This window comes from Rhinolophus sinicus, linkage group LG06 (genome assembly GCF_036562045.2).
Source record: "Rhinolophus sinicus isolate RSC01 linkage group LG06, ASM3656204v1, whole genome shotgun sequence".
Taxonomy (NCBI): Eukaryota; Metazoa; Chordata; class Mammalia; order Chiroptera; family Rhinolophidae; genus Rhinolophus; species Rhinolophus sinicus.
The window spans coordinates 749547-816480 of NC_133756.1; the positions used below are offsets into that span (position 1 = coordinate 749547).

General features: G+C 54.1%; 5 protein-coding genes and 1 pseudogene across 19 annotated transcripts; 3 read left to right on the forward strand and 3 right to left on the reverse strand.

Moving 5' to 3' along the window:
- Positions 1–307: 307 nt before the first annotated feature.
- DRAXIN (dorsal inhibitory axon guidance protein) lies at positions 308–26793 on the reverse strand. Of its 2 annotated transcripts, none has more exons than XM_019756310.2 (7): positions 26474–26793; positions 13756–14216; positions 11500–11690; positions 10269–10380; positions 9796–9885; positions 8194–8283; positions 308–4745 (listed from the first exon to the last, which is right to left on the reverse strand). In XM_019756310.2, exons 2-7 carry the CDS (start codon positions 14204–14206, stop codon positions 4633–4635), a joined length of 1047 nt encoding a protein of 348 aa, XP_019611869.2. In that variant the 5' UTR covers positions 14207–14216; positions 26474–26793; the 3' UTR covers positions 308–4632. The 2 variants fall into 2 exon arrangements, with proteins under 2 accessions (XP_019611869.2, XP_074190147.1); XM_074334046.1 differs by lacking the exon at positions 26474–26793 and adding an exon at positions 14482–14638 and having other exon boundaries at positions 4486–4745.
- Positions 26794–26815: 22 nt separating this feature from the next.
- Positions 26816–38930, forward strand: MAD2L2 (mitotic arrest deficient 2 like 2). Of its 5 annotated transcripts, none has more exons than XM_019756320.2 (9): positions 26816–26904; positions 34334–34385; positions 34480–34598; positions 35885–35956; positions 36391–36491; positions 37269–37363; positions 37681–37754; positions 38262–38354; positions 38595–38734. In XM_019756320.2, exons 2-9 carry the CDS (start codon positions 34346–34348, stop codon positions 38634–38636), a joined length of 636 nt encoding a protein of 211 aa, XP_019611879.1. In that variant the 5' UTR covers positions 26816–26904; positions 34334–34345; the 3' UTR covers positions 38637–38734. The 5 variants fall into 5 exon arrangements, with proteins under 5 accessions (XP_019611879.1, XP_019611878.1, XP_019611875.1 ...); XM_019756319.2 differs by lacking the exon at positions 26816–26904 and adding an exon at positions 33490–33614; XM_019756316.2 differs by lacking the exon at positions 26816–26904 and adding an exon at positions 33768–33906 and having other exon boundaries at positions 38595–38930.
- On the reverse strand, positions 38349–45937 carry FBXO6 (F-box protein 6). Of its 5 annotated transcripts, none has more exons than XM_019756315.2 (6): positions 45892–45937; positions 43254–43546; positions 41335–41461; positions 40718–40813; positions 39704–39839; positions 38349–39507 (listed from the first exon to the last, which is right to left on the reverse strand). In XM_019756315.2, the coding sequence occupies exons 2-6, from the start codon at positions 43513–43515 to the stop codon at positions 39268–39270; spliced, it is 861 nt and encodes a 286-aa protein (XP_019611874.2). In that variant the 5' UTR covers positions 43516–43546; positions 45892–45937; the 3' UTR covers positions 38349–39267. The 5 variants fall into 5 exon arrangements, with proteins under 5 accessions (XP_019611874.2, XP_019611871.2, XP_019611870.2 ...); XM_019756312.2 differs by lacking the exon at positions 45892–45937 and adding an exon at positions 45531–45662; XM_019756311.2 differs by lacking the exon at positions 45892–45937 and adding an exon at positions 45534–45629.
- Positions 45938–46811: 874 nt separating this feature from the next.
- Positions 46812–53148, reverse strand: FBXO44 (F-box protein 44). 6 transcript variants are annotated; one of them, XM_019756335.2, is made up of 6 exons: positions 53010–53148; positions 51371–51659; positions 49332–49458; positions 49090–49185; positions 48844–48979; positions 46812–47950 (listed from the first exon to the last, which is right to left on the reverse strand). In XM_019756335.2, exons 2-6 carry the CDS (start codon positions 51633–51635, stop codon positions 47768–47770), a joined length of 807 nt encoding a protein of 268 aa, XP_019611894.1. In that variant the 5' UTR covers positions 51636–51659; positions 53010–53148; the 3' UTR covers positions 46812–47767. The 6 variants fall into 6 exon arrangements, with proteins under 6 accessions (XP_019611894.1, XP_074190151.1, XP_074190149.1 ...); XM_074334050.1 differs by lacking the exon at positions 53010–53148 and adding an exon at positions 52621–52746 and having other exon boundaries at positions 49361–49458; XM_074334048.1 differs by lacking the exon at positions 53010–53148 and adding an exon at positions 52621–52746.
- LOC109460691 (tubulin polymerization-promoting protein family member 2) lies at positions 50660–51168 on the forward strand (annotated as a pseudogene).
- FBXO2 (F-box protein 2) lies at positions 52658–59270 on the forward strand. Its single transcript, XM_074334047.1, has 7 exons — positions 52658–52801; positions 53018–53284; positions 56270–56641; positions 56975–57104; positions 57178–57273; positions 57745–57883; positions 58108–59270. The coding sequence occupies exons 1-7, from the start codon at positions 52696–52698 to the stop codon at positions 58240–58242; spliced, it is 1245 nt and encodes a 414-aa protein (XP_074190148.1). The 5' UTR covers positions 52658–52695; the 3' UTR covers positions 58243–59270.
- Positions 59271–66934: the final 7664 nt, after the last annotated feature.

Genomic DNA, 66934 nt, shown 5'->3' on the forward strand with positions numbered 1-66934 from the left:
TGTGACCAGCTTCTTAATTTCTCTGGGACCTTAGCTGCCTCAACCCTAAAATAGGGAGGGAGATAAAACGATGAAACTCTGGCCCAAGAGGTCTGGTTAAAGGACCGTGATGACATCCAGGTGAGGGCAGAGGCCCAGGCTGCCTTGTTTACTGCTTAGCTCAGAGCAAATGCTCAAAAGCGTGAGTGAATGAATGAGATGTGGCAGGGGAAATACTAGGCTTCGAGTCCCCTCCAAATGCCCTGACACCGCTCACTGCCTGCACAGACAGCCCATCTCCTGGAGGGGCAGAGAAAGACAAGTCAGCTTATCAACCATCATCTCTTTATTTACAGCTCAAGAGAGCACATGCAACACGCCATCACAGGACTACAAGGGCATAGCACCGCCCCCCTCCCCCTGTTGCCCCACACTTTAAAGAGGAACCACAGCCTCCCAGGGACATTCCTAAGATGAAGAACACCCAACGGCTGAGGGCCCCAGGCCCAGGTGATCCACTAGATTTCCTCTCAAAATAAAGACCAGTTTCAGTCCCGGAGGCCAGGCCTCAGAGCCTGCGAATTCGTCATTGCTGGTTATTAACTGGGCAAATCTCAGATTCGCCAACTCAGACCTGAATGCAAATGCCCCTGAATCATCCCAGTGCCCCTGGCCCAACAGTTTTGTGTCCTAGACCTGTCTCTCACTTTCTCCTGCAGAAAAAAATGGCCTGGAGAACTTGTTAAAACTCACATGGCTGGGCCCCACCCCGAGATTCTGATTTAGCAGGTGGGGTCTTGCGTTTCTGCCAAGCACCCAGGTGATATTGGTTCTGGAGTACGCTGGGAGTAAGGAGGGACTAGGAAGCCTCTTGCACCCAGAAGAGGTCATGAATCCTAAATCACATCAGCCATCCTGACGTAGGATACAGAAAATACACTCCCTGCAATGTACGCCCTTCGTTCTGCAAACTGCCAGTTAGTTCCTGCCTTTCCCTCCCCAGCACACGCACACACACACTCCACACACCCTCCTCTCAATCTCACATGAGAGTGAAGGTCATCATTGAGGTGTAGGTGTCCCTTCCAGCCCCGTGAATCCCCTGAGGAGCCTAAATGGTTTGCTTTGTTGGCCCTTCCCACTGTCTCTCCCAGCATGCGCTTTTCCTTACTGTTCTGTTTTATAAAACATGTTCCTTGCAGGGCACATGTATCACCACTGTCTCTCCAGCTGAAAAGTGAATCCCATTCTGGGGAGCTGGATGCCCATTACTCGACATTTGATTTCATTGGGTATGTTGAATATGGCTTGAAGGAAGGATTCACCTGAGCATCTGAGCAGAGGAAGGGGGCCATGGCTTTGCGATTTGACTTGTCTGTTACTACCCAAAGGGCCAGTGAAGCTGTCACGTTCCCATGAGACTTGGCCCTCGTGTCCTCTGACCCTCCGCGCACTCCCAGTAGGCTTGGGAGCCACTCTTGGCGATGCCAGACAAATCACAGAAAGGCAGCCTCGTGGGAACGGTGAGTATCTCTGGGGAATGGCTGCAAGGCTCCACATGAGGAATGCAGGAGGCCACAGGTGACTGTCCCGCAGCTATTGGTTTCCACTTGGCCCCCTGCTCAGCTCCCCGCCCCTGGGGTATATTTTTAAAAACTCATGAACCTGTTATCACAAAGCCACCAACACCTCCAGCTCTGCCTCAGTGCCTGGAAACTGTGCATGCTGCCTCAGGCTGAGTCCAGAGCAGTTTTCCAAACCTCTTTGACTCACACCTTCTTTCTAATGGAGCATCTCATGGCCCCAGTGTTTCAGGGGTAACAGTTTGGGCAAGAAGCCTGAACGGTGACTTAGAAATGATCTTTGAATATGCAATGGATCATTATCAAAGAACAGAACACCTACCAAAATTATCCTCGAAAATAAATTAGGTAACACTGGGGGCTTATTATGTGCCAGGCACTGTTTGAAGCATATAAAAAGCTTTTCTGTGATTATTTCTCACAACACCTCTACGAAGGAAGTTATTATCCCCATTTTACAGATGAAGAAATCAAGGCACAGAGACCTCAAGGAACTTTTCTAAGGTCATAAAGATGGTGAGAGGTGGAGCAGGCCTTTTGTCACCAGGTGCATTCCCACAGTCAGTGGGACGAGAGCAGCCCTCGGACCCAGGTGCACAATAGGGTCACCTGGAGAGCTTTGAAAACACATGAAACCCAGACACAACCTAGTCCAATTAAACCTGAATCTTTGCAGTTGGGCATCAGGGCCTTTAAATATTCCTCAGGTTATTCTAATGTGCAGCCAAGGTTGAGACTAGCAGACTAGATAGAACAGGCATCTGTCTGCAAATGACAGCCTGTGAGCCAAATCCAACCCCCTGCCTATTTTTGTGTATTCTACAAGAGAGGTTTTTACATTCTTTAATGTGTTTTAGAAAATCAAGAGCTGAGTAAGGCTTGGTGACATGTGAAAATTATATGAAATTCAAATCTCACTGTCCATAAACAGTTTCATTGGAACACAGCCTAAAATATTTCTCTGGCCCCCCATGGTAAAGTTGGTCAAACCCTGGATTAGAGGAAATTGGCTTCTGTCCCAGCAGAAGAAATTTAAGATAGACCTAAGGAAAAACTTCCTGCCAGGGAGGTTTTCTTAAACACTGAGGGGGTTGGAGGTCCCTAACTCTGGAGTTAAGAGGATTCCACTCCCACCCCCCATTGCAAATGCCAAATGGAGGTAGCTAGTGCAAATAGGCCCTGAATTTCCAACTGTGGAATACTTTCGTGGGCAGTGACAGTTCTGTGGGTCCTCTCAGCTTTGTCCTGACCTTCTGTTTTCCATTGCTGATGTCGGGGCCATCTAACTGCTGCCCCCCCAGACATAAACCGTGCTGGGTTTCCTGCCTGCAGCCACACCCCGAGGGCTCCATCAGTCTCAATCAGCCACCCCTGTGAGGCACACACAGCGCGGGTGTTGTCTGCTCTCAAATAGACAAAGCTGCCGGTGGATTCGATTTCCAAAGAGCCGGCTTTGATCTCTTTCAGTTCCCCTGCCCCACCTCCCAATATTCCCATGCCCATTGAACTTGAATAGGAGAAATGGGCAAGCATATTTGGTTTCTCCTAGATCTGTCTGCTTTCCTTGGTGCCAGACCCCTGACCTCGACTGATTTCTCCCAAGGGAGTAAACAGCTCTGGCATCCTGTGGGCGTGGTCCCTCCCTCAGGCAGGTGTCCAGGCTGCAAGGGATTTGGATGGGAAGGCTTTTGTCATTTGCAACCTGGTTTGCCCTGGACCAGATGCCAGAGGTATTCAAGTGGCACTCCGGAGGTGACCTCTAGAGCCAGCTCTGTTGGGAGAGACGGTCTGGGTGGGCATCATGGCTCTGGCCTGTGGGGGGCAGTTAGCTCCAGATGGCACCTTGACTTCAGCAGCACCCCAACTCCTCAGTGGGCTCTGCTGCAGAAATGTGGGATGGGGTTCCTAACACGGTCTTCTGCGAGGCCTGGGAACCACAAGATGAAACAATGTGGGTGCACATGGGCAAGTGTGTGGGTTTCTTCAGTCCCTGTGTGCGATAGATTCTCAAAGGGCAGTAAGTACAAAAGCTAAAGAACCCCTGAGGTGGAAGCTGTCAGGACAACTCCAAAATATAAGGCCCAGGACTGGGTGAGCAAGGCCATAGGAATCTACGGAACCCATCATAGTTCAGAATGCCAGTTCCCAGGCAGGCCCATCTGTTCATATCGTGCCTTACAAGCAAGCAGGTGCTTCCTGCAGGTTTTGTGTTGTTTTGAAGGTACACCTTTGTCCAGGGAAGGAAAAGAGCAGTCAGTTATTGCAGCTTTACTCTAGCAAAAGGAACTACCATGGAGAAGCTGGGATAAGTCCTTAGTTGTGCAGGAGCAAGACCGTGTCCTGTGGAGGCCCAGAACCTCGGCCCAGGTTCGCAACCCAGATCCACGTTTACTCCCTGGGGCTTAGGTGCTCTCAGTGGGGTCCCAGGACCAGCAGCACAGACAGGCCGTGGGTTTGTTAGAAAGGCAGAATTAACTGAGGCAGAATCTGCATTTTCACCAGCCCCCAGGGGATTCGTACACAGGTTAAGGCGTGAGGAGCACCGAGATGAGACCCTATATAAGTCATATGACTCAACTGTGCCTGTTTCCTCACCTGTAAATGGTGATAATGTTTACTTTAGGTTGTGATAACTAAGTGGGGTAACGTATGTCAGGAGTTTCGCACAGTGCCTGGTACATAAGAGGTGTTCCGTATTCATCTCCCGCCCTTGGGTTCCCTATCTCTCAGGGAGTTTCCATTTCTTTTCCGCTCAAAAACCTCTTCGTTTTTCAACTTGAAGCTGTTGCAGTGCTGCGGCAGGACAGTAGAGGGCACTCTGGACATTTCCATGGCTGAGAACCCCCCGCGCAGGGAGGGGCGGTGGGTGCAGGTGTACTGCTGCTCCGCTCCTGGGCAGGCAGTTTCCCAGAGCTCCCTTCCCGGGGGTAGTGTCCTGGGCCGAAGCTTGCAGCCTGTCATCTGCTCTCCCATGTGCTCTCCCACTGCTAGTTATAAACAAATTGCCCACTTCTGCAAACCTTCCGCCCTCAGTCCCCAGGCCGGTGGGGAGGCGCCTTGCGTGGGGCAACTAGACATTGATGAAGGATCCCTGGTCGCCGTTGGCCGTCTCGGGCTCCACGCAGCGCCCCTTCCTCCGTGTGACCCTGCGGTTCCGGTGGAACTTGGCATAGCAGCGCAGCCCTAGGCAAGGGAGACACGATTGGGGTGTGCCCAGCCAGCCCCCTCCCCATCCTACCTCTGCACCCTCTCACTACCACCCCCTTCTTTACACTGCCTCACAAACAACCCATCCTTTGCACAGCAGCCTGAATGAATGGGAAGAAAGGAAGGATGAACAGATGGAGCACAGGGGATGTTTAGGGCCATGAAACTATTCTACGTGACACTGCAATGGTGGATGCCAGTCATTATGCATTTATAAAAAACCACAGAATGTACCACACGAAGCATGAACCCTAAAGTAAACTATGGACTTTAATTAATTAATAATAATGTTTCAAAATTGGGTTGTCAATTGTAAAAAGATGTACCACACTAACGCAAGATAATAATGAGGAAAATGTGGAGGGTATGTGAGAAATGTATTTTCTGAACATTTTTTTTTTTTTGTAAACCCAGAACTGCTCTAAAAAAGTGTATTAAAGACTTTGTAAAGAGACACAAATTCTGCCCTCTCCCCATAAAACCCCCCATGGCTCCCCCATTGTACTCAAAAGTAAATCTGATAAGTCTTCCTGCTCTGCCTCATATACCCAGCCATTTCCTGCCTCAGGACCGTTGCACTTGCTGTTCTCTCTGCCAGAAATCCCTTCCCCAAGCTCTTTGCATAGGTGGCTCCTTCATGGCCTTCAGCTCTCAGAGACCCACCCTGGCCACCCTAATGAAAGTAGGTGTGGCCCTGCTGGCCCATCCTGGGAAGGGTTTCCTGGCTGTGTCTCTCTCCATGATGGCCTGAGACAGGCATCCCCTAAGATACATGGGTAGATACACTTTTCATTCAAGGCCACATCCTCTGGTTGGTGGGGGAAAGAGATGTCAGTGTGGCCTGAGCAAATCCTACATCTCAGGTTAGGAGTGACCACAGAGAGAAGGCATTGCTACTTTAAGATCCAGTTATGTCACTGTCATGAGAACAAAGGGGCTGCTGTGAAGTATGTGCTTGGTGGTCTAGAATTGACACCTGGGTTAGTGGGCTTTTAGACCTGTGGCCACATAAGTGACATTTGGGAGGGGACAGGAGATTCATGAGCAGGAGTGGTTGGTAGCCACAGAAGCCCTTCCAGAACCCCCTAGAATCCAGGCTGGCCCTGACTGCTGGACTTCAGCTCTGAGCCCTGTGTTCAACATTCTGGGATATCTCAGGAGTTTTCAAGAGCCCTGAGGGCTCCTGGCATCCCATAGATCCGTGGTGTGGCATCTTGGTGACAACTTCCCCTCCTCCTGGACCATTTTAATGAACTGCCTAAGCTGTCACTTCTACTCTTCACTTTTTTTTTGAGCCTGAGTCTCCAGGGAGGAAGCAAGAGTTTTGAAACCAACCATTGTGAGAGGGATCAGCTGAAATGAGCAGATGGGACTTTGGTTGCAAAGCCGACATACCCTCTGGATGCCTTGAAAGCTGCCCCCTCCCACCTGAAGCCCAGGGGCGGAAGGAAGGATTCCTGGGCCACCCACTGTGTCCAGCCAGGCACCAACTGGCTGTGTACAGCTCAGTAGGGCCAAGTCCCCTGCATTTGTGCAGGCTGGACCTAGAGGCCAAGGACTGAGGTTTGGTCCCAACCCTGTTCTGGGCTCCCTCAGCTGGAGTGCCTCCTGCCTATTGTGTACCTCAGTCTCCTCCTCTGTGAAATGGGGCCTGGCCCTGCACACAGGTACCAGAAGGCAGCTTGCCAGCATCCATCCCACTTTCCACCCCTGCCTGCCTCAATCCCCTCTCACCTCCCAGCTGGTCCTCCATCTCCTTTGCTGCCCCCACAGCCCTGCAGCCGGAGAGAGCTTTTAAACTTCTAAGTCAGAGCCTGTCACTCCCCTGCTTAAAACCTGCCTGCAGTTTCCAATCACAAATCAAACAAGGCTGACAAGGTCCTCTGACCAGTTTCTCCCACCTCCCCTTGTGTTACTTCCCCATGGCCACTGTGTGCCAGGCCCACTCAACATGCCAGCTTTGTTCCTGCCTGAGGTCCTTGCTTTGTTCCTGCCTCTCACCTGGGACTCCCCCCACCACCGCCCCCAGGCCCCCCAGCTTCAGGTAGCTGGTTCCACTGTCCACTCCTGTCCATCCTTTCTGAAACAACTCCCAGACCTCTGGATTATTTTCTTTACAGCCCTATTACTTTCTGAAGACATCTATTTATTTGCTTATTGTCTACTCATCTCACTAGAATGGACTCCTTGGGTGCAAAACTTGCCAGCTCTTTTCACTGCTGAATCCCCAGTGTCCAGAACAGTACCCGACACATAGTAGGCACCCAACAAATATTTCTTGACTGACTGGATGAATGAATAATCAGACCTATGTTGCTTTATTGCTTTCATAGCAGATAATTTCTGAGGCTAATGTAAGCAAAAATAGGGCATGCATCTCAGGATGGTTAAGAGAGGGACTGAGACGATATTCTATCATGTAGATGTGAACACTAATTGGATATTGAATGCTATTGAGTAATTATTGTTTATTTTTGGTATTGTTTTTAAAAGAGTACATATCTTTTAGAGACATATACTGAAATGTGCATAGATGAAATAGCGCTAAACTCTCAGGAGTTGCTTCAAAGTCAAATTGAAATGGGGGAACAGGGAAGGGGAGAGACACCACAGATTGGTGCTGAGTTGGTAATTATTTAAGCTGGGTGATGGGAAACGGGGGTTCATTATTCTGACTACTATTCTAACTACTCAGTGTATATTTGAAATGTTTCAGAATACAACATTAAAAATATTCCCCTACTTTTCTAGCTGTGTGAGTTTGGGCAAGTCACTTAACCTCAGTTTGCGGACGTGTAAAATGGGGACCATAATAGCTCCCTTCCTGGGATGGCTGTGACGATTTAAGGAGACCATGGGAGGAAAATGCTTAGCACAGAGCCTGGCATACCTGGGCACACCTGGGCAGGAGGCACCTGCTACTCCAGGTGGGAGCTCGGAGGAGTTAAAGAGGTAGCCAGGCAAGTGCATCCTTCCCTGGTACAGGCTGGGAAATCCACCCCCCAGCCCTGTTATCACACTTGGAATGCCTCCCCTGAGATAGAATTCTGGCCTGTAAGCACCAGCCTTCTCAGATTTGATCTTATTTAAAGAGATAGGCTCCTCTTTCCTCCCTTTCCCTGCCTCCAGATCATGGGAAATCATGCCAGCTTGTATTTCATGAGGTGAGAAAAGCAAATCTGAGACACGATGCCAGAACCAAGACTAAATGAGTTCACAGACTGGGAAGGCCCCGAGCAAAGCTGTTCTCGCTCACGGCTTCCGCTCCCAAGGGATTCTCCCATCCCCTCCTTCGCCACAGGCCCCTCAGTCCACCCTCTGCCAGGAAATCGTGTCCCCCACTCAGTGCAGAACCAGCCTCAAGGAGAAAGGGAGGTTTCGTGATTCTCAGAGCACAAGGAACCCCCTGGGAGTCCAGGCTCACCTTCCACACACATGCAGTCGTCGAAGCATTTGTTGTTGAGGCCCCGGTTATGGGGCGTGCAGAGATGCTCCCGCAGGTCGCAGCAGGTCCCTGCCAACACAGCAAGCACACATGGTCAGCCAAGCTGAGTGGACCCTCCCTGCCACGCTGCACACGGTCCCACTGGACAGGAGATCCATCATCTCTGTGGCAGGGCCGTGCCCCAGTAGGGTGGGCCATCTGGTGTGCAAGACTCCCAGCCGGAACCACCGATGGATGCCGAGGCTGAGGCCCCTGGGGGCATGTGGCAGAGACCCCAGCTGCCCCAGATGGGCTATTGATTGGTCATGGGAGGGGCAAAGGTGGTGTGGGATCACTTCTCAGGGAAAGCGGGTAGAACAGCTGGGGGCTGCCAGATGTAGAGTCAGCTTGGAGCGGGGTGGGGTGGGGTGGGGGAGCCTTAGGGATCATTGACACCAATGTCCTCTTTTGACAGATGGGGAAACTAAAGCCCCTCTCCCCTCCCAGAAGCAGTGAGATTTTCCAAAGCAGGCTTAAGGCGTGGCCGCACCCACCACAGAGCCAGCTCTCAGTGACCGTCCAGTTGGCCCAAACTGCAGCCTTTTCTTTCTGCTCAGGGTGAAAACAATGGTTTGGAAAGAAAACAGCCTGTCAGGGAGCTGGTGGTCTGGCTTACACAATGCCAAATGCTGGTTCGGTTGCTGTTTTGTAGAATATTCTGGCTACCCAATTAACAAGCATGGTGCCACCAAGATGTGTCACTCGGATCTCCCTCCAAGGCATTTGCTGCCCAGCAGCAAAGAGAACAATTAGCTGATGGCCTCTAGCTGTCAGCACCTTCAGGAGCCACCTGGGCCAAAGTCACAGTGTCCCTGAGCAGCCCCAGCCAGTTCCTGGCCATCTCTGCCCAAGGTGGGTCTCCCCTTGGACGTAATCTTTGCTCTGGAGCTCCCCATTGGCCGGCTGAGACTGCATCACAGTTTTCACTGTTAATTTCTGCTTTCTCCCCCTTTTATTGTTCACAGGCCTTACCTCCCCTCCCCCAGAATAAACCTGCTCATCTAACGCCTCTTCAGTATCTGCTTCCCAGAGGTCCAGACTGACCCAACCAGGGCCAGCAGGTTAGGGCTTCAGACAAAACATCAGGCCCCTTGCTGAGCATGTCATCAAAGACCTCCCTAGAAAGCCCAGGAGTGTCGTGATGGGACAAGGACAGAATTAAGCCCAACCAGGTTTTAGGAGGAAGAAGTCAAGAGAAGGGCCATCCTGACTAAAGGCAGCGTGGGGCAGTGGTGAAGAACCAGGCAGGCTCAGGTTTGGGCCACTTCCCAGCTATGTGACCTTGGCTGAGACACAGCCTCTCTGAGGCTCAGCTTCCTGGCTTGCACATTGGGGATCAAAGGGTCTCTTTCTCTGGGTTGCTATGAGGATTCAATAAAGTTCGACAGTCGCTCTCAGTAAAGTGGTAGCTGGGGTCGTTATTCCTTACGTATCCGTAGAGGGTCATGGACCCGCAGGCCGTCCTCACAGCCCTGGGGAGGTCCAGCCCACCCCACCCAGGGCCCCCAGCACCCAACCTTGAACACGATGCTGCTTCGGTACCTGGTAGGCAGTCTTGGTGATGGTCACATGGTTCCCCTTCGGCTGGTGATGTTTCGTTACCATCACCAGAGAGTTTACCCCGGCTTTTCTCTGGGGACAAAAAGATCTGTGGTCAGATGCTGAGGCCAGCAGAGCAGAGAGATTAAGCTCACAGATGCAGGTGTCAGAGTGTTCACACTGCCACTCCCGCAGTGTGGCTTGGACACTCGGCTTCAGCTGATGGCTTCTCTAAAACGGGATCCACAGCAGTACAGACATACCGTTTTGTTTTTGTTTTAGAGTAAAATGAAAGTGTTTGGTATGTGATAAGCTCTTGACAGCAGCATTTCCATTTGGGGTGTCCATTCTGGGGTAGACTCAATGCCCCGCCCCGCCACTTGGAGTATCTGTAGGTCAGGCTGGGCTGACCAACAGATGGTGGTGGAGGGAGGCAGGGAGCCCCAGCACGGGAGTGGTGGGGTAGGTGGACGTACCTTTCTTTTTTGCAGCGGGCCAGACCTCAGGTTTTAAGTCTTCATAATCAGTCCAGTCAAACAAGGCCATGTCCAGTGTGGGCATCACCTCCCCGTCAGGCCTCGGCTGAGCCTGCAGAAGGTGGGTGGAGAGGAGGGAACCTGGAGCTCCCAACAAGTGGAAGCTGGAATGTGGGGCCCCCGGGTCAGAGGGCAAAGGAGGGGGTCCTCAGAAGCCAGCTCATCCTCTGATAGCCCCCGGATGTGGTGTGGGCTCCGGTGGCCACTCAATTTTCTCACCGTGCATCCACCAGCCCGCCAGGATGGTGCCTTCAGGTAACCGACCCAGACGGAGGAGTTGTCCATCAAACTCTCTGAGGGCGGGGCTGGGAAGGCAATCATGCTGGCTCAGGGTCTCTACCCCCAGGAGAGGGAGTTGGAGGATGCCAGCTGCATACTACCTTGTCCCTCCTCTCCCCTGAAGAAGTTGTCAGCTCTCCGTGGCACCATTGAGGCCATGCCACAGCTCAGTTCCACTCACAGCCCTGGCCAGCCATCTCAGGGTTGGGTCTGCCCACAGTGGGCAGCACAGGCAACATTCAGGGCTGGGTGCCCCACGGGTGGACTTCAGGGGGTCTGCGACAGCATGGAGAGCCATGTGTTTCTGGGGGGTGGTCCGTAGCTTTTATCAGAACCTCAAGGGGTGCAAGACCCAGAAAGACAGTGAGAAAGATCTACTGCTGAAAATTAAGGTTTCTTTCCTTCTACATATATGTTTTATTGATCATTTTAAATATTATTCTGAAAAAGAAAAAAACTTCAAAGCCACACTTACTCGCCTTCTCTGTCTCCATATACCTCTTTTAAAGGTTTGAAGCAGATGTTAAGTGTTAACTAATGCTTGTTAATTGTGGGTCCTGGGGACATAATTTTTTACATTGCTGTTCTCTGCACTTTTTGGTATGTATAAAATTCTCCCCCAAGGGCCTTCTCGATGCAGAGCCCAGTGTGCTGAGCTGGCACTGGCTTCTTTGGCTGACCCTCGAGTGAGCTCCCAGGACCCTTTTCTCTGGGACAGTGGCAGCCCTTCCAGGACAGAGCACCCCCTGGGCTGTCGCTGGGCTGACGGCCATTAGGAGACCTGGTTTCCAGCCAATCCCGGTGGTTTTTTACCAATTCCATCCCATTCCTGTGCCTCACAATATGGTCTCAAGGACTCTTCCAGCTCCAAAGCCATTCTGAAACCCCTTACCTGGGGCCACAGAGATGTGACAGGCAGGATCAGGGATTCTTTCGTGGCAGGTGCTGCCTCAAAGGTGGTGAGGTAGAGGATGGTGGGGGCCAGGCTTGTGGAGGAGTCCTCCATCACGGCATCCAGGGCCTGGTCTTCGGAGAGCTCCACCTTCTTCCTCAGGGAGCTGGGACCTCGGACCAAGCCTTGCCCTGACACACAGAGCAGGAAACACAGGGGCTTTATCTGTTTGCTACCCCTTATCACCCAAAGCAGAACCTACATGTCCTGCTGCAGACAAGGGGGTAGCAGGGACCACGGGACCAGTCATTGGCCCAGCAAGCACCCCTGCTGCCCACCCTCCTGGGGAGGTGGAAACGGGGGACTGGAGGTGGGCGAATATCTTGGATGAACTTGCAGTGTTGCTGGGGAGACAGCCCAAGCATTCTCCCTCTAAAGTAACATTCTAGGAAGTCCAAGTCTCGGTTGGCTGGACGCAGCCAGGTGTAAGTGAAACAAAGGGGAACTAATAGGATTAACTATGGAAGGCTTCCTGGAGGAGGTGAAATCTGAGTAGGGGAGCAATGTGATGAAGCTGAGAGGCATTGCAGAGAGAGTGGCCTTTGAAAAGGCTGGGAGGAGAGAGCCCAGCTTATGACACACAAGTGACTGCTCCTACTGTCGTGATAAGCACCTCTGTACTGAGCGCCTGCTGTGTGAAACCTGTCGCACTACGCCTGATGCTGCTTTACAAGTGTTATTTTATTTAACCTTTGCAGGAGCTCTGGGAGGTAGGTGTTCTGCCTTATCCCCCCAGAAATGAATTCCAGAGAATAGAAAGGGGACTTAGGGACCATCAAATCCACTCCATTCATTTTCCAGGCTTCACAACTGGTCAGCAGGGCTGGGGCTGGTCCTGGCCTCCAGACCTCCGACGTCCCCTCCTCCCCTTGCCCACTCTGGCTGGAGCTGAGCCGAATTGAGTCCAGCTCTGTGTGTGCCCTCTGGTTTGTCCTCAAGGATGCCAGCCTCCCCGCCCCAACCTGACACATGACCTCCAGGGAACGGGATGCTGAGAGTCTAAGCTAAGCCCTGTGCCCACCTGCCAACTGTATTCTGCCCACTTGGGGGTTCTGAGTAGGCCTGGCAGGGAAGCAAGCTGCAGCTATTTGCAGAGGAAGTGGGACTGAGGCTCCACCACCCTCTTCCTGCAAAACCCCCACTTCATCCACGTTTTTAGCACTAGACCTGCCCCTAGAGGCAGTCTTGTCAATATGAAGAGTCTTGGAAATTGAGGTTGTCTACGTGGGCAGGTGGCCAGGTGTGACTGGGGAGAAGCCAGCTGGGTGGAGCTGCTGAGACAGTTTGTTCAGAGACTGAATGGGCAAAGGGAGGGGGAGGCTGGGGCCAGTGGGCAGCTAGACGCTCGCAGGGATTTGAGAATGTGGAGGAAACTTAGAGGAAGATGAGGAGGGCTGTGGGGGTGGGGGTACCCCATGAAACAGACAGGGCAGAGGCAGGAAGAATAAGGATGCGATGCCTCTCCTGGGACACCTGTGTCCAGGTTGGAGGGCAGTGATTCAGCATCACAAGAAAGCTGAGAATTAATCGGTAACAACTGCTCATTGTCTCTGCCATTTGCCAGGCACCATTCTCAGCACTCTACACATCGAGTTGTCTCCAAGTCTAGACTGAGTGCAGATGGGGCCATTATCCTCATTTTGTAGAGGGAGAAACTGAGGCACAGAAAGGTGACTTGCCCAGGGCCACACAGCTAGGAAGTGGTGGAGCCAGGATCTGAATCTGGCACGTCTGGTTTCAGAGTCTAAGACCCGGCTCTATGCTTCAGAGTTGATTAAGTGATATGCTTGGAGGGCACTGAACTGGTCCATTTCTACTCAGGAGTTACATTGGATGGATTTAGGTCAGATACAAAGTAGAACTTCCTACCTTAAGAGGATCATCTCCTGATAAGACCGAGCTTCTGTTGCAACATATCCCTCTTCCTCCCACGCTCCATCCCAGGTCATTCCCAGCCTCCCCCTCTTACCAGATCCCTCTGACTTTGTGAGACAGCCTCCTCACCCTGCAACCTCTGGGTGACCACTGCCTGCTTCCTTCTGGACCTCTGGGTGTCCTCCCAGGGACCTCACACCATTGACACTCCCAGCCTGCCCCTGAAATCCCTTGGCTATTTGGGTCTGAACCCTCTCCCTTCCTCCCCCCTGCCCCTCCTTTCCATTGTAGGACCCCAGCCCCTCCCAGACCTCCAGCTACCTCTGTGCAGTTTCAACCTCTCCCTGCGTCTCTTGTGCTCTCTGCCACGTTTCTTCACTCTCTCGGACCCTGGAGCCCGGTTGTCCTTCTCAGGGTAAGGGAGTGCCAGCCCCAAGAGAAGATTCTTGTCCTGCAGCAGGCCCGCAGGACTCTTCCCAGGGAGCAGGGCCCCTGCCCCTGGCAGCCTGGAGGCCTGCCTTGTGGAGGTGACCACAGCCCCCTCCTGGGCCCGGCCAGGCATGCCGGAGCCCCGCTCCTTCTTGCCCAGGCCCCGCCGGGGGTGGTGGCTGGCCTGAGGCGTCCACAGTGCTGGGCCCGGGATGTTGATGTGATTCTCAGGGACGTTCCGAGCAGGGGTTCCAGGTCCCAGGGAGCCTGCCAGGCTCAGCTCCAGGAGCACCAGGAGGGCGAGGAACAGCATGGGGGCAACGTGGGTGGTGGTCCCAGCCATGGGCTCCTCCCTGCAAGGAAAGCAGCATATAAGGGGGCAGCTCGGCAGCCCTCCTCCCCCACTTCCCTGCTCCCAAATCCCCTCACTCCCATTATTACAGCCCAGTGTTTCTCAACAAGGCTAGAACGGAACTTGGGTCCCCAGGGGACATTTGGCAATGTCTGCAGACATGTTTGGTTGTCAAAACTGGGCAGCACTACTGACGACTGGATGAAGGCCAGGGCTGCTGCTAAACACCCTAAGATGTGGAGGAGCCCCCCACGGTACAGACTCACCTGCCCAGAAAAACCACCGTGCTGAGGCTGAGAACTCCTGGTTTAAATAGTCTAAGCAGCATCCGGCTTCCAGATCAGTCTAGAATTCCTTTCTCTGCATAAACCTCTGCCCTTTGAGTCCCCTAGAATGAGCTGAGTCCTTTCAAGCTCAGAAATAGGCCTCTAGTCCCCAAGACTTGACTCAGAGTCTAATCAAACAATAATAGCGTTTGAGCACGTGCCACAGGCAGGAGGCGTGTGCAGCGCTTTCTGTGAATTTATGTCACTCAGTCCTTTCAACAACTCTCTGGAGTGGCTCCTACTATTTTCTGAAGGGGAAGTTAAGGCTCAGAGAGGTGAAGTCACACCGAGCAAGTGGCATTCATATCATTTTTATGCCTGTGCTCTGAACCCTAAGTGGCTGTCCTGGGACAGCCGTGTTTTGTCCTCACACTTTTCTTTTCTTCCAAGGGTTCTGATGCAGCAGTGTCCCTGCTGGGCTGAAGGACTCTGGATGCTTGACTCTGGCCCTGCAGGGTAGGGTGAGCTGACAGCCCCCCGTTCTTCACCCGAATCGGGGCCTCCTCAGGAGACCCACTGTTCTCCCCCCTTCCCACACCGGAGGAAGAATTGGAGCTTTGGCCGGTCCAGATGACTTTGGAACTAAGGAGGCCTGCGGCTGGGGGATGGTGGGGGTGTCTGCCGGACTCTGGAGACCACCCCCTGCAGCCCCACCCCCCAGTGCCCACCCCTGCACCTGTCTCACTGCATCCAGACTTCGGCACCAGGTTCACCAGGCTGATTGAATTTTATGGACTCCCCGAGGCCTCCTGCGTATTCCATGAGGCTCACAAAAGTGCTTACACAACGTTTCCTTGTGATCTGTGGCCACGTAATTGCCCAGAGCCGAGGAAAGGTTGGTGGGCCCGTGAGGCTTCCCGCATCTCCCTCCAGCCCTCTCAGTTCCTGCAGCCCTCACACTGGCTATCCCACCCCAGGCTCACTTTTAGCCAACCCTAAGGGGCCCTTGACATGGGCAGGGAGAGCAAGAGGGAGAGGGGGGCTGGGGCCAGACCAGGCTGACCCACTCTGAGAGGGCTGGGGGCGGGGGTGAAGGGAGGAAAACAGCTCCCCGGGCCCCCCACTCCTCCTCACTGTTTACCCTGCTTTCCTTTTATCCCTGCCTGGTGTGCCCTGGTACCCTGGGAAGCCCAGGCTCTGGTCTCCACTGCCCTCCACTCTGTTCTTCCTAGAACCATGTATTGGGACAAAGAGGCTGTCCCATCACTTCCCATCTTGTCCCCTGCCCCGTCCCAGGAGCCACCGCACATCCTGGTGAGCCTCAGGGAGCCGTGTGGGACACTGGGATGGGCCTGTGACAACCCTGTCTCATCACACATCCTTGCACTCCTAAGACTATTAACTCTGCAGCCCTGGCCCACTTTCCTGGCCACCTCACCCTCAACAGGAGGCTCCTCTGGCCTTTCCATAACAAGGACTCTGGAGGCTGGGACACATGCAGCTGGCCCATACTCCTGAGATGGCCGGCCAGGAGAAGGGGGCCCATTTTACAGGGTTGTCAGTCAAACATTGTTCCATTCCAAGGGACCCCTCTAGCTCTGTTTCCAGGCCTGAGCCACATGCTGGCTAGTCTGCAGGCTGGCATTTGCCAGGTTTCACCCTCCCCTCGCTGTGTCTGAGAAAAGCTTTGAGTCTGTTGATGCTGTCCGCAAGCCAGCCCTGTCCTTGTGTCTTGCAGGGACACTCATAGCCTGGGAGAAACCCACAGAGTGCCTCCATCAACAGGGACTTTTTGAGTTGTTGGCCAGTGAATGGAATCCCCATCCTAGGGTGAGGGGGAGCAAGGCAGGACACCCAAAAAGTGCAGGCAAGAGATTTGGCAGAGGGGTGAGGAATGGGCAGACCCTTGGGACTGTACAGGCAGCGTGCTGTCTCTGTGGCCACACAAGAGCCAGCCTCTGAGCTCGGTGACCAGCCTGGGCACTGGTCTCAGGACAGCTTCTCTCCTGCAGAGCCAGGAGATGAAGCCCAACCCCACACCTTTATCATGACCCCACCTGAATTTGCTATCTCTCTTTCTCCTACTGAAGTCCTATTGCGAAGACCCCGCCAATGGCCATGGGTCCATTCACACATGGAAAACAGCTCCCCTGATCCCCCACTTCTCCTCACTGTTTACCCTGCCTTCCTTTTATCCTCACCTGGTGTGTCCTGGTACCCTGGGAAGCCCAGGCTGGGCCATCTTGGTTCCCTCCCACCCTTCATATCCTACGAATCATGCATTCAGCCTGCCTGGGGCAGGGGAGAGGGGATTTCAGTGTGCAATGCTGGTACGCTCAGAGGGGGCCATCTCTCTCCCCAGAGTTTATTAGTAACATCCTTCCCCCAGACCCAGCCCATAGTGCTGCCAGATAACTCTGATCATGACCCTCTCCTGCTCAAAACTGTGGGTGGCTCCCTATGGTCTTCCCTTTTAACCACCGACTCCGCACTTTGACACTTAAGACCTTATATAATGTGGCCCCAATCTAGCTTTGCAGCACTGACTTCTATTTCTTTCCCTTCACAGCCAATAGAAACGATTTCCTGGGACCCCAGACACATCCCATCTTTCCTGTTTCTATTCTCCCTTAGGCCATTCCCTCTGACTGGAAACCTCTCCCTTCCACCCTCATCTCTCTGTGTCCAAATCCTGCCCATCTTCTGGGCCCCATCCCAAATGTCCTCTCATACAGGAAGCCTTGTTCACTCCCCCAATTAGATATGCTCCCTCCTCCATGCTCGCACACAGCTCTGCCCAGCTCTGAAGACCTCATGTGCCATTTCATGCTGGGCGATCAGCCTTTCTTAAAGCCCCTGACTAGACAGGAAGATCCTAGGGGGCTCTGTCCCACTTTTTCCTCTGTTCCTATCAGATCTGTAGGACCCTGAAAATAATAGGCACTGATAACTATGGATCGGAATGGAGGTGGATTGAGCACACTCGAACTGACACCTGAGCAGAAGATCGTAAATATATTCTCAGAGTGTATGTGTGTGACGGAGAGAGAGAGAGACAGAGACAGAGAGACAGACACAGAGAACGCTGGAGTGAGGGCTGGGGGACCTGGCACCACTTTGCCCTGACGACTGCCTGGAACTCTCTCTCCAAGCCCATGGGGCTTACACAGATCTTGGCACAGCCCAGCAACCAAGATGCAAGTCTGGCAAAGAGCCACTCAGAAAACGTGGGCTGCTACAGAAGTCGTGCCAAGGATCCACAGTGATGAAGGGCTCCAACCCATTTCTGTCGCTCTGGAAGCCAGTTGGAAGCTGCATCACAAAGCGCCAAACATCCAAGGAAAAGGGGCAGCAGGCACCCCTCCTCCCCCCATCTCCCATCAGCCATGGATGGTTCTGCCTATGGCTTGCTCATGAAGCCTGCTCTTCTCGGGCTGGGTCTGATCCCCGCACTCCCCACATTGGGGACAATCAACAGCTTGGAGTTGCCCCACAAGAGTTGTCAAGGGACATCAGGACCACCCACAACCCAGAGATGGTGCTCTCACAACTGAGATCTAATAATGACTCATTAAAAGCAAAGCAAAACAAAGGAAATCGATAACAGGAGCCGCCACTCCGTGAGCAGCTGGGAAGCCCAGGCTTACACGCTTATTTTGTCTCTTTCTTATCGAATCCTTTCAACTGCTCTGCAGGGCAGGTCATTTTCCACCTTTTTAAAATGAGGAAACCGAGGCTCTGGGAGGGTAAGCCACACATCCAAGGTGACAGGACTGGTGAGTGGCAAAGCCTGGGTTCTCTCTGCACCAGTGCACAGGGGACACCTGCTTCCCCCATGTACGCGCCTGTCATTGCTGAGAGGGCAGGCAGGACCCAGCAGGGGAGACCAGGCTCTGGCAGCTGGGAAGGGGAAACTGACCAAGGAAGGGAAAGGGGCTTATCTCATGCCCTCATCCTGTCCCCACACAATGCGGGGCGAGTAGAGCTGTGGGCTGTCTCCATACAGAAGGCTGCCAGGAAGCAGCATGACATGCAAATTAAGGGAATTCATCCAGCCTAGAGCCTACGTTGATTCCTGAGCCCTTCCCCCCAACAGCCTTGCATTTGGGGTGGGGGGTACATGAGACTAGGCAGGCTCCTGCCCCACCCGCCTGGCTGACAACAGTGGAGCTGCCACCGGTATCCCAGGACAGCTGCAGGTCCCACATTCCTGCCTTGCTGATCAGCTCACCTGCTGCATGATGGGTTGGGTGGGGGTGGGGGTGGGGGTAGCAGGAGGTGGGAGTAGGGCTGGCTGAGAGGAGTCCGATGGGAATCCTGGGGCACGGGCAGGGATATCAGTGAGGCTGATTATGGTACTCAGGCCAGGCTGTGAGCCAGACAACCACCCACTGGGAGAACTTGGCCCATCAACCCCCTTTCCTAACCCTGGGTCTCCTCCTGTGTGAAAGGGACACGTTTGAACCACTGTACTTGGTACAGATGTTTCAGGGGTCTCTTAAGCATTTGCTTCTAACCTCACTTATTGAAACTAGTTTCTCAACTATTTTGAAAACTGTAGTAAAAACAACACTCTCAAAAGCATTCTCTACCCAATTTTCACAGGGGCACAGCCCCATAAGGTAGGCTCCTCCTGGGTCAGTGAAGAATATTCCAGGGACGCAAGGTGAGCAGTTTAATAGAAGAACTGTTGCCATTTGCAACTACTCATTTACTGCTCCAGAATTTTCTGGACACGAGTAACCAAGGCCAGTTAGAGGTTCAGTCTTTTATCGACAAGAGCAAGCAACATCCATTGCATTCTTTCATATCACTGGGGACAGCTTCTTTTTTCCTCATTGATTTAAAATAAGGCAATGTTGTAAATTGAGGGCAAAACAGGGGTCACACAGCACCTCTAGGGAGAAGTTAGAGTCTGACTGTAAGTAAGACCTGAAGTTGTATCTGCAGAAGATGGAGAGAATTGTGACTTTAGGGAGAGATTATTGGTGGTGGTGGGGTGCTGCACTGCTCATAAACACTGCCTGAATTGGTTTTATGTATTGGGATTATTGATAAGTTTGCATGGGAAATAATCTGCACGGCTCAAAAAACTTGGGGTAGTGGGAGTAGAGGACGAAGACCACTGGATCATTAGGGTAGATGATCTCGACGGCCCTGTGTGCCCAGGGAAGCTGGGAATTCATGATCCACTGGGACAAGACTCCTCCATCTGTCTGTCTATCCAGCTGACAGTCCCCTGTGGGAGGGGATGACAGATACCATCCTCCAGGGTCTGGAGTGAGTCCCCAGGGGCTAGAGACATGTATTGAGGCAGCATGAATTCAGAGGACATATTCATGAATGTTAAAAGATAAAAGATAAAACACAACACATATTAACTACCCCATTCCAGGGCCAACCCCCCCGCCCCCACCTGCCTTGCTCTCTGTGCCTGACCCTCAGGTTGATGGGCTGACTGGGACACTTCTGTCTTTCAAAAGATCTTAAGAAAAAGATGCAGAGTGCTGGAGTAGGGGTGGGAGGAGGCTGGACGGGGCGGGGTCCTAATTTTTGCTACTTCTCTGGCCACAGCTCAGATCTTGAAATGATCCTTCCCCTGGAAATACCCTACCCCTCTTCAGCTTATAAGGAACTTGAAGGCAGCTGCCCTCTGTGAAATGTGAATGGGAAGGGACCTCTGACTCCTGAGAGGCCAAGAAACATCTCCAAGGAGAGGGTGCTCCCTTAAGAAAAGCCAAACGTAGCCCAAACACACTGCCTAACTCTGGAGCAATCTTCTCGGGCCCAGGTGATGAGCTCTCCGTGGACCTGGGGTTTCTTGGCCTGCCAGGTACAGCTGAGCACCTCAGAACTTCCCTTCTAGGGACTTGGGCACTAAAAGCTGATATCTGTCCTTCAGAGCAGCAGCCTCAGGCAGGACCAGCCTCCAGGTGGATGCCCCCTTGTCACAAAACTCTCTCCGAGGTCCCTGCGTGCTTCAGGTAATGAAACCGCTTCCTAGACTGCTCTTTGCCTCGGCCCCTGCTTTTCACCAAAACATTCTCCGCTTCATGGTCAGAACAAATCTGATCACTAGCTCTCCAGCATAACTCTTTGGTGGACATATGTACGACACACACAGCAGACAAGATGAACAGCTCCTTAATATGTAAAGAACTGTCACGCCACGCTCAGCCCTCCACACTCCAAGCCTGGGAGCCTGCGGGCAGCGATTGCATGCCCAGATCCCCGATTCTAGTTCTCAGGGCAGATTTTGTCAGAGGCAGAAATCCTCTCTGATGTTATGTTCCCACACTTCCATGAAGATTTTACGGATGTTCTAAGTTGGAATTGACCCGCCTGACTCTTCCCTCTGACACCTCATCATCATCTGATTGGACACTTCCTGGAATGGCTGGAATGAAAGAATGGAGGCCGCCACCCCCAGGCCTCCATCCACTTTTAGAAGAGTGGGGCCACTCTGCAGTCGGCTCTACAAACCTGGAATTCCAGTTGGAGGATTTCAGGGCTCCTGACCCGTTGGCAGCAGATTCCTGTATTCTTTTGGGGGAGATAACTTATTCCCCCCGTGCTGAAAAATGGGTACTAATTTTGCTTGTTCAATCAAAATATATTCTAGATGAGAGGGGGGGATAGATGGGTGAATCCTAAATTCATGGGCTGGGCTCTTTCCAAGGCAATTTGGGACTAGACTTTATCCCTCTATCCCTTCCCACCATCACACCCTATTTGTGACATGGGATTCTTAGCCTGTCGTGAGCTTTGACTATTTAGGAAGTCAACACTCCTGTGTGCTGTGTGTGTGGTTCTGGGAAAGGATGGAACCCAAGCAGTGTAGTTGGGGTGGGTGAGATTTGAAAAAGCTGCCCTGGGAGGGGCTTGTTGACAGCTGGGGTCTTGACAGTCACGAGCTATTCCCTACCCATCTCCCTGCCTCCCTGAGGCTCTGCACACCCCAAAATGCCACCTGTCCAATAGGAAGGAGCCTCTCAGCTCCCCCTAGGTCTCAGGATAGCCAGAGACCCCCAACCCCTCCATAGAACATTATGCAGCTCTCTGCCTCTCGCCCTGCGGAGCCCCAGGTGCTTCTTTACAATGGAAACTGCTGGGCAGAGGGGCACCAGGTGGTCACCGTTTGCTGAGCTTCTCCGGGTGCAGGAGCTGGATGCCACGCAAGGGAACCTGCTCCAATATGAAGGGGACACAGGGCCCCTCCTCCTGGATATGGCCAGTCTGACTGGGGAAAACAGCCCTGGCCCTGCGGAGGTCCCAGCGTGACAGGGAAGATCCAGGTCTTGCCTTGGACTCCTAAACTGACGAGAGAGAGAGAGAGAGAGAGAGAGAGAGAGAGAGAGAGAGAGAGAGAGAGAGAGAACTCCTGCCCTCAGGGCACTCTTAGACTAAGCGAGAAAGGCAACCCCTGCCTAGGAAGCGTCCAGTCTAAAGGAGGAGATCCTGTTGCTGTTCTTAGGAATTTCCCATTCTGACAGGAAAGACACAGTTCTGGCCTCGGAAGTTCCCAGAACAGGGAAAACATACTCTTTGCTTGCTGGAGGGTGCTTTTAATCTGGGGCAAAGACACAGTCCCTGTCCTCCAGGTGTTCCCACTCTGACCTGGCAGAGGCCACAGGTCTAACGAAGGATTCAAGCAGACATAACAATTACTGATTCAAACACACAGATGTCAACCCAAACCCATTGAGCTGAGCCATGTGAGAGCCCCACTGAGCAGATTAGAAGAGCTGTGTGACCTTGAGCAAGTCATCTAATCTCTCTGAACCTCAGTGTCCTCTCTTGTAAGACGCTGGTGGGTGTGAGGATGAGGGGAGGTAAGTTATATGTAGTGAGTGGTACCCAGTAAGGGCGCAATAAACGGCAACTGTTGTTAGTATGAGGAGGGGAGAGAGCAGGAGTTGCGGGGGGCAGCTCCTGGAAGCATCTGTGTATTTGTGCGGGCAGGGGGGCAGGCGCAGGTGGCCACATCCTTATTGCTTGGTGGGGTGATCGATGGTTTCCATAGGGCAGGGCAGGACAGGCCCAGGCCAGCCTGGAGGGGATCATTGTCTTGGCAAATGAGGTTTGGCTTCCCCCACAGGGGCAGCCCCATCTGCTTTCATTGTTGCCAACAGCAGCCTTGGGAATTCCCACCCCCCACCTCCCTGTGAAGGGATGTTGTTGTTGTTGTTGTTGGGGGGGTGCTCCTCAGAGGCCCCACCCACCTGGAGGCTTCCAGCTTTGTACTCCTCTTCCCGTTTCCCACCCCCACCTCTGGAGACGGAGTCCTACCTCCTGCTGTATGTTATAGGTACTGGCTCCTCTCCAGGCCACCTATCCCCCAAACTTCATTATCTTGGTTTTCAGACAATTTAACATCACTTGCTGTTTAGTCAGACCCATCACTTAATCATCAAGTGACAAAATGCCGGCTGTCAGCTCTGGCAGAGGCCAGTGGAAAGTGGAAAGACACCTGGAGTCAGACAAACCTGGGTATGAATCCTGGCTCCAGCACTTAATAGCTGCGTGACCCTGGGCAAGTCAATTAACCTCTCTGGGCTTCAGTCCCACATCTGAAAGATGAGTATGTTTGTCTGCATATCATGTATTGAGCATTTACTAAGCTAGGTCTAGAGCTTTAGCTGCATGATCTAACTTAGCCCTGTGAGGTAGACAATATTTTTCAGATAATAATAGCAAAAATGACTCAACATTGGGACAAAGATCTGGAGGATTTGCCCAAGGTTGCACAGTAGAGTAAGTGGTAGAGCTGGGATTTGTACCCATGGCCATCTGACTCCAAAGGCAGGGTCTTGGCCTTTCTTCGTGCTACCCTCAGTGACAGATACCAGTGTAGATGCCATGACTGATAGGATTGACACATGCTGGGGGCCTTAATTCAGAGCCTGGCACAAAGAGCGCCCCTCAACACTTGTGGGTTCTAAAATTAGTTCATCCCAGCTGATCTGGTTTTAAGCAGGGGTCTCATCCTTCACACCCCCACACACATCCAGGGATGTGTACAGGTGAGCAATGCCAGGCCATGGTGTTGCGGTGTGGGGGCTGCCAAAGCTGGGCCCTGGCGGGAGAGGGGACAGGGTCTTTAGTGGCAAGGATTCAGTCACCTTCTCGGAGGCCTGTAGTCCACTGGCCACAGAGGCCCACTCGAGAGGAAGGGCTGGGGTAGGACAAGCAGTGGGCCTGAAAGGGTCAGAATAGGGATGCTTGTATGATGCATCGCTTGGGAACATGCCCAGGACTCTTCTCTGCTGGGAACATCTCCTCTTGCTAGGCTGTCGATACAGGGAGGTCAGGATACAAATCCCAGCGCAGCCACAGTCCTGGCTGAGCCAAGTGAAGGAACTCCCTCCCAGTCACATAGCTGCTAAGCGATCAGCTGGGATTCAAACCCACTCTGCTGGACTTGGGCAGTCACTTCCCTGTCCAGTCTGTTTCCTCTGCTCTAATCAGTCACAGAAATCATCCTCACCTTCCAGAGGGATGCAGAGCCCCCAGAACCACAGGGATATTCCAGGCGGCTTGCTCCCCCTCCATTCTCCCCAGCCATGGTCTTTTGCTCCAAGGCCAACTCTGCCCCTGGCCTGGCCAGCAGGACCCAGTAGCACCCAGAGATAACCTGCAGCTTACAAGTTTTAGTTGAATCCGGTCTCACTCTATTGACTAGAACAAGTGTGCAGAGCATGTACTGTGGGTCAGGCCCTGGGCTGACAAGTGAAACAAGGCCCAGATCCGCCCAGAGAAGTGCAGACCTCGAGCCAGGGAGGCAGGGGGAGCAGGAGGGCTTCCCACAGGAAGGGACATCTGACCTTGACCTGCAAAATGGGCAGACTTCCATTGTACACAGGGCAGGGGAGGCATTTCGGATAGAGGGAAGAGCCCTATAAAAACTCAGAGGTCAGGGCAGGAAGACAGACCAGTTGTGGATGGGGGTGTAGTGAGAGGCAGGCAGCGTAGTTAATTTAGTGGCAACAGGGAGCCATTGAGGGGTTAACGGCTGGGGAGAGGGGTGGATTGAATGGTGAGCAGGCAGAGAAGGTGCCATCATTTTCATGTGGGTGAGGAGCAAGGACACTCTGAATAAGGTTCCTAGGGGTCGCAGGGGCTGCTCAGCTGGCTTTCCCCAAGGAAGGCTATGGCACGAGAAGGCAGGCCCAGAGATGGTAGAAGGCCCTGGGTTGCTCGAGTTGGTCCCGTCTGCCAGGCAGGATCATGAGCAGGAGGCTGAACGGGGCGTGTGTGCTCCAGTCCCATTCTGGCCTCCCTAAAGAGAAAGGCTCTAGATGTCAGCCCTAGCTGTGGCTGAAAACAAAAACTCAGCCAGGAGAACCTGGAACTCGCCAGGTGGGAGGTTTCCCTCTTCTGGAGTTGGCCTCATTAAGCCACTTAGCTCACACCACTGCAAACTCCTGGGGTGGTGTATTACCTGTTATGACGACGTAAATGATGGTCAGAGGGCCTGGGAGATTATTACACAGCAGGTTCCGGGTCCAGGAAGGAGATCCCCCCCAGAGGAAAAGGAATGGCTTGTGTGTGAGCTAGTTCCATTGAAAAAGAAATCATTGCAAGACAGAGGTTCAGAACTGGGGATGAGTCACCTGGATGCCTCATGATAAATGACCAGCTGTTGGCAACAGCGACAGACACACTGATCTCATTTTGAAAACAGAGACCCTTTCCACCTGATGTTTAAACTCTGATTTTAGAACAAGCAGAGGGAGAGGGAGAAAGAAGAGTGACTGTAAGAATGCAAATGCCTGTATGGGTTTTTTTTGGAGGGTGGTAGTGATGTGGAAGGGGGTATAGTCAGGTTTCTCTGCAGTGTCTCTAAAGCCTTGAATTTTTGATCCATTTTGTCCCCCCTCCCCTCGGGACTGTAGACTCCCTTCACGAGTTCCAGTGTGTGTACTGTGCTGGTATCCAGCCTGCTTTTTCCCTGTTTCCAAACACATTTCTATAGGTAGGCGCTATTTTGATCCGGGTTTATGAAGGGGACACAGGCTCAACGAAATGTGTTCCTTTGTCCAAGTTACTCCCAGAGCCTGTCTGCCTGACCCCAGAGGGATGGTACTAAACCAATACCGGGGCACCTTTTGTGCGTGCCACCAGGCTGGGAGGTGGGCAGCGTGAAGTGCGCTGGGCTGGAGAGACCCGAAAGAGGCGAAGGCCGAGGGAGCCCCAGCGGAGGAAGGAAAGAAGACTTGGCGGCAAACCCAAGAACCTTCTGGTCGCAAACCCGGCGCCCGCAGGCGGCTGAGAACCCCAGCGCGCTGATGGAGAAAAGCTCGCACTGGAGAGGGAGACTGGCTGCGTGGGAGCCAGAGAAGGGTGTTCAGAGCCGTCGGGGTTGCTAGGGCGAGGTACTGGTCCCGGCCTAATTCGAGGGCGCGGAGCCAATGGCGGTGCCGACGGGGGGCGCACCCCAGGGCCCCTTTCCCCCGCAACACACCCCAGTCCCCTGGGCAGCCTCGAAAGGAGCAGGAGGGCAAACCCGCCAGCTCTACTCGGGCTCAGGGAGTCTTCGAAGCTTCTTCGAACGGTGGCGAACTGGGGTTCCTGGACTGAGAGACCACCAGGAGACTCAGAGACAGAGAGACAAAGAGAACGGGTCCCAGAGGGAGAAGGCTAGTGCGGAGGAGGGTAGTGGGCGAGAGCCGCGACCCCGAGAGGGCGGCGAGGGCGCGTGCGAGGCAGAGTGTCACAGCGTGGAAAAGTGAGTGTCCGGCGAACGGTGCGCGGACGAGGGGCCGGGAGCAGAGCCAGGAGCCGAGGGGAGAGGCGGCGAGGAGCCGAAGAGACGGACGGACGGACGGGTTCGAGGGCCGGTAGGTCAGGGAAGAACGCAGCATCCTCACCTCCAGCCTAAGTCCCCCGCGCTCTCCGCCACTGAGCGCGCCAGGTAGCCCACCTTTGTCCTGGCGCGCAGCCAGGTGAGGCGGGAGGGCGGGGCCGGGGGCGGACCAAGGCCAGGTCTTACCTGTCCGGTCGGCGGGGCGGGGACCGAGGGGCTCCGGGCCGAGCGCCTGCGGAAGCCGAACGCAGCCGAGGGCCGAGCAGCGTACACGGGACTGCGCGGTGAGGTGCGCGGGCGGCAGGAGGATGTGCCCAGGCTGCGCCGGGATGGAGGGAAGGGGGCGGGGGCGGGCGGGGAAGGGGGCGGGAGCGCGGGGAGGGGCAGCAGGGAGCGGGCTCCGCGGCCCCCCGCCGAGGGGCAGCCCGGGGCCGGCCCGGGCCCCGCGCGCTCCCGGCCCGCGCGCCCTGGCCAGCTGGGCTCGGCGTTCCGGGCCCGCTCCCCAGAGGCCTAGCCGCCGCCGCCGCGAGGGCGCGGGGCAGACAAAGGAGGCAGACAAAGGCGGGCGCAGCCGGGCAGCCGTGCGGGCATCGGGCGAGGCGGGCCCACTCCTCCCGGTGCGTAAGAGCCACCTCAGCGCGGCCCCGGGCGCGTGGGACGGGCGGTGCGCGGGCAGCGGTGGCACATCTGTAGCGCCCCGCCGGGAGCGGGCGACAAAGGGCCACGGCAGGGGGTCTTTGGCCGACCCCCAACAATGGATCCGAGCTGAGCGCTCAGCTGCGGCCGCGTCTGACCGGGTAGGGCCGGGCGGGTCCCCAAAAGGATTATTCCGCCCTAGGTTGTCAAATGGGAGGGAAGAAATGCCCGGTGCGAGGGAAGAGGGATGAGGCACGGCGGGGCCTTTGTAGCCTCCGAAAGTACGTGAAGTGGCGGGCGAGGTTCTAGGAGAGCTCGCTCTTGGATGTAGGAGCCTGGGGTCTTCAAAAGCTACCTGGTGATATTCCGGAACGCCGATGGCCTCACTAGTGCTCCCCCAACCCGCCCCAGGAAAGGAAGCAACACAATCCTACCCAACACACACACACACACACACACACACACACACACACACACACACACACACACACACACGCAAGACAATCCTACCCAACACACACACACACATACACGCAAGACAATCCTACCCAACACACACACACACACACACACACACACACACACACACACACAAGCAGGACAATCCTACCCAACACACACACACACTGTCCTTCTTTAGCCACTCCCTGTTCAAAGTCTGTCTGATGCTCCCCAGCCCGGACAAAGCCAGTGCCCCAGGGTGTCTCATCCATCACCGCGCGGGGCGCCGTGTCCTGCCGACCCTGGGAGTCCGGGAATGCTGTGTTATGGGTCCCGCGGCCCCCATAACTCACAGCGGGGTCAATGGGGCCACCGGCGCTGCAAAGATCAAAGAGCGGTGGGGCGGGACCCGGCACGCGGGAAGCCGAAGTCTCGCCTGGCGCCCAGAGCGCCATCGTGGCTTCCCTTTCGACTGTTTTCTGCTTTCTCCAGAGTATGGGAAATTGTGGCTCAGAGGTTTAAGAGCTCCGCTCTGCAGTCATGCGGAATGCCTGGGCTCCTCTTCTGCTGCCATTCCACGGTCTGTCTGGGCAAGTCGCTTAACCTCTCCGAGCTCATTATTATCCCTAACTCTCAGGGTTCACGGATGAAGTGCCATGGACTGTGTAAGGAGATAATGTCCCTAAGGCTGGAACCATAGGAAACGCTCTAGAAAAATTCACTGCTATTGTTATTGTAATATCAGCCTAATGGACAGCAGAATGGATTGGTGAAGGGGCTAGACTGCTTATTTACTAGAAGGTTTGAATCCCCCATCCCATAAATACCTATTGAGCACCTACTACGTGCCAGTTCTGTTCTGGGCACTGGGGCTACAGTAATGAACAACATAGACCAGATTCCTTGCTCTAATGGAACTTACATTCCAGTGACAGGGACAGACAATGAGCAAGTGAACAAATACCCATAATAAATATCAGGTGGTGATTAGTGCTGTGAGGAAAAAAAAAAGCACATTAAGGGGAGAAAACATGGAGGGGAAAAGGTATTTTACATAAGGTTCCCAGGAAAGGACTCTTTTGTGAGGCAGCTTTTTAGCAAAGAAAATGAGCTAATGGGCCATGTGGCTGTGAGTAGTAGAGTGATGCAGGCAGAAGGAAGAGCCAGTGCAAAGGTCCTGAGGCAGGAGAGTGCTTGGTGTGTTTGAGGAAGGACAGCAAGGCTGGAGCAGAGTGAGATGACGTCAGAGAGTGAGAGGATCATGGGAGCGTGCGAAGGCCATGGTAAGGACTTTGGCTTTTCGTCCGAGTGAGATAGGAGTCATTGGAGGGTTTGGAGCAGAGCAGAGACGTGATCTGACTTAGGTTTTAACACTGATTCACTCTGATTTTTTAGGTTGAGAATAGACTGGAGTGGGGTAAAGACAAAAGCAGGGAGACTAGATAGGAACTGTGTCAGAGAAGAGGTGATGGTGGCTGGGGCCTGGGAGGGGGCCAGTGGGCATGAGTCTCCTTTCCAAGAATGAAGCTGTGGCTGGGCATCCACTGAACCAGAAGCAACACACTGGAGGCTCTGGTTTGAATGCTGCTGCCATGGCTGTTCATCAGTGGGTGATCTTTTGCTAAACGTAGACACTGTTCTCCCAGAGCAATGCAATAGGAAAAGGCAGATGGCAGGGGAGGCCTGGACTCCTATCCCATCAGGTAATGGTGAATTTGGACCTGAGTTTCTCCATCTGTAAAATGTGGTAGTTCAATGGCCAAAGTGGAAACAACTATCCATCAACTGGTGAATGGATAAACCACCTGTGGTGGAGTCATATGATGGACTATTATTTGGCCATGAAAAGGAGTGAAGTACCAATACACACTATAATCTGGATGAATCTTGGAAACATTATGCTAAGACATAAAAGCCGGACATAAAAGGCCACATATTGTACGATTGGGTTTATATGAAATGTTCAGAATAGGCGAGTCCATACAGATAGACGGTAGACTACTGGTTGCCAGGGGCTGAGGGGAGGGGAGACTAGGGAGTGACTGCTAAAGTGTTTTCCTTTTTGGAGTGATGAAAACATTCTGGAGTTGGACAGTGGTGATTGACGCACAACTTTGTGATGATACTAAAAACCACTGAATCGCACACTTCAAAAGGGTGAACTTTGTGGTTTGTGAATTATGTGTTAATAAAGCAGTTATTTTTAAAAAGTGGCAGTTGAGCTGGATGAAGGGTTTTTACCCTGTGGTCCAGGATGACTTCAGAGGGCCTGAAAACACCTGAAATTGTGGAAGACATTTAGTGTCTCTGTGCATTTGGTAGAAGTTCAAAGTTTAAGAAGAGATGGATGATTTGTAAGGTCTCCCTGACCAACAAGGGGTCAACAACACTGGGGAGTCAGCTGAACCCCAGGGAGGAATGGCAAGTTGGCCTCTGCCCTGGCTGAAGTGTTGGAAGTGCCCAGTATAACTGGCTAAGGTCAGGACTTTGGCTTGGGTTCAAGGTCAGCAGTGGACCCAAGGATCTGGGGCAGCTTGGCCCTCACACCAGAAGCCCAGATGAGGAGAGGAACTGTCTGCAATCTCTTGTTTAGGAATCTTGGGCTATGAGGGTGCATGTCCTCCTTTAGGGCACCTTTTGGGCTGCCTTGGGCAATGAAAATGGGGACGGCAGAGCTAAGGGTGTTTTTGATGGGGTTTTGAACAGTATGATGGCTGGTCCAGAGTGTTTGTGCTAGAGGCTTTAGATAGTGTGTGGATTTTAATATCATTGTCAAAATAGCCATTAATTGAACATTTATGTGCCAGGCATTGTGCACTTTATATTTTTACAAACATTATTTCACTTACTCCTTGTTCAACCCTATGGAATTGGTACTACTATTATCCCATTTTACAGGCAAGAAAACTACACACCACCACCGATAGCCCAAGCACTGAAATCAGAGGTCTTTGCTTCTTATTCAGACTGTTAGGATTCTAGTCAGGCAAGTAGCAATGAGCCACTGTCTGCCATTGTTTCATTCCTCCACTCCTTTTTTTTCTTTTAATTTTTATTGGGGAACAGTGTATTTTTCCAGGACCCATCAGCTCCAAGTGAAGTCGTTTTTTTTGCAATCTAGTTGTGGAGGGCGCAGCTCACTGGCCCATGTGGGAATCCAACCGGCAACCTTGGTGTTATGAGCACTGCACTCCAACCACTGAGCCAACCGGCCACCCTCATTCCTCCATTATTTCATTCACTCATTTAACACACACTGATTGAGAACCTGGGTTTGGCCAGGCTCTGGGTCAGGGGCAGGACTAAAAGAATGAATGAGGCTGGGTCTCTGCTTAGGGATTGTTTCAACTGGCTGGGTCCCTGAGCATTGGGGTATCCTTGGGATTGTCACCAGGCTATATGTGGCTGACTCTGTGGCTCCCCTCACCTTCCTGTGTTTGGTGTCCTGGGAACCTTAGGCAGGGGTGGGATCCATGATGGGGCCTGTGATCAGCCTGGTGGGTGTGGGAGGGGCTTTGAAAGCATCTTCGGGGTCTGGGTACTGTTGCCTGTTGTTTTTCCCAGTTCACTCACTGAGTGCTTGTTCAAAAAACCTCAGGAACGCTCTTTTGCCCACACAGGCCTTAGTCTTTGTTGGGCCTTTGTTTGCAAGACTTTGTTGCATCATGCTTTCTCTTCTTTTCAATTTAAATATTTCTTGGGAGTTATTTTCTCTCTGTCCTCATTGCAGACCCTCAGGGACATGCACCAGTTGGCAAATAAGCTCTCTCTCCTCCTAAACATCCATCCTTCCCTCCCAGACACCCTCCTACATATTGTCATTATGGTGAAAAATATGCAAATAACTTTGAAAAACAGTCTCCCAGCAAATGGGTATTCAAAAATGTAATAAATTAACCCCATAATGTAATCTGGGTCCCCTGACCATCCATCATGCTGATGAGATTAAGATATGCAAAACCAGATGCCTAGAGCCCTATGGATGGAAATGACAGATGAATTTTCATAGAGCTCCCCTATGGCCCCCTGCCCCTGCCCCATCTCCAGCTTCTTGGTTCCCATGGAACCTGAGGACATCAGAGGTTTAGGGAACATCTGTCCAGCCTATTTATTTCACGAATGAGGAGATGAGGCCTTTTTGGGGTTAGGTCTGTCTCTCACCTGCTTTCCTCTGTGGCTGGCTCTGAACCCAAAGCCCCAAGCCTAGGCATTTTTATCTATGGATTTTTGACAAGGTGGGTACCCCAGTGTTAAACAAAGGTTGTTGGGACCTCAGTTTCCCCACTGGAAGAATGAGTATTGGATTGTAAGTCCTCCAAGGTTTCTCTGAAGTTCTTTAGCTCTGTGTGTCAGGAGATGATTGGATGGCTGGCACTATGCCTTCTCAGGGCAGAGGGCTGGGGCTGGGGGCCCTTGGAAGGAGGGGCTGGCATGTGCCCCCATGTTGCCCACACTGTGCCCTGGAGGCCACCCCACAGGAGTAGCTGGGCTCTGAGCATCTCCACCCCAGGCCCCAATCCTAAGGGACATTTTACAAAGAATTGCCCCCCTAAGACTGCCATTTCCGGTCACCCATGAAAAAAGCTGCTTGAGCAGCCGAGAGAGAGAGAGAGAGAGAGAGAGAGAGACAGAGACAGAGACAGAGACAGAGACAGAGAGACAGGCACAGAAGGACCCTGGCTTTCCCCAGTAGCCAAAGCATCACAGTGATTAAATCTCAAGGCCAGGGGACACCTTCTACAAGCCAGTAGCTGCTTGGCTGACTGCTTGAAAATGGTCTTCTCCTGCATGGCGTGACGTGGGCAGGGTTCCCAAGTCTTGAGAAGAGTTGCTGTGCCCAAAATGTGCTGCCAGGTGCATCCGTTCCTGAATCATCCATCTCTCTGGGTTAAGTGTTGCAGTTTTATTTCATGCAGACTTTTCTAGGGAACAGCCCAAATCGCTTGTGGCAATTCCCTCACTTTCTTGGCCATCAGGGCCCCCGGGGAGCTTGTTAAAGGGCCAGTACCATGCTGTGCACCCTGACTGATTTGGTAGGTCTGGGAGGCCTGGGTTCCCAGTATTTAATGGGCTCCCCAGGGATTCTGATGCAGATTTCCAAGGACTGCTTTTGTGACCTGCTCTGCTGGCATTCCTGGCTTAATGGGCCAGGACACTTATTCCCTCCTCTGCCCCCACCCCAACGGAAATGTGTAAATGAAGGTTTGAAGGCTTCTGGGGTGAAGGGCGGTGCAAGTCTCCTACGTTTCTGGCTAGAAACAGATAGTCACAGATAGACGTGATTCCTAACAAGCTCTTAATGTCTTTGGAGGCCAGTGACAAGGTCCCCTGACTTCTGGTTCTGACTTGTTTCCCATAACTCACAGCAGCTTCTCTAATCTTAGTTTTCCCGCCTGTAAAATAAAGGGGCTGAAAATAAGTTGAAGACCTGGAGTCAGAATAGAAGTGAGAACTGGGTTTGTATTCCAAATGTGTGGTTTTGGCAAATTAGGGAACATCTCTGAACCTGTTTCACCATCTATAACGTGGGTCTGTAAAATGGGTGCTTAGCTCCTAAGTTTAATGAGGGAATTAAAGAAATCAGTGCTTGACATAAAACAAGTGCTCATTTCATGCTAGTAATTATTTTAATATTAATATCATTATTTACCCCGGGGCCTCTCAGCCCTTTCACAGTCCATGGGGACAACTCCAGAACTATAAATATAGTGGCAGAGACACCTCTACCCGCGCTTCCCCCAATAGTTGAGTTGTGTGACTCGGACATTTTACTTCACCCCTCTGAACCTCATTTGGCTCATCCCTAAAATGGGCACAATTATAGTAACTATCCGGTAGAATTGTTTTGAGGATTTAGTAAAATAATCCACGGACACAGTTAACTCAGTGCCTGGCACATGGATGGATCTTTATAAAAACCAAATGTTACGATGCATGGGCCCGGAGGCTTTATCTTCTTAGGAAGTAAAGCCAGGCTGTATAGGTTCCGGGTGGGGGTGGGGACGTCCCCGATGCACCCTTGTCCTCCCCTGTCCCCGCCCCGGAGCCGGCGGATTCGCTTTCGGTTGGGCAGCTCAGTTCGGGGATGGTGACTCCGAAGCTAGCAGTAGATGTCGCTGTCCTTAGTTCCCAGCTGTGACCTCCACCTGGCCCTCACCAGCAACACGTACCCACCCCCGTACCGCGCCTCCTAAAGCGAGAGAAATACCTCGGGGAGGAAGATTCGTAGCGATCTGATGTGGAGACTAACGTTTTTTTTTCTCGCGCCCGTCCAACACTGAAAGGCAGCGCGGCGCCGTCTCAGCCCACTCCGACCCAGGGATCTCCAGCGCCTAGGCCAGGCTCCGCCCCTCCCAAACCCCGCTAGGGCTGCGTGTGGGGTGGGCGTGGCCTGCAAGCGGGCGCTAGGACCCGCCGCAGCGCGGCGGACGTCACGAGGACGGCGCCCTGGCCGCGCGGGTTGAGCTGGAGGAGCAAGTGGTTGGGTTGGTGGTTCCCGGCGCCGGGGCCGGGCCCCGAGCCCGGAACCGAGGCCAGAGCCGGTACCAGGGGAGGGGAGTGGCGGGGTTCCCTTCGGGGAGGGGTCTAGCCAGGCAGGGGGTGGAGTCTTATTCCAGCCTAGTTTCCTTCCCGCGCGTGCCGCTTTACGCTCCCGGCCCTGCACATCCAGCTGTTCCCTCTGCGGCCCTTTTTGCCCGCCCAGCTCTGGCCTTTCCTGCCCCCAGCCCCTCCCGAGACAACGGGCGAGGGGGCCAGTGGACAAAAACCTCATCGAGGTGCTGATGATGCCCCTGAGCTATGATGCCAACGTGGGGGGGTCCTTCCCAGCTCCCATGCTTCTGTGTGCGGGGGTGGGGCGCTCCTGCCTCGATTCCCCTCGCAGGCGGAGTGGAGGGCCCGTGGAGGCGGGAGGGCCCAGCGGCTGCCTGGGCTTTTGGAACTATACCCCAGTACTGTCCCACCCCTTAGGTGGCGTGAAGGATGACCACGCTCACGCGACAGGACCTCAACTTTGGCCAAGGTAGGGGGGCTGGACCTGCCAACCCGGGGTGGGGGGCGAGGGAGGGCTGTGCTGGCCGGCTTGCGTGAGCGCACCGGGCTCTGCCCCCTCGCAGTGGTGGCGGACGTGCTCTGCGAGTTCCTGGAGGTGGCCGTACACCTAATCCTCTACGTGCGCGAGGTCTACCCCGTGGGCATCTTCCAGAAGCGTAAGAAGTACAACGTGCCTGTCCAGGTGAGCCCTACAGCCCTGCTGGGGCCACTCCCACGTCAGAGCGGGTAGAGAGTGGATTTCTTTGCCCCCCCTTCCCCCACTCAGGTTCAACCCAGTTGTTTCTCGGTCTAGTTGCAGGACACAGCTCCCTGGCCCATGCTGGTGTTATGAGCCTTGCGCTCCTCCCCAGGCTGAGGCAGTCGTAGCCAGTCATTGGTCCGCTGCTCACAGCCGCTCACGGCAGCTCTCTCCGGCTGCCGGCTACTCATGATGGCTGCTGGCCACTCATGATGGCCACCAGCTGCTCATGGCAGCACACGGTAGCACACAGCAGCCCACCGGTTCATGATGGTTGCTGGCCACTCACGCCGGCTGCCAGCAGAATGGATTCTTTTTAACTCGCCTCCACCTTCAGGCCCACCCCCTCATTCATTCTCCAGCGCCTGGCTTTGCCTTCCAGGTGCTGGCAGCTGCTGATAGCTTGACAGGCTCCTACCCCTCACTGCAGTGGCTCCTTCCATCCCTTCTGAACTGGGAGTTTCCCTCCATAAGTTACTGACCAGTCCATCAGTTGTCCTCTGGGTCATGGCTATATTTTAAAAGATGCTAGTGAATGGTTAGTTTGGGGAGAGGATTCCTGTAAACCTCAGGCGCCTTTGCTTTGCCCTCATTTCCCCTAATTATAGATTAAAAAGCAGACAAAGCCATAAGCTATTCTATCCGCAGTCTCTAGAAGTGCTTGCCCTTTAGAACGTACTCAATAATGACTGAATACCGGGAGGTGGTGGAAGCTTAAAGGATGTACAGGGGGAAAAAGAAACAGCACTTACTGAGCACCAACTGTGTACTAGGTACTTAACTCACTTAATCCTCACTTTTTCGAGATCTTCACAGATGAGGTTTATTAAAGCGCAGGGAAGTAATTTGCCTGCGACCACACAGCTCTTACTTCCAGATTCTTGAGTTTTGAAAATTGATTAAATTTATGGATCCCTTCTCCGGAAAAATGCGCGTATGCCCAAATGCACACAATTTAGGGACTTCTCAGACTCTGGAGGAGCCCATGGACCCCACAGTAGGAACCCCAAATCTATATTAAGTGCTAATGTTGAGACTGAATTCTTCTAACTTCTCTCCGCCTGTGGACAATTCAGAGTTCTTAGCACCATGATGGGAAGGGGGAGCCCTGAGGGAAACCTTGGACCTCTCTCTGGAGGCAGGCTTGGCCTTGGGCTCCTGGAGGGGGTGTCAGGTGGTTTCCCCATTGGTGCTGTAGGCCTCACTAGCCATCATGGCGTTGTGTGCAGATGTCCTGCCACCCGGAGCTGAACCAGTATATCCAGGACACACTGCACTGTGTCAAGCCACTCCTGGAGAAGGTGAGGGCACCAGGCCCCCAATATGGGACGGGGTGACGTTGAGACCATGCAGGGTCCATGACTCTAACACCCAGAAGCCTATTCCCTGCACCCTGGAGAACACCTCAGTTCTGGATTCTTCTCACATCTGTTTTTCTCTCCCCCATCTCCAAGTTCTGTCTGGGCTTGGCCCCTCAGGGTTTCCCCCTCCTATCTTGTCCTGCTCTCTGAGAGGTCCAGGACCCTCCCGGGCAGCCATTCTCTCCCCTCAGCCTGTACCACTCATGTCTGGGGGTGTCTGCTTGAACCTTTCAGACCTCTCTGTGGGCTCTCAGAGACCCTCAGCCTAGAGGCTGACCAGGGCTGTGAATGCTCCCTTTCCCATCCTTGGGCAGGGAGGGGGCAGGGCTGGGGGTGAGGAGGGGTTCTGGAGAAGGGGATTCCTGTCCTTGCAGAATGATGTGGAGAAAGTGGTGGTGGTAATTTTGGACAAAGAGCACCGCCCAGTGGAGAAATTCGTCTTTGAAATCACCCAGCCCCCGCTGCTGTCCATCAGGTGAGTTGTCCACCTGCTAACTGGTGTAAGGTCCGTAGTAATACCCTGACCTTCACCCCTTTAAAGCAGCTCCTGAGTATCTTGGTAAAGGTCTGACAGCAGAAATGCAAGGTGTGCCAACCTATCAGGGCCTGTAAGTGGCTGTCACAGCTGGCCGCCAAGTGGTCTCTGTGGACACCACACAGGTTACACAGAGAGCCTCCTAGCCTCCTGTGTCACACCTGCAAAACCACAGAAAGCACTGGTGAATGGCTAGACCCAACCTCACCTTATAGATGGAGAAACCAAGGTCCAGAAACATGACATGAGCTACCCAGGGTCATCCAAATGGTAGCACAACCAGGACAGACTCAGTGTCCTGGCTTCCCAGTCAAGTGTGCAATCCAGTCAATTAGAAGTTGACCTTGGGCAGGTGTGTTGGCTAGTCCGCTGCTGGCTTTCTGTGGTGAGGTCAGGGCAATAGAATCTGTCCTCACCTGCCGTGTGGCCTTGGACAAACCCTTTCCCTTCTGGCTTGGGGTCTTGGTTCTCAGACTGGGAGCAGTAGCACATTAGAACCACCTATGGGGTCTCCCTACACCCCTTTTCCCCCATCCTAACTTAGTCTGGGATGGGGCCCTGCATTGTTTTTAAATTCCCCAGGGGGGTTTTACGATATAGACAAGATAGGTAGCTGGGCCCTTAAGAAGCCAGCTCTCAGAAGCACCTTCCAGGGTTGATTGCCTGCTGGTGAGAGGGGGGCGCCAGTGTGATGGGAGACCTTCCTCTCCTTCCCAGCTCAGACTCCCTGCTGTCTCATGTGGAACAGCTTCTCCGAGCCTTCATCCTGAAGATCAGTGTGTGTGATGCTGTCCTGGACCACAACCCCCCAGGTGTGCTCACCCCTCCCCCCCTTTCCTGGGTGTTTCCATGGCTACCTTGGGTTGGTCTGTGTTTTCAAGCTCCTGTTTGGCTGTACTGAGCCTCGTCTCTTCCTGCCTTTTAGAACCCCTCTGAAAGTTCACTTTCAGGAAGCTTCCCTGATTCACTCCACCCTGGCTTCAGTCTCCCTGTTGACTGTGTTTTGCCTTAGCATTTGGTTTCCACTCTGCTCTGGGGCGCTGCCAAACCAGCTAGGGAGGTGGGAAGGCATTGTACCCTGGGGCAGGCATGGTGTGGTCCAGCCTGGACCCAACTCTTGCTTCCTCAGGCTGTACCTTCACAGTCTTGGTGCACACAAGGGAAGCTGCCACCCGAAACATGGAGAAGATCCAGGTCATCAAGGTGAGATGAGACTGGTCTGGGGAGGGGGGGGTGGCGGGCAGGAAGACAGCTGGGAGGCTCTGAAAACCAGACCCCCAGTTTTGAGCAGTCAGGGCTGCTAGCCATGGCCAGTGTACTCACACATTGCTTACGGCAGTGCCTGGCACCCAGTAGGTTCTCGTTGTGTGTTAACTATGTGGCCACACACCTGCCATCGCTCCACCTGGGCACTCAGCCCTGAGACGCAGGTGGGGCCATATGCTGGGGCTGCCAGCTCAGGAGGGTTCTCCAGGGAGGGGGTCCTTGACCACTAGGTTCAGAATCTGTGCTTGGGGCTTGTTAAATCACTTAGGGTGCCAGCCCAGCTCTGACCTACAGACTTGGCCTGCCTAAGTGGAAGGGCCTGGGAATCTGTACTTCCCTTGCGATTCTGATGCTCCTCAAAGCTCTGGAGGGGGAGGGGGAAGCAAAGTGAGAGCAGGCCAGGTTTCAGCCCCCTTTCATCTCCTCACTTGATTTCCTTCATAGGACTTCCCCTGGATCCTGGCAGATGAGCAGGATGTGCACATGCATGACCCCCGGCTGATACCCTTAAAAACCATGACGTCAGACATATTAAAGGTGAGCTGCATGGGGACCAGGTAAGCTTTATTCAGGGTTTGCTGAGGCCTTGCCAGAGAGCTGGTGGGCAAGGCTAGGGGGAAACTACCAAGGAATGCCTGGCATAAGGCTCCTCCCACCTCTCCCCTTTTCCTTAATGCCCGACTGTGCCCATGCCACCACACCGTTAGGGGTTCATGGGGCCTCCTTACAGGTGCCCTGACTGTTCACCTGACATGGCTGTTTGTTCCTGTCCATTAGATGCAGCTGTACGTGGAAGAACGAGCTCATAAAAGCAGCTGAGGGTGTATGCTCCCCACGGATGCCACAATTGTTGGACTTTGGGGGCCCCCAGCCTAGGGCAGTGTTGCAGGGCCACCCTGATTCCAAGTGCTCTTATTGCCTCTATGTATGGACCACTCACCCTCCGGCCCGGGGCTGCTCAGGTCTGGTTGTCTTCATGGAGTAATTCTCCCCAGGAGGGAGGAAGGGTGCTGGGACCTCGATTTCTCAGCCTTTCGGGGTTCGACCGGCCAACACTGTCTGTCTCAAATATCATGCTGTGAGTTGTTTCAATAAAGGGGCCCCAAGGGCTGACATGGGCCGTCACTAACTGGAATGGGGGGGAACAGGTACAGCCAAATTAACCTGGGGAAGGGGCTGGTTCTCTACCAAAGTGCCAGGGACCCCCTTACGCGCCACTCCTAGACCCAACCCCAGGCTGATTTTACTGAAAACATTTATTATGACAAAAGGTCAGCTATGTGACAGTGCATTACCACAAACTGGTAGCTTTGCCAAAGTTGGAACTGGGCAAATCTTGGGACAGGGGCTATTACTGCCCACTGTAGGCTCAGCTCTTGCCTGGAGGGGACCTTTGGCACTAGGTTAACCCAGACAGAGGACGGAGGAATGGCTGTCAGATGACAGACTGTCAGAAAGGCTTGTAGAAATGATGTGGAGAGGGCAAGTGGGCAGCTGCCTCCCGCCCCTGCGTGGTCTCAGGCTGAGTGGTGGCGGGTGCTGGGCTCCTGGTCATCTTAGGACTGATGATGATGCTGCTGTTGGTGACACGGGGCCCATACCAGCCTGCCCAGTACTGGGTGTCTTTGCCCCCATGCTGGAAGTGGACATAGCGGACGCCTGGAGGGTAATCCGAGAAGGTGTGGGAGACCTGGAGGGAGGGGAAAGGAGGTGACCACCAGGACTGGGGAGGGGATGAGATGGGGTGATCACTCACGTGGAGAAGAAAGGGAAGGAGCCGGGTCCTGCAGGGGAGAGCTGGGGGCATTCTGGGCCCTGGGACTACCCGTTGCCTGCCATGCTGGCTCTGGGAGAAGTGGGTGCCATGCAAGCAGGTGAGGCCTCACCTCTGTCCACCTGGCATCGCTCCACTGTTTGATGGTCACAGGTGGGGGCTTGAAGGAGGCCAGGACGATGTAGTCGGCTGAGAGCAGCTGTACTTGGATGGTGTAGGTGCAGCCACAGTCTGCTCTGGCAGCAAACCTGGGGGAGGGGGAGGCTCAGGACTGTGCCCCGACAGGGTGGCCCTGGAGGCAGGTGAGCAGGCAAGCACCAGGCCTCCAAACTGGAGCTGTGAGTTTCATTTCCCTGCACTGCCCACGAGGCCCACCTGTGCCCCCAGGGTAAGCAGTCTATTCGTGCTGGGCCTGTCACCCCATCTGAGAAAAGGGGCAACCCTTTTGGGTAGCTCTGAAGATGTCACCTTAAAAAGCAAAAGGCTCTCTACAAAGGCCAGGGCTGTCAAAGCTGTGTCACCTGTACATTACAATGGACCAGGCTGTGGATTCAATGGGAGTTTGAAGGGGTGGCCTGTGTGGTGGGGACTGGCAGAGCTCTCCCTCTGCTCAGCCATGCTGCCCCCAGCTCTGCACACCCCTCAAACCCCACCTCTCCACCCTCAGAGTGGTGGTCCTGGGGCCTGCCTGGAACTGGGGTCCTGCTTCTGTGGTGGGCCAAGGCAGAGCCCGGCACAGCTCTGCACAGAGCAGCTTGAGAAAGATGCGGGATGCAGAGTGCAAAGGGGCAGGGGAGGCAGACAAGGCCTGTGAGCATCTGGGAGGTTCAGGAAGGCTGGCTCTTGGTTGTCTCTTGCTCCAGTCCCTGTTCGTGACAACTCATCTGTAGGCCTCAGTCTGCCCATCTGTAAACTGTGGTTAACATCTGCTGACATAGGGTGGTGGGGAGGCAGGGAGGTACTGCTGGTTGAGTGCTGAGTCTGTCAGCAGGGGGTGGGGCTGGGTTGGCCTGGCTGTCCTTGCCCTAGGACACTGCTGGGCAGAGCAGGCACTTCCCACAGGCGTTCTCAGGAAGCCAAGAGGGAAGGACGCAGAGGGTGGGACTCGGGCCATGGCCCCACTCACCAGTCTGTGACTGTGATGTCAGGCCGGACCGTGTCCATTAGCTCCTTCCAGTAGCCCTCAGCTTTGAGGTCTACCAGCTGGGACTTGAGGCATGACCTGGGGAGAGGAGGAAAGGCTTGCATTCCCAGGCCTCCTCTGCATGGCTTGGACCCAGGGAGGTGGTTCAGGGGACCCAGCAGTTTCCCCTGACTGCCTTAGGACAGCCACTGGCTGGTGCGAACTCTGGCTCCTACCTCAGTGCAGGCCCATGAGAAACAGGCAGGGGGTTGGATCCCCTTGAGTGTGGGCAGCATCTGATCCCCGTCCATAGGCCCAGTCCCCTGGGGCCCTAAGGAGGGCACCCCTGTGAACTCATGTTCCTAGATTAGGAACAGCCTGTAGACACCCCTCACTTACCCGAACTGCCCCAGGAGCTCCCAGCCTCCTTACATGGATCTCCACCCCCACTGCCTGTAAACCCTGCCACTGAGTTTATTCCTGCTCCCGGAAGCAGTCGATTCTGAGCTGGTTTTGGAACATCAGCTCCCTGAAGCTTCACAGAGAAGTCCTGACATAGGTGTGAGACTTGCAAAAAGTGTCCCTGCCGCCCCCTCCCTGCTTGGTTCAGTTTGTCTTACTCAAAGGATGTGACAAAGTACTTCTTGACTCTCGGGTCTGGAAAACCTGTCCCATGGTCTCCAGGGATGCTCTCCACCTTCCAGTGGTCCCCACCATTGGCGTCAATTCGCCAGGACATCATATTCTCTGGGAAAAACAAATCGAGGTGAACTCCCTGTGCAAATGTATAGGCTGGTCCTGGGAGGGAGGGTGAAGCTCATGCCCAGATCTCAAGCACCCCAGCTGCGCTTGGAGTGCCCCTACAAAGCCCCCTTCTTCCAACACGTTCCCACCTGTCCCCACCATATCAGCTCTGATCTGGGACCGTCACCCTTCCACTTTGTCCCTAACTAACATGACTCCTAACGAAGCTGGAAAAAGTATTACCAGAAATCCTAAACCAACCTTTCCTCACTTTTGTATTGTGGGGGTGGGGGATGGGGCTCTGGGAAATACCCAAGTTTCAGTTCTCTATTAAATTATGAAGGGCCTATGATGCTAGTTGTGCTCTTAATGGCTAAGGTGAGTTTCTCCCAACTCGGACAGTTTATTTGAAAACTGACATCCTAACTATGTAACAGATCTGGGTACCAGAGACCGATTTACAGTTTGTTAATGGTTCATGGGAAGCTCCGCCCAGGGTGGGAGGGATAGCGACTGGGAGAATGGACACCCTCTGGCTTGGTGGTGGGATAGTAACTCCGTATTCATGGAAGGATCCCCACCACGTTCCGGTCACCCCTTCAGACTGAGCTGGGAGGACCTTAGAAAACAGCAGTGTTTCTCACCAAGGCCTTCCAGAACAATCAATCACCAGGGGTGCGTTTCCAAATTACTCCCTTGCTCCCTCTACAAGGAGCCCTTACCTGTTCCCCAGGTGCCCGGGGTCCCCCAGTAGAGAACCAGAGGAGTAATACAGAAAACCAGGAGCTGCGCTGCACCGAGTACAGGCCCAAGGGGAGGTCCGAGCAAGGCTGGGGTAACCACTGCTGGGCCCAGGGCCCAGTGCAAGGCAAGGCTGCAGGTTGGCTCTGTAGGGCTGTGTGAGCTGAGCTGGCAGCCTGGCTGGGCAGTGCTGAGTGGAATCTGGGGGAGGCGGAGGGATTGAGTGTCTGGAGCGCTGTCTGGGGCCTCTGAGGGGCAGAGGGCCTTTGGCAGCTGGGCAGTTCTGGATCTTTGGGGAAGACACTCATCTTGGGGCCTAACGCTCCCACAAATGGAGCCAACCCTACTTATTTGGCCACCTCCCAGAATCCACGTGAGAACACAGAAAGAAAATAGACACAAAAGGGATTCTAAGCGTACAAACTATGCCTCTTCATAGCTGCTGTAGCCCCAACAGGAAGCATGGGGCCTGGTACATAGGTGCTAAATGAAGGGGGAAAAAAAACCCTGGCAAATACATGAAAACATTTTGGGCTAAATGGGACTCATGTTATGTGATTGCAGTCCCCTCTCAAAGTCCTCATTTTCTTCATCTGGATAATGGGGATGCCGGGAGGAAAATTACATCTGGGAAGACCTCTGACTAGTGCCTGGCACAGAGGAAGCCGCCACAAACATTAGGCAGCTTGGCCTGAACTAAAGGGGGGCAGGTGGAGCTGCAGTTCAGTCCTTCAGCAGACGTTTCCTGAGCACCTGCTATGTGAAGGCAGGGCTGTGGACACCATGTAGAGTGGCACGCAAGATCCATTAGGCCCCTGGAACTTGAAGTTTGGCAGAGAAAAAAACGAGATAAATAAGGTAATTACAGGTTATGAAAAGTGCTACGAAGAAACTAAATGGGGGTGGCAGGACAGGTCTCTGAACTGAGATCCCAAGAACAAGGAGGAACCAAGGGAGCATGGTGGATGTTAGGGTTTGAGAGAACACTCCAGGCAGTGTGGGAATAGCAAGTGCAAAGGTCCTGAGGTTCTGGAAAGGGAGGGGAGCAGCCCACCTTCAGCACATGGGTTGCGTAGGAGGTTCCTGCGCAGGCTGCACAGAAAGAAGAAGATCTTCCAGTCGGCCACAGGCTCGTCCCAGTGTTCCGTGATGAAGCCTTCCCGCAGGCATTTGCGCTTCCAGAGGGTCGCAACATCAATGAGGTCGCGCCAGAGGCTGCAGACAGGGCGGTAGCGCAGCAGCTGGCAGGCGGGCACATGCGTGAACACCTCCAGCAGGATGTTCTCAGGTAGTTCATTGATGCTGAGCAGAGCCATGGCTGGGGTAGGGTGAGGTGCACACACAGGTCTGTGGGGGGCAAGAGAGGTTATGAGCCCTGACCAAGGAGGTGGACCCCTCAGATTCCCAGGGACTCCTAATCCTGCTTCTGTAAACCGAGGGGTCAGTTAGGGAGCATTTGAGCACCCTTCCAGTACATAGCAGGCCCTCATCATATGGCGTGGTCGCATGTCACACATACTTGAAAGAGTGCAATGAAAGTATTAAAGTCTTTAGGGACTAATGTTTTTGAGGGCTGTCGCCCGCCACTAAAAAAAAATAACTGCTTAATTTTAACTTGTTGGGCCTGGTGAACAGTAACATTTTGTCAAGGCCACACTGTTGTCTGCAAGCTTTGGAAGGGTTTGCAGTGGTATTTCAGTGCTGTGAATTCACTGTTATAAAATCTTTATGACACCCCCAGACTATGTCACAATTTCATTAAGTGGTGGGGCTAGTGCTGAGGATCCTACTTCCTGTCCCCAAATGGTTTACTTTGGCCTGGAAGGCAGATGTGATAAAACATTCCAGTGGGGAGCCCCGCCCCCTCCCAGTTCTGGGGTGAGTGTCAAGCTAGAGCCCCCTTTAAAATGCCCAGAAATGGAAAAGCAGGTGGAGGGCCCACGAGCAAGACTGCCTGGGTTTGAATCCTGGCCTGCAGTGACTGGCTGGGAAGCTGGTAAAAACGGGGTGATAACTGCCAACCTCAGAAGGGCTGGGACACCTGAGTCAGTACAAGCATTTAGCACAGGGCATCGTTGCTAACACTTCTATCATTAGAGCGAAACCAAAACCAAACCAACAGTCATAGAGCAACCTGCCCCGGGAACACCATCCTCCCCCTACATCTGAATCACACAAGGGTTTTGGAGAATTTACAGCGCCACCACCCACTGAGGCCTGAATCTTGCTTGGGGGGGGTTCTGGTAATCTAGATCACTAAGCAGATCCCCCAAGTGGGTGGGGGAGCGAGGGAATAGTCTTCCGCCTCACATAGAGGCGCTGGGAAGACTTCGCATTTTCCATAGAGACTGGACTAAGCAGTTCAGTCTTCTCAAAACTCCTGTCTGGGGGTGGAAATGAGGGCGGGCACACTCTGGCGCCGGCCCAGGTCGGAGCATTTTAGCATGGCAGAGAAAAGACAAACATATATAAGACACTTGTCCGTTGTGCGACATACTATGATGGAAAAAAAAAACTGTTGTGGCTAGGTCTTCTGATTTTTCAGGAGGAATTCTAAACATTTTTTAAAAATATGAAACCTGTCAAATTTTAAACGTTGGCAACTTCTAAAAACACTGTTCAGGCAAAAATCGCTGGGCTGAGGTAGGTACCAAGAGCTCCTCACCCGGGTCTTTGGCTCTGGTCGCCGGTTATCACCTCCCTCCACCCTTAGTTTCCGTCTTCCGTGGGCCTAGCGTGAAGCCTGACTGCGCGGGGTGGGGGTGCGGGCGGGAGTGACGCCCATCCCCGGGAGTTTGGGGTGGAAACCTCCACGCCGGCCTTAAGAAGCCACCTCGCACTAATTGGGCTTCCCACGTGCCGGGCCCAGAGTCACGCGTTGGTCTTTTCTCCGCCAAACCCCGCCCCCACCAACGACCCCCTCAAAGCGCTGTTACTGTGCCCATTTCTCAAAAGCAGAAGCTGAGTTGTGGGAAAGTCAGGCGCCCTCCCCAAGCTACGAGAGCGTGCCCGGAGGTCCCAGATAGCCCCCACCCACCCCCGGCAGGGGTGTCGCCTGGGATATACGGCTGCGGTGGCCGAGGACGCCAAGCCTGCTTTTGGGCGGCTCGCCGGCCAGGCCCGGAGTCGGAGTCAGGGCTGGGCGGCGCGGGATTCCACGCAGCCTTTGCCCCGCCCCACCCAGAACCCCACCCTGCGGTCCCAGGAGTCCCAGCTTGCCCGAGGCAGCGTCGGCGGGCTCGGTTATTGCCCCAGGTGTCCCCTCCCCGCTCCTTCGGAGCTAGACACTCAGTCCCTCCCGCGCTTGTCGACGCCCCCGCCTGCCCACCACGACCTGGCCGTGGGGCGCAGCGCCCCAGCGGGACCGGAGCTCTGCGTCACCCAGCGATCTGCGATCTCCGCGGCGCCGTCCGCTCTCGCCCCGCCCCGCCCCGTCCCGCCCCGCGCCGGCGTCACGCGCCACGCTTGGTGCGTCCCTGCGGCCCGGCGGATAGTGATCTCGGTCAACGCCGCGTCCGCTCCTAGCCGTGTCCACTCCTAGCCCAAGGAAAAGGAGCTCGGGAACCTTAGGCCCCGGGCCGCGCTACGGAAACCCCAAGACCTCTTTTCCTGAATCTCTCAATCTTCCCCCACCAGGCGGCCGGCGGCTCAGCAGCCGGAACCCATTTCTTCCCTTTGCTTCATCCTCCTACCTCCTGGGAAGCCCGAGGCTGCTTCTAACCAACACCCAGGCCCCCACCCCCTGCACCTGCGCGGGCCACTTCTCAGACCTCTTACGTAACCTGTTCCCTAGATGAGGAAGGGAGATCGGACCCGTTCCCCTCCTGGTGGGTGATGGCTGAAAATGAGTCTGGCTCCTACTTTCCTTAGGGTGTGACCCATGGCAGACCTCAGTTTACTCAAAGATTAAAATCTCTGCATTTTTTGGCCAGGATTAAATTCATTAATTCCTTTCTTCATTCGACAGATAATTATCAAGCACCTGATACTTCAGGCAGCCACAGAGGGTTGTGCAAGCTGTGCGCGGCATAAAGGTGCCTGGCCCAGGTCACATTAACTCCTCAGGGCTGCATCTTCTCCAAGGAAGGGTGTCGGTCCTTTGCTGACTTGCGATACAGCTAGTGAGTGGTGGTCCCTGCCCTGGCGGAGGCCCTAATGTAGCTCACTGTTGAATGAGATAATTAAATTTAACAGTATTTATTAAGCATCGACTGTGTGCCAGACACCATTCTAAATGTCTTGGCTTCATCTAATGTCAGTGAAACTCTCGGCAGAATAAGGGAAACACCAGTAAGCAGTCCCTGGGATGTCACTGCTGACCCAGCCAGCATGAGGTGTACGTGTGCAGGGGCTGCCCAGGGATAACCCCACCCCCCACCACAGCCTTGTGGCCGGGCCCCAGAGGAAGCTAGCAGGGCTGGAGGGTTGCTGGGATGAGGTGTTTACAACTCATTGAGGAGTCTTTCCCATGACCCTGCTTCTGTGATGGTCTGGCTCCTGAAATGTCAATTCCTCTGTACCTTGGACAGAAGCCACACATGTTGTACCTTCTGCAGGGTCGGGGGCCTCCCATGACGTTTGCCATTTCCCCCCAGAAACCACAGGGCACAAGTTGGGCTGGGAGAACCTTTTATTTGGCCACATACAGCAGGGGCAGGATCAGCACTGTTGTCCTTCCAGCAGGGGGGCGGGGATGGAATGGGGGTGGTGGTAGGTTTGAACTGGGAATGGCAGTTCGAAGGGTGGGGTGGGGGCTTGGAATGCTCTGGCCGTGGAGGGGTGGTCCCTGAAAACCCCCCACCCCACACATCCTGTGCTCATATATCCTAGCTCTCAGAATCAGAGCCCAATCTTGACCCCACTTACCCTGGGTTACTATGCACAGGATTCCGGGGGTCTTTGAGAGAACCCCACCCCATCTGGCTCTAGGGCTTCACTGACGGTGAGGACACTTCAGACCTGGCATGGACCCCATCCCACCTGAGGCCTGCCCATCTCAGACCAGGCCTGAACCTCTGGGCCAAAGCCACCTCTCTGAACAGGTGGGCAGAGTGAGAGCTTGGGAGCAGCAGAGAATGGGACAGAGGTCAGGCCAGCAGAATCCTCCTTTCACCCCCCCATGTGTCTGAGCTACTTAGTCTCCTCCCAGCATCTGTACTATCCAGGGCAGCCACAGGCTTGCCAGATGTCTTCATGACTGTCCCTGCTCTGAGGACCCTCAAAAAAGCCAGGGAAAAAGGGCACAGGAGGGGAAGGTAGAAACACACATCTAGGTTGCCATCTGAGCTTGGAGACCCACCCTCAGAGCCTGAAGAAAGAGCTTTGGAGAATACCCTGTACCTCTCTAACCTCAGGGGCCCGCCCCATCTCTTAAAGGCGCCCACGCAGGCCTCCCCTGCCATCACTCAGGTTGAGTCCTCAGGCAGTGAGCTGGCTGCCCACAGCAGGTGAGGGCTGCATGAACCGAGAGGCGCCACAGGTGATGGGGTGGGGGGGCAAGGATGAACTAGGAGGTCTGGGGGAGCCTGGTCCACCTCCCCTTCCCAAGCCCAGCCTTTGTCTGATAGTTTACCAGTCAGGGTTCTGCCGATGGGGGTTTGGGGGTGTCAGGGCAGCGGGGGGCCCGATGGTGATGCTGCTGTTGGTGACCCTCGGGCCGTACCAGCCGGCCCAGTAGTGAGTATCCACGCCGCCGTGCTGAAACCAGATGTAGCGGACGCCGGGTGGGTAGTTGGAGAACGTGTGGGAGACCTGGGAGGGGGCAGGCAGAGGGAGGGAGAGAGGTCAGGGGAGCTGACCATAAGGGGCTGATATCTTAGAGCTGGACCAGGAGTCAGCAGAATTAAGTTCTAGTTCTAAGTATGTGATTTGGGCAGACCGCCTCCACCTCCTCTCTCTATGCCTCAGTTTCCTCATCTGTAAAATGGAGTAAAATCCTGGAGGGTCCACTCCACAGGTTTATCTAAGTGCAGCTCAGAGGAACTGAAGGGAACTTCTCAAGCTGCCAAAGGATGTCCGATACAGTCATCACTGGGCACGTGTGGCTATTTAAGTTAAAATTAATTAAAATTAGATGAAATTAAAAATTCGGTGCCTCAGTCACACTAGGCATTGGCTCGTACTAAGTGTTCAATAGTCATACGTGGCTATATAGGCTACCAGACTGGACAGTGCAGACAGACCATTTCTATCACTGTGGAAAGTTCTGTTGAACAGTACTGGTCTAGATCAGGAGTTGGCAAACTATGGCCTAGGGGCCCACTGCCTATTTTTGTAAATAAAGTTGTAGAGGAACACAGCCATGTCCACTTGCTAAAGCTGCTTTCACAACATAACCACAGAGGTGAAGAAGAGCTGAGTAGTTGTGACGGAGACAGTACAGCCTGCAAAGCCTGAAATGTTTGTAGCTAGCCTTTTAAGAAAACGTTTGCTGACTCCTGGTCTAGATAATGGTAATAATCAATATTAGTAATTAATAATAGTGAACCTTTTTTAACACGGCTTTACCAGCATCATTTCTCTGATGTCTTTCAGAGCTCAGAGCAGCTGAGAAGCAGCAGAGGTGGGATCTGAACCCAGCCCTGTCTGGCTGCAGTCTCAGCCTTAGCCAGTGTGCCTCCTGCTCCCTTCCCAACCCCATATACCTCCCTCCACTTGGCATCGCTCTTCTGCTGGATTGTTGCTGGGTCTGGCTGGAAGGTCCCCAGCGGTGCATGTGCTGACGACAGGAGCTGAACGCACAGCTGGTACTTGGACCCGCAGTCTGGCCTGGCTGCAAACCTGCAGGCAGAGAGGGAAAGCCCATTAGGGCCTTGGAGATGGGGGGCAGGGTGGGGGTGGGGCGCCTGATTGGCAGTGCCCCCCCCCAGACCCTCGCCCCAGGCACTCACCAGTCTTTGACCTTGATGTCCGGCCGTGTGGTGTCCATCAGCTCCTCCCAATACCCTTCGGCCTTGAGGTCCACCACCTGGGACTTGAGGCAGGTGCTGGGGGTGGGCGGAGGGTGGGAGGGGCTGGGGCTCACCATTAGGGCACTGGGAGGCTAGGACTGCCCTCCCAGAACAGGAGAGACCCCAGGGTGCAGTGACTTGGGAGACCCCCAACCCCAAGACCCCCTGAGCTTGTATCTTACTAATAAGAAGTCACGAAGTATTTCTTGACCTGGTCATTGGGGAATTCCTTCCTCTGGTCTCCAGAGAGATCCTCCACCTTCCACTCATCACCTCCATTCACATCCAGGCTCCAGAACTCAAACCCCTCTGGCAGGAAAGCAGAGTTCATATTAAAATGAAGCCCCTCAGAAGTCACCCTCTCCCAGGAACCCTTCCTCCCACTCTTCTCCCTAGATCTTGGCAGTTGCCCTCAAGCCTCGTGCTGTGGCACACTACAGATCAATAGTGCCCACATTTTATTAGGTGCTTTCTATGTGCCTGGCACACAGTTAAGTGACTTCTACGGGGAATCCTGAGACATGTGATGATATGAACTACTAGACCCCGTTTGTAATAGAGAATGCTGATGCTGGCTAGATCTGGGACTAGTCCTAGCACTACCAATGCTGTGTGACCTTAGGCAAGTTGCTTTCCCTCTCTGAGCCTTGGTTTTGTCCTCTGAAAACGGGTCAAGAACAGGGACTGCTAAATTTTTTTCTGTAAAGGGCCAAAATATTTTAGGTTTTGTGGGCTACATAATGTCTCTATCACAGTCTTTTTTTTAAAATAATGCTTTAAAACTGTAAAAACTATTCTTAGCTCCTGGGCCAGATGTGGCTCATGGACCATAGTGTGCCAACTGCTGGTCAAGAACATGGTTCATGGGGAGCCAAGTGAGACAGGCATCAGAAAGCTCTGGACAGCCTGGAGTTGTTTTATCATCATTTTGCTCCAGAATTTGACCACATAATAGAGAATTAGGTTCCCATCCCATCCCAGTGTCTAGCTGATGAATGATAACATAGCAAGGGAAAAGGGGGGCTGTGGATGACTGTAGAAGTCTTGATTTACTTGTGATATGATGGAAAGAAGACTGGATCTCTCATTCATCCATAAGCAAAACTTCCTTTGACTTCTGGGACAATCCTAAGCGGCCTAGTCCTGGAGCTGGGAACGAGGCCAACAAAATATGGCTGACTTCCTGGTCTTGTGTCCGAGGCATAATTAGTCCTAACTGGCAAACATTCCCTCTCCTAGGAAAGGTCACTGGGGAAATAATCTTAAGAGTGCAAACCGAGGCCATTCTTGGCCTCGGTTTGCTCATCTGAAAAATGGATGCACTACCAGTGGATGCACTACCTTTTAGGATTATTGTGAGAGGATTAAAGGAGTTAAACCAGGGGAGTGAGGGGGTTGTTGAGGGAGCAGGAGTTCCAACTCAGGGGCTCCCAGGGTCCTGTCCTCCCTTCCCCTCCTCCCACACCCCCGAGTCTCCACTCCTACTGTCCTCCCCCACCTTCAGGTGACTATGGCATCAGAAGCAGAAAAACCATTCCAGCGGTTTGCTATTTTCGGAGAGTCATCAAGCAGTGGCACTGAAATGAACAAGAACTTCTCCAAGCTGTGCAAAGACTGTGGCATCATGGATGGCAAGACAGTTACCTCCACTGACGTGGACATCATGTTCAGCAAAATCAAGGCCCAAAATGCCTGAGCCATCAGATTTCAACAGTTCCAGGAGGCAGTGAAGGAAAGGAGCCAGAAGCTGTTCAAGGGGAAGAACCCAGATGAAGCCCTGGAGAACATTTATGAACACGTGGAGGGCAAGGGTCCAGCTACCAGTGGTCTTACTAAAGCAACAGCCATGGGCAGGGTGAGCCGCTGACAGACACCAGCAAGTACACAGGCACCCACAAGGAGTGCTTTGACGAGAGTGGCAAGGACAAAGGCATCGCAGAACAGGAAGAGGTGACTGACAACTCAGGCTCTGTGAGTGGTTACAAGGGTGCTGGCCCCTATGATAAAAAGGACAACTAGGCAGTAGCCCCATCTTAAGCAGCCCTTGACCCTACATCTTTAATATCATGGAGCCTGGGGAACAATAAATATCTGTGTGTACAACAACAGAACAACAGAAACCATCCAAGCTGCCTGGCTCATAGTAAGTGCTTAATAAGTGTTAGCTGGCCTCTTGACAGTGTGTGTGTTGAGGGCATGCCAGACCCACTCTGTACTTCACCTTCAGCACATGGGTTGTGCAGGAGGTTCCTGTGGAGGCTTCGCAGGAAGTAGAAGATCTTCCAGTCGGCCACAGGCTGGTCCCAGTCCTCGGTGATGAAGCCTTCCCGCAGACATTTGCGCTTCCAGAGGGTCACGAGGTCGATGAGGTCTCGCCAGAGGCTGCAGACTAGGCGGCAGCGCAGCAGCAGTTGGCGGGCGGGCACATGCGTGAACAGCTCCAGCAGGATGTTCTCAGGCAGCTCGTTGATGTTCTCCACCGCCATCGCTCCTGGCTTCTGGACACTCTCCTGTGATTATTGAAAAGCTAGACTACAGACCTAGTCCTCTCCCCAGGACCTGGTATTTGCCGCTCCCCATGGTGGTGGAAGTTCCCATCCCAGGTCTGCCATTTACTGTCTCAGGAAAGTTACTGTGCCTTTCTGAGCCTCAGTTTCCTTCTCTATGAAATGGGGTCAGGAACAGTAGTTACCTCCTGGGGAGGGTTAAAGGGGCCTGTGACACAGCAGAAGCTCAGTAAAAGGTGAGCTATAATTTTATTTTATTTTTTTACTGGCACCTCACAGCAACATCTAACAGAGGCTAAGGAGGCGCAGGGAGGTGGCAGGATCGGTCCAAGGTCACACAGACAGGGGCCGAACGGAGGAGGAGCCCGAGTCTTCTCTGATTCTAGAGTCAGCTTTTATCAACAGGCCAGACAGTCTTAAGGGTGGAAATAACAATGCGCACCCCCTCAGAGTACTCCAGCCTGTACGGTGCCTTCTCCATTCTCTCCCCCATCCTCATAAAGGAGGAAGGGGGATGTGGGGCTGGGATAATTATTGTCTCCGATGGAGGTCCAAAAGGCTCAAGCGACTTTCTCAAGACTAGAGGAAATGACCTGCCTAGCTAGGACTGGAGAAGGGGTGGGCGATAGGGAAAGGCCTTTCTTATACCCCACCGCCATCCCAGTGGCTGGGCTCCAGCCCCAAGTTCCCCTGTGCGTCTTCGGCCTCCCATCCTGCGTTGACTTTAAAATGTCCCCCAAAGTCGGGTCTCGGAACGCTGCGCATCCAGGGCGACCCCAGCCCAGGTTTCCGCCCGGGCCTCCGCAGGAGACCCTACCGCTCAGCCCCCGCGGCCTGGGACTTGTCTGCGCCGAGCCTCCCTCCACGCACTGCGGCGGGGCTGGAGCCGCCGAGTCCGCCCACCAGACCCCCACCCGCCCGCGGCCCCGTCGCGGCGCTTCGGGCGCCTACTCCGGCCGGTCACCTGAGCTCAGCCGCCGCTGCGTGATCCTGCTTGGCCTCCGGAGCAGAGCGCGCCTCCGCCAGCGATCACGGATGGATGAGGCCCCGCCCCGGCCCGCCAGGCCCCGCCCCGGCCCCGCCTCCTCGCCCCTCCCCGCTGCGCGTCCGGCGAGCGGCGCCTGGGACGCGCCCCCCGCCGCAAAGTAGGAAAATTACCCGGGGGGGGGGGCGGAGGTTGGTGCCGGGAGGAGCTTCTGTCCCCCGCACCTGGGCCGCGCTCCACACATCCTCTGCATGACCCACACTTCCCTGCCCCCTCGCCTCCTCCTCCCAGCAGCCACTCCACGAGAGAGCTGGGAGACGCCTCAAATTGGACCACCCCCCCATTAAAAAAAAAAAAGAATTCTTGACCTTTCCAGGCCTCCTGGGTCCGCCGCGGAACCTGCAGCCTCAGGCCTCCGGCCCACTGCTTCGGACTGCGGGGCGTCCCGGCGCGGGGCCAAAGGCGGGGCGGGGGCGGAGGCCCGGGCCTTTAAGAGGCGCGGCGGGCCGGACCAGACCCAGACGCGGGCAGCACCTGGACTCTTCGCTGTCTCGGGACTTGGGCAGCCCCACAGCGCTCCGGCTCCTCCTCCTCTTCCTCTCGCGACCGCCCTCCGCAGCGATGGACGGAGACGGTGACCCAGGTAGCCGCAGCCGCCCGGCCCCCTGACCCCCTCGCTCAGCCCGGGAGGGGAGACCGGGGCAGGCGGGCGAGTGCTACACAGAGGGGGCATCAGAGAATCCTCACCCCAGACCCAGCGCCACAAACTTTCACCCAAGCAAAGCCCTTGAGACAGTCTCAAAAGAGCATAGTTCTCTGTTTGGTATCTTGGTCAGGCGGAAGGCCTCGAGAGGTGACAGGCAGGGAGGGAGGACCCCTGGGTCCCATTTACCCAGGAAATAGCTTAGGAGTAATCCCATGCTCCTGCCTCCCAGCTTCCTGAGGGTCTATCGGGCTGGGTCTGGGACGCATCTGTGGTAGAGGAAGCTTGCAAGTCTTTTTCTTCCATCAACTTCTATTTGCTAGCTCTGGTGGGTGAGCTGCCTGAGTCCCCATGGATTTCTTGGGGTTATGGGACTCTCCCCATGCCATCCCAGCCTTCATCCTGGGCTCCTTGGTCTGGAGGGGCCGCCTTCATCTGGTTGGCCGGGTGCCCAGTGGGGACAAGGCCAGCAGTGAGGTAGAGTTAGGGCGCCAGCTTTCACTGATGCTCAGAGCCCTCTGAGACTGCCCAGTCATCTTGTCTGGCACCAGAGATCCCCCTCCCCATCCCTCCAGCCGGCCAGGCCTATAGGGGTTGCCTGCTGAGTCAGGGTGTGAACAACCTGTCTGCAGATTCCTCAGCTGGCCCATCTGAGAGTGGGCATTGCTTGGGGGAGGTAATGGGAAACAGATTGATGCATGCTCAGGTAGCCAAGTCCCCCTCCCAGCCTTGAAAATCCCACTTCTTCAGCTCCCACTCCCAATCCATGACCCCCTGGCCACACCATTTATATGGCCTCAGAATGGACCCCTGCTTTTTCCCAGGGCCTAGCTAGTCCCTGGACTCCAGGGCCCAATCCAGGTGAGTGAGTCAGCCTTGGAGGCAGCTTCCAGGGGCCAGATAACTTTCCGACAGCAACAATGTGGGGAGTTGTGTGTGCTTGGTCAGGGGTGGGGGGGGCCTGTAATCAGATCTAGGGCCTCAAGTGCCAGGCCTGGGGCCAGGAGAGGGGACTGGGCGAGGTGCACCTTTCGGGGGAGCATCAGGTGTCCACCAGGGCCAGGGCAGGGGGAGGGGTGGAGAGGTGAGGACACTGGGCACTGCTCCCCAGAGAGCTGTGGGCAGCAGGATGGGCAGGTGATGTGGCTTCAGGTACTGGCATTTTCCTCTCTGCCTTTCCACTGTTCTGCAGTGTGACTCAAGAGAAGCCCCGAAACCTCTCTGGGCCTTACATTTCTCTTGGCCAAAAGGGAGGAGGGAAAGCCCTACATCATAAAGATGTGGCAAAAGAAAAAGAAAGCTAATAATGAAGGGAACGTGCTGGGCTGAATAATAAGTTTCACTAAATAAGATCTACTGAGGATTCACTGTGCTCTCTGGGCTCTGAAGAGGGAAACCCTGATTTAGCTCTCAAAGGTCTTACTGTGTGGGGAGGGGGAGCAAATGTTTCATGAGAGGAGGTAAAGGGCTAGCAAGCTGGGTCCTGGCAATACCCAGACCTGGGTCCGGGCCCTGCCCGTTCCCACCACCATCTTTGCTTTCCAAGGTCTAGCCCTTAGCAACCCCCCATCCGAAGTCTGAGAGTTGTGGCCTCCCCCATCACCCAGAGTGGCCTTGTCTCCTCCCCACTGTCTCTCCGTCCTCCAGAGACACTGGGCACTTGGTATCTGCTTACTCAAGGCTTCGCTGGCCTAGCTGAGGCCGACTGAGATCCAGAAGACCGTCCAGCTGGCAGCTCCAGACATCTGTCCACCTCCTTACAATTTAGAATGCCCTTGCCCCCTCCTCTGGGGATTTGACCTCAGCACTATCTGAATGGCCTGGCAGTAGGATTACCCCCATTTTATAGATGAGGAAACTGAGGGCCAGGGATAGGCAGAGGAGTGAAGAAACCTTCCTTTCCCAAGCACTTATTACATCCTCTCTGACACAGGGTCTCTTTTAACGAGCCCCTCTCCCCCATCCCCAAGTCATACACCCCTGTTCTCTTTCCCTTCCCCAGGCCTCAGACCCGCATGTCCCCTGCCCTAATCCTGACAGTGTGACCTCTGGCGAGTCACATCATATCTCTGAGCCTGAGCATTTTCATCTGCAGAATCAAATTCATAACAGTACCTCCTAATTCAATGAATTATTTTATTGAGGTGTGGTGGGGCCAGCTGCCTAGGTTCACATCCAGGCTCCATCCACTCATGGGTCGTGTGATTCGGGGCCATTTCACCTCTCCATGACTCAGTTTTGTCATCAGTGAAATAGGGAGAGCAATCGGAGCAACTTTGAAAAGATGCTGCGACTGGAAAGAGTGAATAAAATTAAAATGCTCAGAACAGTGCCCACACTTGCTAAGTGCCCAGTAAACATTAGCTGCTGACAGAGTGCCAGGCAGGGTGCCAGATACGAGGCACTAGGGATGAAGCAATGAGTTTCCCAGGCCAGGTTCCTGCCCTCATGCCCTCAGTCTAGTCCCTGAGAAAGGTGGTTATAAATAATCACATCTTAGGACAAAATCTAGGAAGGACCAGAAGTTGGGCTGTGGGAGGATAACGGGGAAGTCCGGGAGGGCTTCCATGAGCAAGTGACAGGAGCAGGGATATCAGAAGGTGGTGAAGGATTAAAGAAGTTCGTATGTGAAAGGCAGCCCTGTTAATATTATCAGTTGTCTGCTCAGGGATGGGGTGTACTGGCCTTGCAGGGGAAACCGAGGTCTCTGAGCACCGCTCTTTGGATTTGGGGCTGGTCTGTGACCCTGGTTCCCTTGGGTCTCCTCCACTGGGCACCATCTCTGGTCACAGAATCTCTGGCCCCAGCTGCGGAGTGTCCGAGGGTGGGTGGGGGGCGGATACCAAAGACACATAGCGGTTCTAGGACTTGTAGGGGGACAGTCTGGGGGGAGTCACAGTCCCCCTCCCGCCCACCTGCCCGCAGAGAGCGTGGGCCAGCCGGAGGAGGCGAGCCCGGAGGAACAGCAGGAGGAGGCGTGCGCGGAGGAGGCGAGCGCCGGGGAGGAGCGGCCGGAGGAGGAGGAGGAGGAGGCAACGTCGTACCTGGACGAGCTGCCCGAGCCGCTGTTGCTGCGCGTGCTGGCTGAGCTGCCGGCCGCAGAGCTCGTCCAGGCCTGTCGCCTGGTGTGTATGCGCTGGAAGGAGCTGGTAGACGGCGCCCCCCTGTGGCTACTTAAGTGCCAGCAGGAGGGGCTGGTGCCCGAGGGCGGCGCAGAGGACGAGCGCGACCACTGGCAGCAGTTCTACTTTTTGAGCAAGAGGCGGCGAAACCTGCTGCGCAACCCGTGCGGGGAAGGTGAGGGACAGGCCCTATTACCCCATGGCTGGGGGGCTCAGCTTCCTCTCCTGGAAAATGGGCCATGACAATGCTAACTTGCTTTGAGGGTTAAATGAGATACAGCGCTTGGCATGATGCCAAGCACAGAGTAGCCCCAATAAACACTGTATTATTATCTCCCGGTCTGCCTGCTCCCTGGGGGGTCTCTTTCCCAGGTCCTGCCACTCCCTATGAGCCGGGGCAAGACAGGCCCTGTAGAGGACTCTCCCAGGACTACTGGGGTCACAGACAGCGCTGCCGCACCCTCAGCAGGGACTGGGTGATCACGGGGTGTCTGCCTTGTTCCTACAGAGGATTTGGAGGGCTGGTGTGACGTGGAGCACGGTGGGGACGGCTGGAGGGTGGAAGAGCTGCCTGGAGACTGTGGGGTGGAATTCATCCACGATGAGAGCGTAAAAAAGTTCTTCGCCTCCTCCTTTGAGTAAGCAGAGGGGATCGAGGGGGGGAAGGAGGGAAAGGGGGCCTGCACTGCTTCCTAACTCCAATTCCCCCAGGTGGTGTCGTAAAGCGCAGGTTATTGACCTGCAGGCAGAGGGCTACTGGGAGGAGCTGCTGGACACCACTCAGCCGGCCATCGTGGTGAAGGACTGGTGAGCGCCCCCGGGGGGGCGGGGGGGCCACTGGATGGGAGGGGGGAAGGGGGGAACTAAAGCTACTACTCTGCTTCAGGGGCTGCTGCCTCCCAACTCTAGTGGTTGTGGCCAGGTGGAAGTGAAATCCACCTCCCTTCCTGAGTTTAAATGCTGGCAAAAAAATTTTTTTGTTTGTTTTAATCCGTCTGCAATCCAAACAAAACGTGTCTTTGTGGGCTGGCTTTGGCCCCAAGGTTGGGTCTGGCCCACCTGGGTTTTAGCCCTTGGGTTTGGACCTAAGGTAACACACTTTCTCTCTCTGGCCTCAGTTTTCTTATCTGTAAAATGGGGACACTGGCAGTAGGGCTGGAAGAGTTATCTTTTGTGGAAGGCCAGGCCCATGGTACCTGCTCAGCCAAGCTGAGGCCTGTCCCTCTTCCCTGTCCCCTGCCCTCCCTCTTCCCTGCTTTCTCTCCCTCCCTGGGGCAGGTACTCGGGCCGTAGCGACGCAGGCTGCCTGTACGAGCTCACGGTGAAGCTGCTGTCCGAACACGAGGATGTGCTGGCCGAATTCAACAGCGGGCAGGTGGCAGTGCCGCAAGACAGCGGCGACGGTGGCTGGATCGAGGTGAGCACGGAGGAGCTGGGGGTAGGGGGCGGCATGGCTGGTGCGATGGCGGAGCTATGGAAACCCCGCCCCATGGGCGGGGCAGCCAAGAAGGACCGAGAGGTGTGGAGGGACCCAGGACTGAGAAATCTAGTGGGGCTAGCTAGAGGCGGGTCAATGCCTAAGGTGGGGTGGCTGGGAGAGGATTTTGGGCCCCGAGCCTGACCCTTCCCTTCACCCCGCAGATCTCCCACACTTTCACCGACTACGGGCCCGGCGTTCGCTTCGTCCGCTTCGAGCACAGTGGACAGGACTCGGTGTACTGGAAGGGCTGGTTCGGGGCCCGGGTGACCAACAGCAGCGTGTGGGTGGAGCCCTGACTGACCACGCCTCCAGCTTCCCCCAGCTGCCCTAGAGCGGCAGAGGCCTGGGGTAGATTGGCCTTAGTCTGTAGCATCCACACTTTCCCCACCCCACGCACTCCTCTCCCGCCCCTTACTCCAAGCCCAGTCCCCACACAGGTAGAGAAGGGTTTTGTTGGCATATATTTGCATCTGAAAAATAAGATGGGTGAGGGCTTGGGCTTGGGCTGGGCCTATCACTGAATCCCCCACACCTAGCACAGTGCCTGCCACAAAGTGGGTGTTCAATAAATATTATTTGTCCAAGGAAGAAATGAATGAACAAACGGATGAATGAACACCCCCTCCCTCTGCATCCTTCTCTGTCTCCTGAGGGCCCTTGGCCTAGCCTGGAAAAATACTTGGCGGGGCTCCAGCTGCTCTGGTTTCCAGGGCCCATTGGGCCAGTGTGCAACCGGCCAGGCCTGGGCTGACTGGACAAAGGCTGGGATTGTGAGACCAAGGAGCGGGGAGCTGGGCCTGGCGCCTGACTGACACCCAAGCTGTCCAGAGGCCAGAACAGGGTGTGTGTGGGAGGGCCGCCCTCCAGGCCTCTCTTGATCCCCCTCCCTGTTCCTTTCTGAGGCACTGGGGGGTGATGGCAACACCTCATCTAGGGCCTAGGGATGGATGCCTGTGACCTGGAATCGGGGATGGATGGGACGTGGGGGTGTGGGAGCACGGAATGGGTCAGCTTGGTCCCCCTCTTCAGTTCATGCCCACTTCATGCTGTTCTTTCTGGCCTGGTGTTGAATTGGACAGGAGTCATTTGCATCCGGTCTCATTGGTCATTTTCCAAGCCCTGCCCAGAGTCTGGCCCCTGGCACTGGTTTGAGGGGAGGAGAGGAGGGAAGAGTATAGTGCCAGGCACTCGCTTTCTGGCCTCCCTAGCAGGTGTCAAACCCAGCACCTCCCCAGGACCCTCAGCTGCTGGTCCTGGGTGGTGGAGGGTCTTGAAACATCTCTCCTCTCTGATACAGTGACCAATAAAATCTCCATGCCCCTCCCGCTTTCCTTTGATTCTGAGTCCTAATGCCACCTGCTGGTCAGGTGAGATTGCAAGGTTTAATCTGAGGTCCACCTGCACTGGTTGATTGGTTCATTCATTCACTCATTCATTCACTCATGATTCCTGAAGCCCTCATCCTAGGGCGGGTCCTGTGTAGGGCCCTGAAATGATAGGACCCTGTCCCAGTAAGGGTCAGTGGCCTAGCCACATTGAGGACAGGGCTCTGTGGGAAGGGATATAGCCACTGTCCTGAGGGGCCTCCAGTCTAATGGTGGAGGCATAGCCCCTGCTCTAGGGACAGCCTCAGTGTGACAGGAAGGCAAAGCCCTTGATCTCAGAGAATGCCCAGTCTGAAGGTGGAGGCAGAGCCCTTGCTCCTTGGGCAGTTCTTTCTAGGGGATTCCACAGTCTGGTGGGGAGGGCACTGTCCACACCCACCTGAGTCCCAATCAGACAAGTGAAGTGATGCTTTGCCCTGAGGGCCCAGTTTGATGAGGAGTCATGAAAGAAGAAGATCCCCCCTGTGAGTTCCCATGTTTAAGTAAAGGAGTAATAGGCAAGGTGAAGCTTGGCGTGGGGGGCTAGGATGGACATGTGGGAGCCAGTTGGGGATGAGTTGAGAGGACCAGAGGCCTTTGGGGCTATGAGAGGAGGCCTGACAGAGAGATGCAGTGGGCGTGAGAGGCAGGGAGTCTGGGTCCGGGTGCCTGTGAGGACTGGATGTCAGGGCAGGAATTTGGGGGGCATGGAAGGTGCTGCAGTTGGGGGGAGCTCCCCTCATGAGGCATTCAGGAAAGAGGCCCATGAGGGCTCTGGGGCTTTGGGCTGGAGACATGGAGTTGAAATGTATGTGGCCAGTAGCCAAAGCCACGGGGACCACTGGTGAGGGCTGGGAACAAGTGGAAGTGAAGCAGGAGAGGACCCAGGGAAACCTCGGTCTCTGGGGCCACGATGGGGAAACAGCATCCAGAGAGGTGGGGGTGGGGTGGGTAAGACGGTGCAAGCCCAGCAAGGCTACCTGCCTCCTCTCAGTGGAAAGAGCCAGAAGAAGCCCAGAGGCCATTTTCTCCGACCTGAGGCAGCTGTGGTCTCTCTCTCTCCCCAGGGCACGGGGCTGCAGAGGAGACTTGGGGATCTAATAATGGGGTGGTCCAGATCCAATGTCCCCAAGTGACTCTCACTGGGGGAACATTGGATACACTGATGGTATTTGGCTCAGGAAGACTCAACAGCTGCTCCTGAGTCGTCCTCAAAGAGCTGACGCTGCAGGGGGAGGCGGGCAGGCAAGTCTCACTGTGCACAGGGCACGTCCTGTCACACTGTCTCTGTAACCCAGTTGGAGGGGGAAAGGGGGAGAGTATTGTGCCCCTTCTTCACATGAGGAAACTGAGGATGGGAGACTTTCCTGGAAATAACTGGGGAAGTGCAAGTTTCAATCCGGGTGCATCTGGCTCCAAGTACTCCTAATCCCTTAGCTATAATATATTGTCTCTTCTCTAGAGGGCAGAGCTGGGCCCCCAGAATGCACAGTTACAGGACTGCAGGTACCAACTTCCTCCAAGGGAAAACCTACACACTGTCCAGCAGGGGGCGCCTGAGGCTCCTCTCTGGACAGTGGGGAGTGTCTAAGCCAGAGATGCAGATGGTTAGGCCCTTAGCTCAATGCAGCCGAACATCGCTAAGGAGGGCGACGATTGCATGTCCCCTAAGATCCTTTCTAATCAATAGATATTAATTGAGCACCTACTATCTGCCAGGCAGGGATAAATAGACAAGGACCCTCCTGGAATATACAATCTAGATGGAGAAACGTATAAACACAAGCAGCTAAATAAAATAAGATAATAACCAACATGGTATAGCACTTAATATGCATGCCAGATGCTGCTCAATGAGTTTTACACATATTGATTCACCATAATAACTATGAAATGGGAACTATTATCACTTCCATTTTTACAGATGAGAAAACTGAAGCATAGAGACATTAAGAAACTTGCCTGAGGCTGCACCGCTACAAAGTGGTGGAACTGGAATTCTACTTAGCCGCTTAGGCACTTGGCCCCTAGAATATAGTAAACAAAGTAGAGAGTGAGGGTGGGAGTGCTATTTTGGTCAAGGTGATCAGGGAGTACCTCTCTGAGAAAGTGACATATGAGTGATGATGAGGAACTGGCCATGCAGACATCTGGGTAAAAACATTGCAGGAGCAGTAAGTGCAAAGGCCCTGAGGTTGAATGAACTTACTTACAGATGAGAAGGCAGCCAGCACGGCTGGAGCTCAGTGAGCAAGTGGGGAAGTGGTTTGACATGAGGTAGGATATGTAGGCAGGCAAACCTGAGTTTCCTGAGCGCCGAATGTGTGTTCAGTCTTATAAAGTGTAAGTGCTATCGGAAGCAGCTATGACATCGGTGTCCTTTAAGGATACGCTTTGCTGTCTAGCAGAAGCTGGGAACGGGGGTTAGGCACCAGCAGCTGACAGTCTATTTGATGAAATCAAATTTCCAAGAGTCACAGAATGAACAATGAGAATGCCAGCGACACTGGTGACAACAACAGACATTTGCGGCGGCCTTATGGGTGCCAATTCACGTGCTAAGCACACAGGCTCATTTAATCTTCTCAACAGCCCTCTCTGGTAGATACAGATATTGTTATTTTACAGATGAAAGAGCTAAGACTCAGAGAGGCTGGGTAAGTTGTCAGGGCCATACAAGGAGTAAGTAGTTGAGGCTGGATTTCCAGCTCATGTCCCAGCCACTTCGTGGTATAGGACCCTGGTACAGGATCAAAGATGGGCCACGCCAGGGGGCAGAGCAGGCGCAGCAGCCAGGGGCTCTGAGGCGAGGAGGAAGAGTGAAATGAAGATGAGAAGGACTGTGGGGTTCTGGGCTTCTATGCATATCATTGCCCCGGGAGAAAAAGGGCGTGTTCAGTGTTTCTGGGCCATCTTGGTTAAAGGGTCAGGGAGGTAAGATGAATTTCCTTTTATATTTCTTGGTGGATCCCTTCGCCATTTTGCAATGGGAAAAAGTCCCCCTTCCCTTTCTGATTCATTTTCTTTGTAAATCTGAGTTTTTGTACACATGGTATGTTTTAGTTGTGGACCTCGAGGGAGGAGGGAAGGAAGGACCAGTTCCTCAATGCACCACTAGGTGGCAGCATTGTTAAGGGAGTATCCAAAATAGGCTGGTCCGGCCCAGTTCTCTGCACAGGAAGGGGCCTCAGGTGGAATTTGAACCCAAAGCCTGAGTTCTCTTCATTGCTTGGGGCTGAGTCTGGGGCTGCAGGAGCTGGGCCTCCTGCCTCACTTTGGTGCTAATTTTATAACGGAGTCTCCTGAGAAACATTTAGGAGGCTGGATCATCTGAGGCTTAAGTCCTGCAAGACTAGGAAGGGCTGGTGGTCTCCAGAAATCCAGCCCCAAATAAGTCTGGGGCCTAGAACCCAAAGTCTGTCTCTACCTCGGCAGAGCCCCGGGGGCTGCAGTGAACACAGAACACTCAGGCAGATCCAATCCCGATCTCCTGGTGAGTAATGACTTTGCTATTTTTCCCCCCATAAATTAAACCTAATCTTGTGTTGACTCTGCTGAACAAGGAGAATAATGAGGAAGATTAAGATGAGATGGTATTCATTCTCCTCCAACAAAAGCCAATTAATTGTCAGCAGGATTAACGTCTTGAGCCTAAGCGCTGCAGACAGGGCAGGCAGGGTTGGGGGCATCTCTAGTGCTTCCGCTGGGGTTTGTTGGTGATACAGCAGGAAAGATTTCAGTTAGATGTAAGGAAGAACTGCCTAGATGAGGGAGGGGGCTGGAGTCAAGGCAGGGAATGTGAATCGCGTGGAATCACCCACCCAGGCGATGTTTGTGAGACACGAAGGGAAGCTCCGTGGGATTTCCTGACTCCTGCATGGACCAGGCATTTGCTCTCTGAGGCCTCAGACCACTGACCAACTCCATCCCAGGCCACCTGGCACCCTCCCCTGCCTTTCCTCCCCCAGGGGATGTGTCTGTGACCTGTGTCAGCCTCACGGGCTCAGTGGTCACCTGTGATAAACAAACCTGCGTGCAGGGGTTTCCAGCCTCTTTCCCAGCCTGTTTTCCCTCTTCCCTTCCTCTCCCGGGAATCAGGGAGGCCACACATCCAGGGTTAAGAGCATGGATTTCGAGATACAAACACATGGGCTTCACCTGGCTTTGTTGTTCATCCCATCTGCAAAATGGGACCTGCAGCCCCATGCCCCAACCTGCTTTGCTGCTCTGCGGAGCTAAAGTGCCCAAGGTTCCAGACACAGCTCCCCACGTCTACCAGGCTCTCTGCACAAGATGGGGCGGTAAACAGCTGGGCCCACTGCTACACGGCTAGGGCTGAAAGGCGGGAGGGGACTGACATTTGTTGATCTCATTCCCCATCTACATTATCTCATCGACTGCCCACTGTCAGCCCCTGGGGAGGCTTCGTTTTGCCACCCCAGTTTATGGAAGAGGAAGCCGAGGCTCTGAGAGGAGGGTCTCATGGTTGAGGTCACAGAGCTGTAACCTGCAGAGCCAGCTGGGCAGGGGCCTGGCTCCGAGGGTGTCTCACAGCTTGTGCGTCTCCCTAACTCCACGTTGCTTCACGCACATGAAAGGCACTCAATAGGACTTGCTGAATGAATGAAACACTTGTCAAGTGTTATTTCTGGTCCAGTAAGTCCCTGTTTCAGACTCTCCCACATCTTGGTAACTCCCAGAAGTAAATGGATTGTGTGTGATTTGCAAAATCCTTTCGGTAATTCGTGGCAACTCACCCATCCTACCTCTACTGTTAAGAAAAATTCACCCTTCCATCCAGATCTCAGCGCTTGCTTCATTTACTTGGATTGATAAGGTTTTGTTATTTTCTGAGCGTGGCAAAAGTATCCCCCATAGTCCACATTTTATCGTCCATGGTATTTCACACCTACTGTGTGCTCGCTGCGTGTGAGGTGTGTTCAAAGTGCTACTCGCGCGTGGTTTTATTTCATTCTCCCAGCACACCTGTGTACTATTACCATTCCCATTTGAGAGGCTGTGATAAAAGTGAGGCTCAGAAGAGTGCGGTTTCGTCCAAGGCCACACAGCTAGGACTTTGCAACGCTGTAGTCCACCTGAGGTCTGTCTCACGCCAGAGCTGGAGTTCTCCCTGCATGATGTGACTTTCATGGAGATGCCAGCCCTTCAGGGGGTGGGGTTGGTGGAGGGCATGGGCCTCAGGGTTCAGCTGGAGCCAATAGGATTTCTGTTGTCGCATAAACCATACATTTAAACTCAGCCTCACAGGTAGACCTGTGGTTCATAGGTGAAAGCACTTAGCATTCAAGCATTTATTGAGCACCTTCTGTGTGCCAGGCACCTTGTTATGCTCCAAGGATACAGCAGTGAGTCAATGTGGTCCTTGTCCTTTGGAAGTTTACAGACTAAAGGGGGACACAGCTCTGGATTCCCAGTCTGACCCTCCCTCTCTGTGTGACCTTGGCCAAGTCCCTGACCCAGGTGGTGCCTCAGTTTCCTTATCTGTAAAATGGGGCTGATCATAGGTCTTCCCTCATAGGGTTGTTAGGAAGAGCGAATGAATGAATATTTGCAAAGTACTTAGATCAGGCCCTGCACGTAGAAAGCGCTATATATGAGATAGTTAAATAAATAAAATGAACAAGCTCGGCAACTACAGTCCCATAGTAAAAGGGCTGTGAGGGGGAAGCCCCTGTATTTTTGGGAGCCAAAAGGAGGGGCATCTAACCTGGACCTTAATCAGGGAAAGCTTCCTGAAGGAGGCAGTGAATAGACACTTGACCTGAGGAGTAGTTGGTAGGAAGGTAAATTACTACCCTAGCCCAGGAAGCGTCCTTAGCTTCCTGTCTGTCCGTGGGAGCTGTGGTCCTATCCGGTCTTTTCCTGAGCTCATTGTCATAATTTATCAATATGCTAAGCACCACAGGGCATCTGAGTTTGAATAGAAATCTCTGTCCTCAAAGATCCATGCTTGAGGGGGATGGCGGAGAGGGTCCCGAATCTTCCCCAGGACAGCAGAAGAAGACCCCAGATGGGTGGGCAGGTGCGGGGACGGCCCCAGGGGTGGAGGGTACAGCGAGACCCTCAAAGCCTGCATAAAACTGTCTGAAAAATAGCTCTGAAAAAACTGCCTCTGAAAAAACCCAAAAGAAAAAAAAAAAAAAGGAAAGGGAGAAGCAGGCAGGGAAATGATTTTCTCGGCCGGCCTTCTCGGGGAATTAAATCTTGTTTTTTGTCACCACCGAGTGGAATAATCCAATATATTAAAGCAGAAGCCCCCCTCCTATTTATTGATATGACTTTGGCCTAACAGTCTCGGCGCTGCATTTGGAATCAGATGGTCCTGGGGAGGGAGGGAAGGGAGACGTCAGCCCCTGGATCAATTACTCTCCTCTCCGACACTGGGAAAATGAATTATTCTCTGAAAAGCAGGCCCCTCATCCGATGAATTCTGCACTGCAGAGCTGCAGAGTTATACCAAATTGAATTTGGTTTTTGAGAGACATTTAAAACCAGGTGGAGTGTGTGTGTTGGTGGGGGTGTCTGACAGCTACTGAGGCCTCTGTTTCCCACTGGGGAAGCCCCCTGCTCACAGCTCTGGGCTGGGGGGCAAGAGGCAGCCATTCCTGGGGGAGCACCGGCACTCTGCAGGGGTAAGACATTTTGTTTCCAGCCTGAGGCTCAGAGAGGTGAGGTGGCTTGTCTGAGGCTACACAGTGACATGGTAATCAGGGTTACCTTTTTGTCCCTTGTCTTCTGAGTCCTGCTGAAGATGGCCTCAGAGTACCCCCCATCCCCCAGGGATCCTCAGGTGGAATAAGTTGGGGTTGGGAACTTTTCACTCTGGAGCACTGGTTCTGCCCATCCATAGCTGTGTGACTTGGGGCGAGTAGCTCAACTTCTCTGGGCCTTGGTTTCCTCATCTGAAAAATGGGGTTTACTAAAATCCTTGTACTGGTTGTCACTCTGTCAGCTACAAATGACAGAGGTGCAATTCAAAGTGGTTTAATTCAAAAGCAGATTTGGGGCTCACGTAACAGAAAAGCCCGGTAGATCTCTTTCAAGTATAGCTAGATCTAGAGGCTTGTTTTTCTCTTGTGTCTCTCAGCTCTACGTGGCTTCAGCTCAGGCAGACTCGCTCCAGAAGGGGACAGGCACTGCCAGATCTGTCTTTCCAACATTAAATCAGTGGGTTCCCATGCCCACCTCTGAGCCAGCTACCACGGTGAGAGGGATGGCAGGTATCCCGAGGAGTCACCCAGTGGGAACCAGAGGCTGAGAGAAGGGGCCACGTGCTGTGGGGCGTGAAGGAGGGGCACTTGGTGCTGGGACAAAAACCTAACACAGAGTCTCCCTCCTTGCAGGCCTTGGGCAGGGATGTGTGGTGTTTGGCACAGGCCTTAGCACAGGGCAAGCTCTTAGCCAAGCACAGCCCTGCGGCCCTTCCAGTGTTCATGGAAGGGGATGCAATGTCCTCTGGGCAGGATACCAAGGGCTCTGCCCGGACTTCCTCTGCTTCCCTCATGGTCTCCCACTCCGTTTGCTGCTCCAGCCCATCCCCAGGCCAGGTCCCAGGCTTCAGCCTCCTGCCTGGCCAGAGGGCCTCAGGGAGGGGGCGTTTTTA

Excerpts from the sequence above, each read along its gene's own strand:
- MAD2L2 (XM_019756320.2), top strand. The coding sequence starts at position 34,346 with ATGACCACGCTCACGCGACAGGACCTCAACTTTGGCCAAG. Across the intron at positions 34,599-35,884 it reads AGTACAACGTGCCTGTCCAG|ATGTCCTGCCACCCGGAGCT; the intron begins GTGAGCCCTACA and ends CGTTGTGTGCAG. Across the intron at positions 37,364-37,680 it reads CCTGGACCACAACCCCCCAG|GCTGTACCTTCACAGTCTTG; the intron begins GTGTGCTCACCC and ends TTGCTTCCTCAG.
- FBXO6 (XM_019756315.2), bottom strand. The coding sequence starts at position 43,515 with ATGGCTCTGCTCAGCATCAATGAACTACCTGAGAACATCCTGCTGGAG. Across the intron at positions 41,462-43,253 it reads ACGCAACCCATGTGCTGAAG|AGAATATGATGTCCTGGCGA; the intron begins GTGGGCTGCTCC and ends TGTTTTTCCCAG. Across the intron at positions 39,840-40,717 it reads GACATCACAGTCACAGACTG|GTTTGCTGCCAGAGCAGACT; the intron begins GTGAGTGGGGCC and ends CCCCTCCCCCAG.
- FBXO2 (XM_074334047.1), top strand. The coding sequence starts at position 52,696 with ATGAGGCCCCGCCCCGGCCCGCCAGGCCCCGCCCCGGCCCCGCCTCCT. Across the intron at positions 52,802-53,017 it reads GACGCGCCCCCCGCCGCAAA|GCCTCCTGGGTCCGCCGCGG; the intron begins GTAGGAAAATTA and ends TGACCTTTCCAG. Across the intron at positions 57,884-58,107 it reads GCGACGGTGGCTGGATCGAG|ATCTCCCACACTTTCACCGA; the intron begins GTGAGCACGGAG and ends TTCACCCCGCAG.
- DRAXIN (XM_074334046.1), bottom strand. The coding sequence starts at position 14,543 with ATGCTGCTTAGACTATTTAAACCAGGAGTTCTCAGCCTCAGCACGGTG. Across the intron at positions 14,217-14,481 it reads ACGGTGGTTTTTCTGGGCAG|GGAGGAGCCCATGGCTGGGA; the intron begins GTGAGTCTGTAC and ends CTTTCCTTGCAG. Across the intron at positions 11,691-13,755 it reads GAGGTTGAAACTGCACAGAG|GGCAAGGCTTGGTCCGAGGT; the intron begins GTAGCTGGAGGT and ends TCTGTGTGTCAG.
- FBXO44 (XM_019756335.2), bottom strand. The coding sequence starts at position 51,635 with ATGGCGGTGGAGAACATCAACGAGCTGCCTGAGAACATCCTGCTGGAG. Across the intron at positions 48,980-49,089 it reads GACATCAAGGTCAAAGACTG|GTTTGCAGCCAGGCCAGACT; the intron begins GTGAGTGCCTGG and ends CTCTGCCTGCAG. Across the intron at positions 47,951-48,843 it reads GCGATGCCAAGTGGAGGGAG|GTCTCCCACACGTTCTCCAA; the intron begins GTATATGGGGTT and ends GCCCCCTCCCAG.